Source organism: Mytilus californianus, unplaced genomic scaffold (genome assembly GCF_021869535.1).
Source record: "Mytilus californianus isolate M0D057914Y unplaced genomic scaffold, xbMytCali1.0.p SCAF_1, whole genome shotgun sequence".
NCBI lineage: Eukaryota > Metazoa > Mollusca > Bivalvia > Mytilida > Mytilidae > Mytilus > Mytilus californianus.
The window spans coordinates 135,684,754-135,756,842 of NW_026262581.1; the positions used below are offsets into that span (position 1 = coordinate 135,684,754).

Below are 72,089 nucleotides of genomic sequence, written 5' to 3' on the forward strand. Positions count from 1 at the left end.
AGTATAAAAAAAGAATCCACAACATTTGTAAATGTGTTTGACAATAGCAATAGTATTAAAGAGAAATATTAAGAAACTGTCAGATGTAATTAAGCAAACACTTTACATTGTCTACTTTTTGTCGCAGCCTTTTGAAGTTGATCCGACAATATTACTTTCTATATGCACAAGAGAAGGTTTGATTTAGGATTCATTAACTTAATTAATAATAAGTATACCTTCATCTTTTCTTTGGAACTCCGATCTGTATTCAAAGGAGTTGTACAAGTATACAGTGACATTACGTTTAACGAGAGTCTTGGCTAAATCATGGGTAGGCGCTTCGAGGAAATGGTCTCCTATAATCTAAATATTTTTTTTTTATTTTTTATTTTAAATTTCATCATACTTTATAGAAAATTTTAACATTTGTTAATTAGATATAGAAAGTACCGGTACCTTATCCCGGCCTCGTTAAACATTAGTAATATATATTTAATAGAACTAGTTAGTAATTGTAAGTATTCTAAATTCTGAAGTATACATTACTATATTTTCATGTATCCATTATTTCCATAGTATTGCTCAATAAAGAAAGACTTATATTTCAGAGTATATATAATAAATAAATAAATAACAAAAACAAAAGCAAAATATAAAAAATTAAAAAATTAAAAAAAAGGGGTTAGGGTTAGGGTTAGAGAAATTTGGATTTTTGTCAACAGTATATTTGTCAAAACTAAAATGTGTCTTAAAATACAACATTTACTTAACACACTTGGCAAGGATGGGTTTCTGTTGTAAAAATGCATACATGCACAAACAGTTATTAAAACATACATGTGGTCATAAGCACAAACACGAACAAAAAACATATAACAATATAATATATAAAACATATATGGTGGTGTGGATAAGGCTAAATAATATACACAGTACCATTACATAAGGTAATGCTAAGTTGTTATAGTAAAAATTATTCTAGTAGAGGAAGCCAGGGGTCCCAGCAGAGATTGGCAATGTGAAGAGGCTTAATTTTAGAAAATATATTCTTTTCTAGTATAAGATTTTCTTTGAGATAATTTTTTAGCCCTGTAAAATTTACTTGATTTTCACATAGATTTTTTCTATAAATAAAGAATTTTGATAAGAGTATTATTAAGTTTTTTATTTTATTATTTCCGGTTTTTCCTAAATTTCTAAAATAAATTATATCCATGTTAAACGGAAGTATTATTTCAATCCAGTCACCGAATCTTATCCACAGATCTGCTATTTTATGGCATGTCCAAAATATGTGCTCAATATCTTTAATAGCTTCATTGCAGGAAGTGCATTTATCGCTTTATTTTTTTAATTTTAAAATCTAAATAAATTTCGTAAGTATGACAATACCGCGATTTACGAAACGTATTTTATTATTCTAATCTTTTCTAGTGATTGCACTGACGTTCCTGGTGCAGGTTGGTCCAGAGGTGCGATTCGGACGAAAGAGTTTTTTAAAGCGTTGTTTTTTTTTCATTTTATTAACCTTTGTATTTATTTAACGTATATTTTACATAATGTGTACTGAATCGTGAAAGTGTATACTAAATACTGTATGTACTATCAACTACAAAAACGTTTTTGTTGGCGTCTTTGTCAAACATACTAATAACTACAAAAACTTTTTTGTTGGGGTCTTTGTTAGATTGTTTGTACGTTTGTTTGAATTTTTTAATCAGTTGTGTTATATGTCTGTGATGTTTGTTTAAAATTGAGAATGAAAACAAGGAATGTGTCAAAGAGAGACAACAACACGACCAAAGAGCAGTAAACAGCCAAAGGCCACCAATGGGTCTTCAACACAGCAAGAAAATCCCGCACCCGAAGGCGGGCTTCAGCTGGCCCCCAAAGTTACACAGTTTGGGTGCTGGAGCCCAAACTAACCGGATACAGTAGTATAACATTACAACATAAAAAGACACACTATAAAATATCAATTGAAATGGTTTAACTCGATCAAAAAGACATACTAATTGTAATACTTTTTAGTTATTTAATGTTTACCTATTCAGGGTTATATCTGGTCTATATATCAGCTTTGATAAGTGTTTGGTATTACTATAAATGTTCACTATGAACATCAAAATTATTTATTTTGTAAAAATATTTCCTTTCTCCGTTTGAACTGTACACGTATACCTAACAACAAAATCATTTTCATTTACCTGTGTTTAAAGTAATTGCAAATGGCTGATATTTTTGTTCTAGCATATTGTTTTTCTTAAAATGTTTAACATTTCACAGCGGTATAACATGTTACTTTAATTATTCTTCCCTTAGTATATTTATTTTGTGTTTACATTCTATCATAGATCAAATTTATTTGTTCAGTGTATGTTCACTGGTGTTAATATGTCTTTTGATTGAGTTAAGCCATTTCAATTGATATTTTATAGTGTGTCTTTCTATGTTGTGATGTTACACTATTGTTTCAGATAAGGGTGAAGGTTTGGTACCATTAAAACGTTTAAACCCGCTGCATTTGTTTGCACCTGTCCTAAGTCAGGAATCTGATGTTCAGTAGTTGTCGTTTGTTGATGTGGTTCATAAGTTTTTCTCGTTTCTCGTTTTTTATATAGATTAGACCGTTGGTTTTCCCGTTTGAATGGTTTTACACTAGTAATTTTGTTAGGGCCCTTTATAGCTTGCTGTTCGGTGTGAGCCAAGGCTCAGTGTTGAAGACCGTACTTTGACCTATAATGGTTTACTTTTATAAATTTTGACTTGGATGGAGAGTTGTCTCATTGGCACTCATACCACATCTTCTTATATCTATTAAAACAAAAACAAGTAAACATACACTAAAAGAATACGTTTGATCTATGACACAATATAAATACAATTAAAAAACGTAGGTGACTATATATAACATAGACGTTACATGTATTAATAAAAGAAAGATGAATAAGAGTGTCAATTAGCCAACTCTAACCTGGGACAAAATGGTGTTAAATAAAACAACGTACATAGGTAAATTTAAATATAATAATTTTGTTGTTATTAGTACGGAAATATTTTTACAAAATTAATAAATATGTTGTTCAGAGCACGAGTACGGAAGTGAAAATTTATCTTCATACTAAATACTTATCAAAGGTGGTACATATTAAACATAGTGAGACGAGATATAACACAAAATAAGTAAACATTGAATTACAGATATGCATAAAAAATGTGTCAACAGGTCAACACGAAAGTACGATTTGAGAGTACTCGCAGTTACTGAAAACTAGTTAAAAGCCAAAAACAATTAACAATAAAAAAATCTTGCATCAGAGACTAAAATCAATTAAAACACATACCAGGGATTTAGTGTTTTAACGCCATTGACAGTCAAAGAAGACATGACTTGTGTAATGCCAAAATAAAAGTATCGACAGACAGTAGGATCGTTAGGATATAACCTTATAATAAATATGTATCATGTTATATATAGATATACAAAGCAATCTCTAAATAGAAAATAAACGTGGATGTGTATTTATACATCCCAAAAACCATTCGAAAAGAATACTAGTCTTATATACACTTTGTGACGTTACATAAAAATATTCAATTTAAGGAAATATTTCAATTAGATAACTCATAGACATTTATGTTGGACTATGGACACTTATACTGCCCACTCTGTAACCAGCCTTTGTTACTGGCATGATTTCCGCCCTGTACCAGGGGTTTCGATACTGGTATGATTTCCGCCCTGTATCAGGGGCTTCGATACTGGTATGATTTTCGCCCTGAAACCAGAGCTTTGATACTGGAAGGATTATCACCATGTAACCAGGTCTTCAATACTATATAACTTCCACTGTGTTGCAGGTCTTCGATACTGGTATGGTTGCCGCCCTGTAGCAGAGCTTCGATACTGGTATGATTACCGCCATGTAACCAAAGCGTCGATAGTGGTATGATTACCGACATATAGCCAGAGCATCGATACTGGTATTATTATTATTAATCTGTAACAGGGTTTCGATGCTGGTATTATAACGGCCCTGTAGATAAGGCTTTCATACTGGTATGATTGCTGCCATGTAGATATGGCTTTGATATTGGTATGATTGCTGCCATGTTGTCAGATCTTCGATTTAGTATGATTGCCGGCCTAAAGCAGGTCGTCGATGCTGGTATGTAGCTAGCGCTTCAATACTAGTAGTATGATTGCCACCCTTTAGCCACGGTTCAGATACTAGTATGTTTGCCACCATGTAGCCAGAGTTTCAATACTACAGTCAAACCTGGATAAACTATACCCTGAATAAACCGGTATCCTGTCCATTCCGGCCGAAAATTCAAGTCCCATTTTTCCCCCTTCAAGTCTTTGTAAAAATACCCCCATGTAAACCGGACACTGTGTATTCCGAATTACGGTCTTATTATGCAGTCTCAATACTCTTAATTACATTAAAAACTACCTGTCAAAATCGGTTTGTTTAATTAATTTAACATGATAACAGTATTGATCGATATGCAATAAAACATAATTGTTTATACAAGATGGTTTTTTCAAGATAATCAATTAGCAAGGTGTTAAACCGTGAACTTACAGTAGTGAGATTTATTATTGAAACACTATTAAGTTTTCATTAAAATAAACTAAAGGAAATGCCGATTCTAATACAATCTTTATGCAACAAGCTTTCTCATTGGCTCTTGTCAAGCGTAAAATTTACAAATATACCCGTCAGAGCCGCTTCACAAAATTCCTCGCGTATGAATCTTGTGACATAAATACTTTGCATAACAATAACAATGGCTACGGCAGATGATTTTGACATGTCAGATCTCGATGACCTGGATCTTTTGGGACCGTTAATACCAAATTTTAACTTAGAAGCAGATATACTGGAAGGTTTGGAGTCCACTGATTTACATGTATCTAAAGAAAATAATGGGGAAGAGTCAGACGCAGGCGATACGCTGGACAGTGGTGTTTTTGGTGATTGTACTATAATTGATGGAGCTGCTTGAAGGTTTCAAATTTACAATTTCTAAGCAGATTTTAATCTGCACAGCTAATCCATATAACCCTGCCATACTTCACCATTCTTTTTCTCTCTCTCGAGCATGTCACACATTTTTTAACGACATAGCATAGCAGGGCTAGGTAAACAGGTATTTGTGACAGTAAAATCAAGGTTTACTAAGGCATAGCTTGAAATTCAATTCCGTTATCTCAATTCTAATTTCACAAATCTAACCATTTAAAATATTTGTCAACGTCCAATTAGGAGATATCTGTATTGTATTTTAAGCCTGGCCTTCGTAAAACGTATCGTCCTGAATATGCATGAAATATTTGCCACTGGACGTTAAGCAACCAACAATCAATCAATCAATCGTAAAACGTAAATGTTACTGTTGCAAATTGAGTTTACCTAGCCAGCGTAGCGTAGCTAGGTTAACAGATATTTGCGACAGTAAAATCAAGTTTTACGAAGGCCAAGCGTAAAATACAATACAGTTATCTTCATTTTAATGTCACATATACTGTCAGAAATTTAAACTGTTCTCTTTTTTTTTGTTACAGACACATCACACATCAGATATCCCAATCTGAAATCCGTGGAGGGATCTGAATCCCCTCTACCTATTTTTAATCGGCATACCAGGTGTGAGACAAGGTAGATTGAACCAATCAGAACCTCGCAAACAAAATGATTGCATTAGAATATTAACAAAAATTAATTTCTGCAGTTTTACTTAATAAAATTTGGAAAAATTCCTTAAAATTTATAGTAAAAAAGTGTGGCCTAGATTTTTTGCCACATGCAGTTAAAGTATAACAAATACATGTATCATAATTCTAAATTTCAGAATGGTTAACCGATAGAGAGAAAGATGCAACCTTTGAAAATTATACAGTTGAAAGATTGGATTGTGCCTTAACTGAATTATATGCAGAGGTCCGTAATACAGACGGGGAATATTATGCCAAGAGTACTTTAGTTGGTATACGTGCATCTATTAATAGACACCTTAGGGCACAACCTTTTAATAAGACATATTCCATCCTGTCTAATGATTCTGCCTTCCTAAAATCAAACAAAATTTTCCTAGCCATGATACGGAAGGTTCGGAGGGAAGGAATGGACAGGACCAAGCATCACTCATCCATTTCTGAAGGCGACTTGCATAAACTGAGGTCATCAGATGACTTATCCACTCATAACCCAAGGACTCTTCAAAGGAAAATCTGGTTCGACTTAGTTTTGAGTTTTGGAAGGAGGGGCCGAGAAAATCAAAGGATTTTCACTGATAAAACCTTTGTCGTTAAATCAGATAATTGTGGTTGTCGTTTTGTAGAAATGGCGGTCAGTGAGACGACAAAAAATCATAAAGGGTGATTAGATGATAACCAAAACATAATAAAACCTAGGATGTATGAAACAAAAAAGCCCGACTGTCCTGTTGCTGCCTTGGAAAAATATCTATTGAAGAGGTTTCCTACAACAAGTATCTGAAGTAACAAGTAAATAACGAGGACGAGATGTGGTATACATCAAGGCCTGTTGGGGAAAGACTTTTGAACAACATGATGGTCGACATATCAAAAAGTGCTGGACTAAGTCAGGTCTACACCAACCATTGTGTCAGAGCAACAACAGGACACAAGTCAGAGGCTAGTTTGGAATTGTATTATCAGGACTCCTCCGAGAAACAGAAGAGGTAGTATTCAGCCATTCTTTTAGGCGATTCAGAAAATGGCAGAGATAAATCGGGCTCAACCGCACCTGTGCCAATTTGTACGCAGCCTAATGCAATGCCTTTACCGCCAAACCAAGCCAATTCCTTCAATGCGCACTGTTTAAATTTGACCAACATAAATATTAACAATCAACTGTCGTTACCTGTTCTGTATATCAAGCAGTTCGAGGTCCGCAATTCAACGGTCCAAGTCTTCAATTACAATATTACAGGGAACGCTGCACAGCCATAGACTTTGCTTTTCATCTGTCTCAACCTTTGCCCAAATTCGTGATCGGCCATGACACTTGATAATTCTACAAATATCCGAGGGGACTTGGAATTTACCTAAAAAACGTTTAACAATTCTTGTTTAATAAATTGTTAATTTTCTTGAAAGTATATTGTTTCATTCGTTGAAATAAAAATTATTTCACACAAGCTTAACTTTGACCTCAGGTAAAGGAACTATTTCTTGTCGGATGGATAATGTACATAGCCATGAAATGAACATTGTAAATAAAGGCAACAGTAGTATACCGCTATTCGAAATTCATAAATCGATTGAGGAAAAAACAAATCCGGGTTACAAACTAAAACTGAGGGAAACACATCAAATATAAGAGGAGAACAACGACACAACAGAAACTCAACACTAAAATGCAACACACACAGAAACGAACTATAATATAACAACGGCCATTTTTCTTACTTGGTACAGGACATTTAAAGAAAAATGGTGGGTTGAACCTGGTTTTGTGGCTAGCCAAACCTCCCGCTTTTATGGCAATGTTAAATATAACATTAAAATGACAAGATTACATGACAGGACTACAATGTAAACATTGAAATTGGATCAATGAAAATGAGTTAGGAGAACATGTATTAGAATAGAGATAACTGTATTGTATTTGAAGCTTTGCGGACGTCCATCGGTAGTTTTACTGTCGCAAATATCCGTTTACCTGGCGACGCGGATATCTCTTAAATATATCTTGGATAGAACTTACGTTGTAACTTTGATGAATTTTTCACATCTTTGAGTAAGAAATTTACATCGTGTTTTCCAAATGCTGAGATCCCTGTTGTGAACCCCGACACCAATGACCCTAAATGAAGAAGACCCTGATGACGAAATTCCATTGTCGAGTTTATGGCTATCGTACATTGTACGACAATGTTTCGATCATGATGAAATTTCGTTTGCTAAAATTCTTGCTTTTAAATCGGCTATGCCAACGTAGGAAATGAACGATGGAAGTAAAACGAAACTATTGTAGAACAATTCAAACAACGCGAGGATTCTGATGAAAATGGAAACTATGAACTCAAAGTGAAAGTTAAACTGAGAAGTCGGAGACTGATGCTACCGAGGTCGATTTGACATACGAGGATATTTAAAACAAAGTTAAAATATTATTTTTTTTAATTCGGGGGACAACCAATTTCTGAAATGTCTGAGGCAGATGAATACAAAGACTCATAACAACGATCGTGCGTAGTTAAAAGGTGAAAAGGCAGGGAACACTTGCAATTTTCATGTCATCATATTTTCACACAAATCATGACATAACTTTTAATAAATAGATTATAACGGTATTTGTATTTATAAGTTTACAATTTACAACGAGACAGAACTTTTACATGGAAAATATCAATAACTTCCTGTCAAAACGGAAACCTGAATAAACCGACCCACTGTCCAAACCGGCCCTTTTTCATAATCCCATAGCCGGCCGGTTTATACAGGTTTTACTGTATCATAATTGCCGCCCTATATCCACGGTTTAAATATTGATATGTTTGATGCCAAGTTGTCAGAGCTTCGACACTGGTATGATTTCTCCTTTGTAGCCAGAGCTTCGATACTGGTATGAATGCCTCCTTGTAGCCAAGGATTCGATACTGGTATGATTACCGCCCTGTAGCCAGAGCTTCAATACCGGTAAGTTTGTGCATCCATGTTGCCAGAACTTCGATACTGGTATTTTTGCCCCCTGTAGCCAGGGATTCGATACTGGTATGACTGCCGCCCTGTAGCTAGAGCTTCAATACATGTGTATTTTCCTCGAAGTAACCAGAACTTCGGTACTGGTATGAATGCTGCAATGTAGGTAGGGTTCCTATACTGATATGAATTCACATTGCAACTATTGCACGTTTCAAGTTGTTTATGGTATAAACGACCTCCCTTACAGTTGTAATGATCTCGTTTGATCTAGGAATTTAAAACTATGTGCAAAGCAGTAAAACTTCCTCATGGCTACCTTCCCAATTTCAAATGTATGACACACACTAGGCAATTTCTGAATAATCTAAAACGAATGTTAAGTGCCTTTGTCGGAGAAGTAGTGTATGCAGTCCCCAAATGTCATACAAACCTGTCAATGTTCTTTCAAGATTATCATTATATATCAAGACATAAGAAATATTGCACTGCGTGTTCTTTTATACAGTGTCGCAGGGCCAGATAATTATATTAGTCCGAAATAGGGGTGATAGGTTTAAGTATGATACACGTCCGAATTAATTCCCTACAGGCACGCAAATAAAATTCTCTGTTAAGAATCAACGCGTTGATCTTACGAATAATGTGTACAGCGTTACCCTTTGATACTTGAACTAACTGTTACACGTTACAAACGCGTTCCTCTAGCGAACATGTAAAAAGTTGCATTGTTAAACAAGTGTCCCATCATAGAATACCGACATGCATTCACGGCTTCCACACTCATAGGAAAACAACCCTATAGTCAAGGCTTCGATTTTGACATGATTTCCGCCACAAAGCCAGAGCTTCGATACTGGTATAGTTGCTGCCTTGTAGCTAGGCTTCGATACTGGTATGAATTCCGCCATGTATCAGTGATTGGATACTGGTATGAATTCCACCATGTAGGAGGGATTGGATACTGGTATGATATTCGCCCTGTACCAGGGCATACATACTTGTATGATTTGAATAATACCATGTGTCCAGCTAATAAAATTGGTGTAATTTTTACTTAAAGTTACTCCCTCAAGCTAAGTTTATCTTTTGTGATTTTTGAAGTTTTTTGATATTATGGCTATCATATCGTACGTTTACAAATCATTTAAAATTTAACAATCATACAAATCATGATTATAAAAATAACTGGCACTCGATTCTGTATACTTATTCATTATTAAATTGATTTTGTCGAAAATAAATATGATGTAAAGCAGTGTATTTACCCTCACATATACGATCAAAAAGGCATTGCTCATTTCGTTTGCAGGACCTCATTGATTTGCACGCAGAAATTCAATTAAAAAATTCGGAAATGGAACCCTGGGATATAATATCAGATGGGATATATGAACTCAATATACAGGCGCTATCGAAAAATAAACATTAGGAAAACCGACATTTCTTCTGTTTGAATTTTTTACATTGTATAATACTTTATTGATAATTTTAACCTTTGTTATATAGTATGATACAAATTATACCTTATCCCGTCATCGTTGAACATTAGTAGTGTATACAAATTTGAGTTGGTTAGTATTTGAATTGTCAGTTATTTCAACTCTGAAATATGTAGATTTCTATATCATAATATATCCAGATAGCTTTTAATGTATCTTTCAATAAAGAATTACCAATATTTTTAAAAAAGAAGAAGTAAAACAATTCAAATAAATAAAAAACACAGAAAGTTGGATTTTTGGCAACCTCTTTAGTTTTCTATGTTGTGTTTTGTATACTGTTGTTTGTCTTTTTCTTTTTTCTTTCTGCTATGGTGTTGTCAGTTAATTTTTGACTGATGAGTTTGAATGTCCCTATTGTATATTTCGCCTCTCTCTCAAAGGTGTGTTTTAATTACAGCATTCATAACAGCTCACAAGGATGGTATTCTTTTGTAATACTAATACAAATAACTATGAAAATATAATGTAGTTATAAACACAAACAAAACAACAAACAACAAACATCAAACACAATAACTAAACAATATTAGATATAATAACATGTATGGTGATCTGGATAATTGTAAGTTCATAACCAACTCTCGTCCTCAATTTCTAAATGTAGGTCAAGATATGAAGCAGACATCTGCATTTATGATATCCTCTATTTCAAATTCTATTTCATTCATCAAACATTGAATTATTCGCATCAATATAGCGGAACTCGATGTTAAAGGCCACACGTTGAAGACGTTGGACAGAAGAATCCGAATGTCTGTTGAAAATTAGTCAATCATACGTGAAACGTTACTCTGAAATTAAAACATCTTGATGAATTTAGCTTGAGATAAAGTTTTTTAAAATCATCATTTTTTAAAAGATTTGTCCCTTCCTGTCCAAATTCCGACAATCTGTCTTTACGTGTAGAAGGAGAAATACTTCTGAAGGTATAGAAGCCAAATGTATTTTTTACCGTTCTTGATCAATATATTGGGTGCCACTAGTGTATTTTTGTTAGATTAATTTGTATGTTTGTTTGAATTTTTTAGTCAGTTGTGCTGTATGTCTGTGACGTTTGTTATGTATATTTACAGTTTTGGCTGCTGGATCACAATAATGGTCACACTAACCTATAATGTCTGTTTGGGCTGCTTACCCAAATTTGTCAATACATGTATAACGGAACTATAAACAACTATCATACAAGTGGGATGTTTAGCTAGCTATTAAACCAGGTTTAACACACCGTTTTCTTGTTCTAAGTCATGAATATGGCAGTTGTTTTTCACTTGTTCTGTTGATTAATAGCGTTTGATTTTGTCAGTTGTTATGAACCCTTATTGAATTTGCTTTGAAGTTCGGTATTTTTGTAAAACTTTATTGTAAAAATTATTCGCCGTTTACATTTTGGACTTTTGTTGTTCTTTGTTTCTTGATGTTCTGTTTCCTTTCCTTAAATGGCACATATTCTCTTTGGAATACCAAGGGTTTTAATAGTGTCTCTTTTGTTGTATTCCCTTGTAAAAAAATTAGTGCATTGAAAATAAATATTATTTATATCATGGAATGGTTATTGTTGGCAATTATAACTGATTCAACTGTCTCTCTAAATATATCATGAAATGCAATTATTATCTTCGATTGGATTATTAGTGTTTTTTTTTATAAAGAATCGAAGTTAAACCATAGCACTAATTCAACTACTGATGAGGTTCTTATGTACTCAAACGAGTAACGGTGAGACCTGTTTCATTTCTTTTCAGCTAAGCTAGTACTTTCATTTTTTGTCTGGATCTCTTAATAATTATTTACTCAGCAAAACCAATGGGTGGCTATTTTGTCATAAGAGCACATGCTATAATAACCCATATTATTTCTTCATGCAGTGCATGTATCTTCATATTTCATCACATCTTTTCAAATCTGTTTGAAGTTTTCCCCTAATCGAAACCTAAGATAAATTCGAAAAACAGAAAATCTTAAAAGGGAGACTTTTTTTTTGGCGAGGGGAAAATTCATGATTTCTTGTCACCATGCTGGAGTCTCCATTATTTATCGGATCTTCTTTTAATTTAGACAAAGATTATAACTCATTTAACCACGGATTATTTCAATGACACAAATCTGTGGACCATTTATTCGGGCGGAGGACTATTCTCGTGCATTGCTCTGATTCCTTGTCCGGGTTTTGCTTACTTTTTGACTTTTCATGTTATTAATGTCACTGGGTTGATACCTCTGCTGGTGGACTGTTAGTTTCCGAGGGTATCAGCAGCCCAATAGCCAGTACTTCGGTACCGGCATGAAAATATAAATATGTTTTTGAAATGTGCTGTTACAAAATTTTTGAAATTATTTGATATTGAGGACCATATCTCCATCAAGCAAACCTATGATTACATGTCTGGCTTTGATTATACAATAACATAACCGGTACAAATTTGTTTGCACCAGATGCGCATTTCGACAATCAATGTCTCTTCAGTGATGCTCGAGGCCAAAATATTTGAAAATCCAAAGCTTATTTAAAATATGAAGAGCTATAAACTAAAAAGGACCAAAAAGTATAGCCAAAGCTGGGCAATGAATCAGAGCTTTGCATGAGGGAGATACATTCCTTAATTTTAAATAATTTCCAAAAATACTTTTGTCCTTTTTGGTTTTATCAGCTCTTCAATGTTTGAATAAGTTTTGGAATTTCAAATATTTTGACCTCGAGCATCACTGAAGAGACATTTATTGTCGAAATACGCATATGGTGCTGTAAAACGTACCGTTAATGTTATTACAAGTCAAACAAGTTGAAAATTATATTAAAAAGTGTTTTTGTTTATTTTTTACAGTATAAAATCCAAACAGTTTACAAAAAAACAAAAAATACAATAACATTAACTTTAAATATGAACTTATGGATTAATGTACATAATGATATGCATTTATAGTTGAATATTATATTTTATTTACATGTTCATGATAATTGAAACAATGACTTAAATCATTTAGTTGATGTAATACTAATCTACATGTTACCAACAAGAATATCAATAGATACTACTTATAATTATTACTAATCCTTCTTCATTTTAATACTTTCTCCGTATAGTCACCAATAAAAACAATTATGGAGATCAATAATGATTATTTGAATTTTGTATATAAATATTGTATTCATCCATGAATTTATAAATTGCCTAACCAACAATGGTGCTTTTCGCATAAAAATATCTAAATGCAAAGCTGTAGCCAATTTAAACCTATTAATTCAACTATAAATATTATATATATATATATATATATATATATATATATCATTCTTTTAAGTTAAAAATATTTCTTTCTTTCCATAATTAAACATTTCTTTGGAAAAGACGTGTATTGGAAATACAAGAAACAAATATGCTATAACATACTAAGATGTCAACAATGTATAAAAGAGATAGCGTTTTAAGGTAGATCAGGTGTCTTTTCCTGAGCATCTCTTCTGGTCAAGTTGCAAAAATTCATTTTAGGTTTTAAAATATTTACCAAGAATCATTCAATATACAACAGAAACATCTAAAACTTGAAATTTAAAGCTTAAACTATAAAAAAAAAATTAATTGTCGATAAGTGTATTTCAAATTTTTCAGAAAATATCCTTTAAAAATCATGGGGAGATAATTATACTGAATTTGATAGTTCAATTTGTGTTTTCTGATTTTTCAAGAAAATCAGCCCCTTTTATTTGATATTTCGGAAGTATTTATGAAAAGCAATGCTCTCGTTGTATTTTAACCAATTCTATCGTTTAATGTTTCGTCAATAAGGAAAAATTAAGTTTACCCTTATATAACCCATATAAAAAGTAAAATAACAAAAATACCGAACTCCAAGAGAAATTCTAAAACGAAAAGTCCTTCATAAAATGGCAAAATCAAAAGCTCAAATACATCTAACGAATGGAAAACAACCGTCATACTCCTGACTTGGTACAGGCATTCCCTTATGTAGAATATGGTGGATTAAACCTGGATTTATAGCCAGCTAAACCTCTCACTTGTATGATAGTTGTATAAAAAACTGTGGTTTCGTGAATTTCAACGTATTTTAACGAAAAAACAAGGTCCGTGACCCCTAGTTATTGTCTCACGATGACGAAGTCGAAAAAGTGAGATTAAGGCGTGCTGTTTCCGACGGCGGCGGCGGATAACAATGTTTTACTTTGTGATTGAGTCAAGTTTATTGGGAAGCACTAGTGATAGGTCAATCTTATTTGGTATGCAGTTGTATAAGCATTGGCAAATCTCATTTCCATGGATATCATTTGGCCCCGCCTCCTATGGCATGGCCTATTGACTTTGAAACTTTTGCTTAGTTAACATGTATTAGTTTGTGATTAGGTCAGTTTAAGAGAAACCATTAGTGGTATATCAATGATATTAAGTATGCAGTTGTATAAGCATTGGCACATCTCATTTCCATGGGGATTATTATGGTTCATTGACTTTGGATGTTTTGCATTATTTATATGTTAATGTTTGTCATTACTAAAATCAGTTTAAGATAAACGAAAGTTAAGTCAGTGATATTGGGTGTGCAGTTGTATTGGCATTTGCTAGTCTCATTTCCATGAAGATTATATGGCCCCACCCCCTCAATATGGTTCATTGACTTTGAAACTTTAACAAAGTTTTCAAGTTAAAAGTTTTTGTTTAGGTTAGGTCAAAGGGAACCACTTATGATAAGTCAATGGTATTTAGTATGCAGTTTTGTAAGCATTGGCATTTCACATTTCCATGGAGGTTATTTGGCCCTGCACCTTAAGCCATGATTCATTGATTTTGAATTATTTGCATAATTTACATGTTTAAATATTGCCATTTTAATTTCAAAATTTGCATTAAACCATCAATAAGATTGGAAAGTACATTGACCCAGAAATCGTTTACAGAAGTTTCTCAAAAATCTATCGTCGAACATTTAGACACCCTAGCTACCTTAATATGATGTCCTTCTTTTTGACGATAGTTTTAACAATGTACTAAAGAGCTCACCTCTCATGGTAAGACCAAAACGACTACTTAAACAGTACTCTCAAACCGTCCTTGATTATAACTACATGTGTTTTGGTTTGCTTATGATGTGTGATTACAAATATATAACAGCATGCTTCTATACAAAAATATACAATTAGTACAATGTTTTTAAAAAAATGTGTTTTTTCTTGTGATACGTTTCAATTTTAATGAAGTTTAACGGATTATAATGTATAAAATTATCTAATCTATAAAACCACATACTCCTAACAACAAATACAAGAACATGATGATAATTTAGCAATATAACTTCTGTACACGATAGAACGATCTCATGTGATAAGTTATGGAATTACATATATCAAATATTTAAACAAATCTGAGATTAAAAACAAAATGTATACATGGTTAAAGTTGTAAAAATTTGAGACAAATTCTTGATCAATCATTATAATTATTATCATAAGACACAGCCTTTCTCTTATAATGTCTATATCATTCTGTTAGCTAGTGGGACGCCATTTTGTTTTAATACTTTAATCAATTGTCTTCTTGTTCTGCAATATCCGACAAGGAATGAAATAGATAAAGCTGCAAGAACTATACATATTGATATTAACACCCACGAGTTTGTTTCCTGTACAAAGTAACTTTTAGTAACAGTTCGACTGTGGTCGGTGGTTTGTCTTTGTGTATCTGATAATAACTGAGGGAGTTTTTTATTCCAAAAATGTATCTTTTTATCTTTATAATTAGCGTTAACTTCGACTTTCGGCACCATTTCTCCATCGAAAATATTGCTGTACTGTTTTCTATGGAGTGAATAAGGTGCCATGTGAAACTCCTTGTGTGGAACGAGACTTGGAAGTCTGAAAAAGATAACCACTAGCAATACAAGAAAGATAAATCAAATGAGAAAACGCTATTTACATGACTGGGGTTTATAAATTTGATGATGTCTTAGGATTAGACAAAAGTCAATTACCGGTACTCTATAGCGTGATGCCTAAACACTTAATTTAACTCATCAACATATTTTATAGGAGTAACACGATGGGTGTCATATGTTGAGCAGGATCAGCTTACCATTCCGGAGCGCGTGAGATCACTTCTCTTTTTTCGGTGTTGCTTAATGTATAGTTTTCTGTGTAGTGTTTTGTATACGGTTGTTTGTCTTTTGGTCGTTTTAAGTTTTTTTTGCCATGGCGTTGTCTTGTTTGTTTTCGAGGTCGAATATCCCTTTGTTTTCTTTTGCCTCTTTTTTACTTGAACGCAAAATAATCAATTTTTGTTAAAACACTTCTTTTTAATGTTATGAAAAAGATTTACAGTACTTGAAACTGATGTTATTCTTTTCTTCGAGAGAGTGCTTTGTTTTATTTACGAAATACTTAGATTTTTTAAACATAAAATAGTAGTTGCCATCACATTTTTATTTCAAAGTTAGTTATAAGAATATTGCAGGCCAAACATAAGTTTACGGTATTGTTTATTTGCTTTTAGCTAGACTACCTGGCTTATCATGCTTATAAATCTGTTTGCTACTAACATGCTTAATTAAAGTGCTTCATTTTGTGTCTGTATGTAACTTATTGCAAGATTGTTTGTATTGTATTGTTATGCTTGGCTTATCAGTTAAAAGCTCAACAGAGCTCATGCTATGTCCTTGTTTTGTATGCCATGCCGACTCGAAATAAAGCTTATATATTTATATTCATATTATTTTCATTGTTAGTCTAGATATGAGCATCAGACTTTCTGTGGTGTTGGTTACTTATATGCTAAACATAACTTATAAGGAATGAACAATTTATAATAATCAGTACATACCCATTTTTGACAAAGTTTGCCCACAGGTGCATTAGCATTTTCGCAGTTTTCCTGTCTTTCTCGCCATATAGAAATGTTGGATGTCCACTCATTGGGAATCCACACAAATAAAATATTTCTGATCCATGAACAACACCTTAAAGAAAAAGCAAGTGTCATGGCAAACAACACATTTATACACGAATAACCCCATTCATATCATCACGAATGCATATGCCTACACACGCGAAAGAGTTCTGTATGTTTGGATGAATTGTATATCTTGAAATAATATTGTAATCAATCTTATTACTTATAAGTAATAAAGGTTATTATAAGAGTAACAAACTAAATAAAAACTCCTATATTGTACTCATTTTGCATTTTTCGGAATGTTTGCAATGATACCACAACTCCTTTAAGCTCACCTGGACCAAAGGTGAATTTAACAACTTTTTTTTCAATTTTGCCTATTAAAAACTATGATAGATAGAGAGAAACTTTAAATAGAAAAAATGATCAGCATGATAAGATTTACAAATATTTAAAACTGCCGAAATCGTCAGTCGACATTTTATTAGAGGTCTTGCTCTTTTTACCTATCATCTTGAAAACTATAAAAGATAGATAGACACTTTAAAAGACAAGATCTACTTATAAGTCAAATTTTGTCGAAATCGTTAGTAAACTCTTGATAAGATGGACTGCCCTAAAATGACGATGTTATCCCCTTTTCTGTGTTTTGGGCAGAAACTAAAGAGGATATAAACTGTAAACAGAATAATTGATCAGCAAATCTAGAGCAACAAAAAAGAGATTTTGTTATGAATTCTGTTCTAGTCTAGAATTTTGTAGAGGGTCCATTGTTGGAGATGCACATAGTCCTAGGTGAGTGACACAAGCTCTTTAGGGCATCTAGGTATGTTCATTACTACTGGTTTGTCATAGTTTATAAGTAAAGTTTTCATTGTAATTTCTAAAACTTTGCGCGGTGTCTATGTTGTGACCATCACATCAACGTCAAGCAGAGATAAAACAATGTTTTGAGTACTAGTAGTTTACTTTCATGCTATTATCTCAGTCAGTGGGTTTTTTTCAAAAATACTACAATACTGGAATATCAGTGTATACCAGTATTGTTAGAACCAATGGTGTTATTTGATTATTTGATATCTTATATATTGATAATTGTGTTTTTGAGAGACAAATTGTGATTTTGTTCATAGATATTTATTGTGTATCAGCAAAGTTTTTATAGAAATACTGAAGGACTAGTATAAGGAATATCTTGTTATTTATTGTCTGTCGGATTGATAAGAAGACAAAATAGTATCTGTTCAACATTTCCATGTTTATTCATGGAACGTACAATGAATATAAATCAATAAAGTGAGCACTACATAGTAGAATATGAGAATTAAAATCAAATTATTTCACATATTGCTAATTTTTTCAGTTAACAAGCACTAATAATGAATGAAAATAACAAATCATCAACAAAGTTCAATACTGTCTATTTTAAACCTTATATTGCTCGTCAATGTGTAGAATGATGTTCATGAAAGCATCTTCTCCAGTTCTAGCCCACCTGTCTCTCCACATTCTCTCATCTAAGTATGATGGCAAAGCATCTGAAGACGCACCTTTCATTTCTTTCAGTTTGTACTTGGCTTTGGCCCAGTAAGACTATGGTCCATGTATGGACACCAGTTTCTGGATCAACAAAGTTCAGTGAGTGGTTAACTACAGCATGCTCTAGGTTGACTTCATCTTGAATTTTGTTGTAGGCTCTCCACTGGTCAGAATAAATAATTGAACCTGGTTTCAATATACGTTGAATTATTGGCAAAAGTGTCTCTTTATTCCTCTTTGGCACCAGCTCCATGCAATTTATTGCAGGCTATATCAGCAAGTCCAAATACCCAGAGTTTCACCTTCTTTTTTAGCTTTCCTTCCACGGTTGTGTTTAGCCTTGTGGTTGAATAAACTTTCATCTATTTGTACCACTCCTGGTCCACCTAGTTGTGCTGGTGTCTGAATTAATTTTGTTGAACAGACTTCTCCGAGATAATGAAACATTTGAATGGTAGACTTTTCAGATATATCGACACTCTTCGCTGCTACTGTCACTTTTGTTCCTTGGCTCCACATGTAGATTGTGTACAACCATTTATCTAATGTAATACGTGACCTTTCAAAGAATGACCCAGCACGAATTGTTCTGAAGGTGCGTCATTAGAGCATGTTTCTCCTCGTTTTTCTATGATTCAGAAGTAACCCAGTTATGATATGCACATAAATTCTAAATCGCACAATTTAAAAAAAATATACCGCTCGCTTCATTTGTAGAGCACTCGCCTCAAAAAAACTCATTTTCAAGAAAAAAAGAAAATCAAAAAAATTCGCTCGCTCGCCATATATTTTTTACGAGTTTTGTCCGAAGAACTACAAATCAAATTGGTGTGGCCTCAGTGGCATCACAATAGAGAAAAAGAAGACGGGTTTCGCTTTGACAAGTGAAATCCATCTTAAGTGTTCTGTGCCACAGAAATTTCAAACTGGTCGACCAATTAATGATGATTCCGATAAACTTTCAAAGAGACGACTTCAAATTTATAATAAAGAACCATTGGTTCCTTGTAAACAGCAACACTTTGTCAAGAGAAGCATGACAAGCCCTTCGATACTTTATCAAAGCGCAGTTATATACACCAAATTTTACAGAATTAATTTAATATATGGTATTATCTATTACAAGTTCAACGGGATAAATGGGATCAAGATAGTCACCAAACTTTATTGTTATTAAATTTTTCATTGAAAGTACATCTTCTTAATAGCGGAAGGTTTAAATGAGGCCGTACGGTGACCTGTTCTTACTTACTTCTACGTCCTCTTTTATAAATACAATAATGACATGTGCATATCGATCTAAGTATTGAAAAGAATCCGCAACATTTGTAAATGTGTTTGACAAAAAAAATTAAAAAGAACTATTAAGAAACTGTCAGATGTCTCATTAAACAAACAATTTACATAGTCTACTTTCTGTTTCAGCCGTCTGAGGTAAATCTGATAATACTACTTTCTATATGCACAGGAGATGGTTTGACTTAGTATTGGTTAAGTTAGTTAGTAATAAGTATACCTTCATCTTTTCTTTGGAACTCTGATCTGTATTCAAAGTTATACAAGTATACAGTGGCATTACGTTTAACGAGAGCCTCGGCTAAATCATGGGTAGGCGCTGTGATGAAATGGTCTCCTATAATCTAAATAAATTTCGTAAATATAACAATACCGCCATTTACAAAATATGCTTTATTATTCTAATATTTTCTAGTGATCGAACTGATGTTCCTGATGCAGGTCGGTCCAGATTTGCGATTTGGACGAAAGAGGTTTTTATTTTGTTTACCCTTGTATTTATTTTAAGTATATTTTACTTAATGTGTACTTCATCGAGAAAGTGTACACTAAATACTGTATGTACTATAAACTACAAAAGACTATTTTGTTGGCGTCTTTGATAGATTTATTTGTATGGTTGTTTTAATTTTTAAGACAGTTGTGCTGTATGTCTGTGATGAATATTTACACATTTTTGAGAATCATACAACATTATAAAGAAAAGAAAAAAATAGTGTTTTCACTAAACATTCGACATTCGTTGTTACCTCTGTATTCTTAATCATCCAGAATTACGGAAATATTTCATACAGTAAAATAACCGTTTCAGCTATAACATTCAATGATATATGGGACATAAATATTCATTTTTAAATGCAATGTTTTACCGGCGCAATGTATTTGAAAAATACCTATGAAAGCGTTCGAGTATTACCTCAGAAAAGATCTGTCTTACATTTTCGTCTGAAGTGTCAAAAGGCCAGCTGGCATAAACTTCCAACACTGTATCTGTAATGAATATCTAGAAAGCTATTAACCATTTATGATACTAGAAAGCTATTACTGAACCATTTATGATACTAGAAAGCTATTAACCATTTATGATACTAGAAAGCTATTAACCATTTATGATACTAGAAAGCTATTAACCATTTATGATACTAGAAAGCTATTAACCTTATTAGACTTATCACTGGGTGTGTACTTACATGAGCAACACGGCGGGTACCACATGTGGAGCTGATTCTGCTTGCTCTTCGGGAGCACCTGAGCTCACACTCAGTTTTTGGTGGTGATCGTGTTGCTCAGTCTTGTTTTCTATTTTGTGTTTTGTATACTGACTGTTGTTTGTGTTTTGGTCTTTTTCTTTTTTTCCATGGCGTTGTTAGTTTATTTTCCATTTATGAGTTTTGAATGTCCCTTTGGTATCTTTTGCCTCTCTTTTAAATGTCATACTTCTAGAACACTATGTCAATAATTTTGTTATCAATTTTGAGTAGTCAGAAATTATTAAACTTACCGTCTATTATACCATTAACCTGAATTTGTCTCTTTTGGTATAAGTCGGTACTAGAATTTTTATAGTGATAGTAAAAACAAGGATTATGATACATAAAAAATATTCAGACAAAATTGAGGAATTATATCAATTGTTTTGGAAAGGAACATTCTTTTTAATCTAAAAAAAAAATTTTTTGACAGCGATCGATAAGAATAATGTCCCCAAAAATAATATCAATGTCCATACATCAGTTTTCATTTTGTTCGCCAAAGCATGATTCGCATGAAAGACCATGAAAACCAACGCAAAGCCAGCAAAAGCTAGAGAAAGAAAAGGGCTAATAAAAAGGAAACAGGAATGTATGTGTTGGCGTGCTACGTATACTCCACTCATAATTCAAAATAATCGGATAACAGGAAGTACTTGTCTGACAGATTATTTTCACACTGTTAATCTTCAAATATGAAGTGTGCAGTAGTATTGGATAAAATTGTGACGAAAAAAAGTTCCTCCACAATACTATATATTTAAAGTATCGGCTAACATAGGTATCTGACAAATCATTTAAAAAGCTCCCATGTTACAACTCGTCATTGTCTAACTTCTGACCAAATATGAAGTCTATTTGTCATTAGTTTTCATGTGTGACGAAATTATTAGTTGGACGAACGAACGGATTACAATTTAGCCAGCACTCCAAGAATTAGGAAATAAAATGAAAAAGATAAGTAGTTTATAAGGAAGACCTGTTATATCTTCAGATGAAATAGATTTACAGAGGGTATTTCAACAATGTTGTCAACCAGACATAAGGAGATGTTGTATGATTGCCAATGAGGCAGCTATCCACCAAATACCAAATGGTGTAAGCAACTATAGGTATATAGTCAAAGTAAGCTAATTGTCATTCATTTTCCAAAATAGTTTTTTTTCATTGGTGGGTGTATGAAAAATTTTCTAACTGTTATTTGAATTCAAATTTGTCCAAACCTTAAGTTTCAATGTTTTCTTCTTTTTTTTTTTTATTTCTAATTTGTTTGTCCTGTTCCGTTATAAATTCATTGCTCTTAAATCGTCTCTCTGGGTTATTAACATTAATTAAAGGGATACTCTAAATGTGTTGTTTCGACAATTTAATACATATATTTGTATTATATGAACAACATTTTTATGTTTTTACCTACTATTCCTGGTAATCTTGGTAAATCTCCTCTGATACAGTGTATTAACGTCAACAGTTGGTCAAGACCATGTAGATCAGCAGCAAGTGTATAATTCAAATGGTTGGCTTAAATAAAAAATAAATTTCAACTCTTTTTTTTTTAAAATGACTTTTAATATGTTGTACAGACCCCATTCACAAATATAATATTCTTTTATTTTGTAATTTTATATCAGATCTTGTATGTACTTGACATCAAAGTTAGTTTTGGTGCTGTTTTACAGAACTTTTAATTTGTTTCTTAACGAGTTTAACTATCATTGTCAAAATAATTTACATCATGTCATACTGAATCTATACCTGCCACAAGTCCTTCATCCTTTGTAGCTCCCGTCATAACATTGTCTACATAGAAATCTCCTTCTATAAGCAGCTCACGAGGATGTTTTGGTAGAAAATACCCATCTACTACTGGTGTAAACTGAGGTGATATCCGAGGACTCGACTGAAATTAAATAAGCTTATGTATTAATCAAAATTAGATTAAATTGCACTATTAGATTATCATCTCTCTACAATCGTATAAGGCTGATAAAACTATTTTTCCTTTTCCTAAGTATCGCTCAAAATGATAAGACGTAGAAAAACGGACAATACCAATGCCAAAGTAAAAACAAGGGTAGACAAATAAAGACTTAAAAATGCCCAAACGCTTGGGTGGTGTAATGTCTTCTACGAATGGGTAAGTAGCTCCTTTTCCTCTTGTAGCATCCGACATGCTGCTCAATTTAAGAAAGACATGTAATAAATCGATTTGGTGATGCCATAATAAATGAAACTAGAGGCTCTAAAGAGCCTGTGTCGCTCACCTTGGTTTATATGCATATGCATATTCAACAAAGGACACTCTCCAACATTGTAGACGAGAACAGAATTCATGACAAAAATCTCTGTTTTGTTGATCTTGTATTGCTGATCATTTAGTGTGTTTAGTTTCTCTCTATCTTCTTTAGTTTTTGCTCAAAACACAAAAAAGTAAAAAAAAACTCATTTAACGGCAATCACTCCTATAAAGAGTGACAGTCTACCAACTATATCGGCAAATTTGACTTGTAAATAGATCTTGTCTTGCATTTTTGCTTATTTAAGTTTCTATCTATCTATTATAATTTTTATCATATAAGGCAAAACGCAAAAAAGGAAAAATGGTAAAAATCGTCAATTAAGGGCAACACCTCCAAAAAGGAGTCGTCGGACGATTTCCACCATATTGTCTTAATTGTAGATCTTGTCTTGCTGATCATTTTGCTTTTTTAAGTTTCTTTCTATCTATTATAATTTTTAAGATATAAGGCAAAAACGCAATAAATTGGTAAAAATTGTCATCAAAGGCCGATAACTCTAATAAGAAGTCGACTGACGATTTCGTATATAAGACTTATTTGTAGAACTTGTCTTGCTGATCATTTTTGCAATTTAAAGTTTCTCTCTATCTATTATAGTTTTTAAGATAATAGACAAAAATGAAAAAAAATTGTAAAATTTGTCATTTAAAAAAGGGCAATAACTCCTATAAGAAGTCGTCTGACAGTTTTGATGTCAACGGACAATTGGTGGAGCTCAATATTCTGAAATATTTGCTCTGTCAGATTTTCTCTATTTATAATGGTTTTTAAAATAATAGACAAAACTTCCATGTTACCCCTATGTTCTATTTTTATGTAAAAAAAATTTTGGTAAATGACCTTTTGTGAGCTATTGAAGTCTTATATGAAAAGAAAGATGGGTGTTATGGGCCAAAATATTTTACCCTGTATTGTAGGAAAAAACCAAGGAGTCCGAACATCTGACACAAATTCCTAAACCTCACCTAAGTACAATATGGTGTATAACGAAAAATGCTCCTGTAATGTCAAATGCTTCTGTGATTTTTATATTTCCTGATCAATATAATGGGTGCCACTAGTAAAAGATTACTGCTAACATTTCCATGCTAATTATTTTCCGTTTATATTTTTGTTTGTCCTTTTTATTTGGTTCCTGGTGTTCTGTCCCCTTTTCTGAACTCATGGTTACCTCTGGTATATTGTATTTTTTCATTACTTAGAGTTTTTTAATCATGTATCTTTCATTGTATTCCCATCAAAATAAATAGTGCATTGGTAATAAATATTTTTTGTACTGTACAATTGTTATTGTATGACATATATAACTGATTAAAATGTCTCTGTATTTATATCATGATCATACAATTACTATCCTCAATTGGATCCATAGTGGGTTTTTTCAGTATAGAAAAGAAGCTGAAGTTATACTAAGATAACACTAATTCAGTGAATTAAATTTTAGTTTTATATTTCTGTTTAAAGGACAAACTCCTCCGTAAAAATTTCAGAAACGGAATCATATTTGTTTTATCGTGAGCAAACAGTTAAGGAAATACATATTCGGTTAAATGTCAGATCGGGAATGAATACGTCTATGGCAATAAAACACACATCATTAAATTATCTCATTTGTTCTATGTCTTCTTTTTCATAATTGTTTACATATGGCAAATTTATTTGTCTATTGCATTTGGTCAAAATTATCTTTCATTACTGTATATATATTTTTGTTCATTTATAAAGAATGACGTACTTTAACGCCACATGTAAAAGAAACACACAGGCCCATCCAAGTTGTAAATAAAATTTGCAAATATGCCATCAACATTTAATTTGCTAAATGACAAAAAAGAAATATAAATAAAGATAATTAAAAATTCCCTCACAGCAACAAAAAAACCTAAAGGGACATATAAGACCGTACATATAATTCGTCTGTTAATGAATATTAATAATAACCATTAAACATTTATTGGAAACCATTGCTAAAATTCTATAATTCTATAATGGGAAATCAAATTTACAAAATCATATATAATAACTGAACTATCCTACAAGTTTTGAAGAAATGTGTTCATTATTTTTATCTATGCTGAACTTTTTTTTTTTAATTTGTTTTTTGCTCAAGATTTGAAAAATAAATTTCTGTTTAATTTCTAAAAATGTAAGTACACCCATTCCCATGACGAAACTGATAAATCACTTTATAACTTCTCAATAGTAAGTAGACCGGGAGGTAAGGTGGGGTTTGGCTGCCTTATTTATTGCTTTAATTGTTTGTTTCAGGGTTTTTTTTTTAATTTTGTCTGCATGAAAAAAAAACTCTGTCCAAGTAAAATATAAAAGAATCACTTACGGCATGTCCTCCGGATGTCTTTCGGAAGATCTCGTCCGCAGTCACTGATTGTAGACATTGTTTGACTGTGTATGTATTGTTAGAGAGACAGTCAAAAGCACTGGTGAAGATATTATAGTAAACATCTGGTAATGAAGGTCTTTGTCTTACTGCCCAATGAGCCAAAGGTGATCCACTTTGAATTATTACATTTCGAAATAAACCTAGGAAGGAAGAATATAGTATTCAAATAAAAATCATTCATAAAGTCGATATTTTCCCCACAAAAAGGCACCATGATTCTTCCTCTTTGATATAAAGTTATATATTGTAATTATATTATACACATACTTAAAGCCTATATTTTAGGTTTCGCCATATAAATTCAGCTTGCCGAAAACGTAAAAAAACTTTGCTAATGCAATCTTATCTGAACTAAGCTGTACAGCAACCCAGGATACATTTTTGTTTGAGCTATATATCGATTATTGTACAGAAAATAACAACTTTTTAAATATATTAATATATAGAATCGGCTACAAATCTCTGATACAATATGGCTTGTCAATAATAAAACTGATTTACTATGATTGAAATTGATAAAGACTTTTAAAAATGCGATAAACAAGTAGACTCCATGCTGGATTTTATTCCTCCGAAGTGTCGCAAACTCATCCGAGTAGCGAAATTTTGTCGATAAAAAAGACGCTTAGTAATTGTCTTTAGGTCATAAATCTTTTTTGTGTATGATAGTTTATCGTATTTCGTAGTACCCAATTTAATGTGCAATAAATCTCCGAATGTAAGATGTAATATCCTGAGACAGAAGTTTAATATAGTCTAATAAAGAGATGGTTTCTAGTAGATCATAACGTAATAAGATTGAACTCTTTTTGTGATCGTGGTAGCAATTCACTCTGATAGTTTTTCAAGGAAGAATATGTAACTACTTCCTGTATCTCTTTACATTATCCTTTTGTCATTTGTTTTGAACGACACATTATTAGACTAATGATTTGGCACCTATTAAGCTATAGACATTTTAGTGTTACGGACATACAGTTTGGTTCTAATGAATGCAAAGAATTTTCTTATAGAGGTACAATGTATGCAAAAAAAACATTAGCAATAGATACACGTCATATCATCATTGCATAGATAAGTTTGAAAGGACATTCACCAAGGACTAGAGGCCTTCAGCGATGGACAAGATATAATTCGACAAAAAAATTGTGAATTAATTAAATTATTACGTCGATTATTAGAATCATAAAAATCAAAATCAGGAAAAGAACTTATTAATAACGTAATAAAAACAAACGTACGTGGACCACAAAATTAAATAAAAACGCATTATTGAATCAGTATAACAAATAAGAGGATGTGGTATGATTAACAATCCATCAGATTCCAAACGACCTGGCCTAGTTTTACTGAAATATCAGTCGTTTTTAAACTTCTAAACAGACTTAATACAGCAACGTAACCTACAGTGTAGAACACACAGTAATGCGCGAAGGTAATTTATACAATTCGAATACGTAGATGAATAATAATGAAACATTTAGTATCTAAAAGTGAGAAAAAGTATATTAATGTTGCTTTTTTGTAAATAGTAAATAAATTAATGAATAACAACTGTATTAGGGTTATAACCTTCACACACAAGATAAGCATGGCTTACATATAAAATAAAATGACAAAAAAAGTTGTTTGCTTTATAATTGACATTGCCATTAAAGGCTTTTACACATATCTTGTTTAACTAATTATTTTTGCTAGTCGAATCATATTAACTCCAAGAGTTGACTGGGGGTAAAGAAATATGTTCATCCTTGAACTTCTCCCGTCCCGACTTTAAACCTTTCTACAGTGGGGCGTCAGTTTGACTTTGCGGGTTTAATAGTCCAAATTTCCAGTCTTTTATCGAAGTCGGCCTGGCTTGCCGAACCTACCAATTGAATAGAATCATTTTGTTCTCGTCCTGAATATGCATGATATATTTGCAACTAGACGTTAAGTAGAGCATTTTAAATCAATCAATACATTATACGTCTACAATAAGATCCTTTATTTTACATAAAATTTGACTAATTGTATAATGTCGTAAAGATTTATCAAATCCATCTGAGGTCCACATTGTCTCAGGGATTTGGAACCTAAGTTTCTTAATATATTTTTTAATTTATCAACGGAAAATTCAAGAAAAGTATAAAAAGTATATTATAAATCATGTCAGTGCCGAAGTTCTCGTCTTCTACGCTGGTGATGTTTAAGCTGAATCAATTATGGTACATTTATGTTATAGCTTAGCTCTTTTTACATTTATCTAGCAAAACAAACTATTCCAAAAAGTAACTGATTTATCACACTATCAGTTACATATGTATTTATAGTGAGGTATTAGTGCTTTAGCGAGTCATAAAAGGAGTTTTGTGGGACGTCCATTTTCGCTGAACTACTATACATTACTGTTTAGGGGCCAGCTGAATCCCACCTCCGGGTGCGGGATTTTTTTGCTGTGTTGAAGTTGGTAAGGAATACGACATGACATTCAAATCAATGTAATCAAACGTTTTAACTATTGTTTCTGTACATTGTACCAGTACTTATGACAAACAGGTCGACATTTTCTTTCCTTCATTTTTCAATGCTGGATGGAAATATTATGTTTCAACCTTTCAATTAAGTTTTGTATTTTACAGTTGACTTAATGTACCATTTTGAAATAATGTTTCAGATTTCAACGAAGGTAATACTTTCATTAAAAAAATACATTTAGGTCCATTTTGGTTATAAAGGCCCTCAAACTTTTTGGTTCGAGCGTTCTCGATGAAAGTAAATTCAGAAAAGCGCCTCGAAAGCACCAAGTTTATAAAGTGGTTTTCTCCAAGAGAACAATCGATATACACAATAAGATGGAGTGATATCTGATGTATTGAAATGGTAAGAAACTTCTGAATGTCATGTTATCCAAAAATAAAGGTTTACTGTAGAGAAATTATGGATAACCTCATTACTATAGGTAGATACCAGTTCGAGACACTAAATCGGTGGCACACAGAGGCATAGATTTTTTTTAATTTTACGATACCTTTCGTTAAAGGGGATATCATTAAAAGTCCAACACTGCACCCTCCTGCACTATGACCGTCAATGGTTATTCTATCAGGGTCGCCATCGAAATGACCAATGTTCTGTTTAACCCACTTTAAAGCTGCAACTTGATCTAACATGCCATAATTTCCAGGAATGTTTGAGTCTCCCGTAGATAGAAATCCTGAAAGTTTTTTGTCAGGGATTTTAAATCATATAATGAATATGCTACAAAGAAAGTTATTAATTACGCCTAGGTAAATATAAAAATAAGAAGATGTGGTATAATTGCCAATGAGAAAATTCTTTACCAAACACTAAATGACATAGAAGTTAACAACTATAGGTCAGTTCTCTTATTACTACTATACGTCCAATAACTTTTTTTTCTTCGCGAGCTCTTGTCAAATGTTACTTGCTTTGATTGCAGGTACAGGTTTAAGGAAAAGTATACTCATTCAAAAATTTGCCAGATCAATGTATTTCGAATAAAATGATTGTATTCCATGGTATGAATGTACAATACCAAAAAAAAAACAAGCTTAACATCGTTAACATGTAAATATAGTTAGAAAATTTATATTTTGAAAAGATTTGAAAATAATAGGAAAATTTGTTATTCATCTTTTTAATGTTTGCTTAGAAATGTAATGCTTCTTCTCTTGTAAAAAAAGTCTTCTTTTGTAAAAAAAAACAACATATTTGATTGGAATGTATACGAAAGAGGCGCAGCGAAAAAACTATATATTCGTCCGTTATGGGACATTGCTATATGTATAGTTTGACATTTTTTTTTCTGTTTCTTCTTTTGTTTAAATCAACTAAATGTTCCCAATATCAAAACTATAAATGTAATTGTTGTCCCGTTTCGGTCTTCAATTAAATGGTGAATGTTTCCACAGTAGAACTTATCCAAGTACTTGATGTGTATGGCATGGTCCTATGTAGTTCCGTTTTTGCCATTTGTGTGCGTTAGATATAAGAGATATACAATAGAGTGTTTTGTCATTGTAGGGAATTTGATGATGGCAGATCTCTGATTTGTGGTTTAAGACCGTATATTAATCTCCTAAGACTAGATTTTTTTGTATAATTTAGATTGCTGTCTCATTGGAGTACACCTTAAGATATTCTTATATTTGTTTGACCTCTATGTACTTACCTAAAGCTCCTAGTCTGTAATTAACAGTAACAACAACAATACCCTCAGTAGCTAAAAATGATCCTTCAAACATACCACCCATACCATTAAAGTAAGATCCGCCATGTATAAATACTAATACTGGCATTCGGGAATTATGATTAACAATCTGCAAAGTAAACATATTTTTAACTAACTCGGTGATTTACATGTTGTGAAGTCAGAACATCGGTGTTGACACCGGAATTTATAGAATATTTACAATGATTTAATTGGTAACAAAGGAAATCATATATGTTTGAGACATCCTAATTGTTTGTTTAATAATATAAAGCAGAATGTATACATGACTTTTTATAAGATAACCTTTAATTTTCCGTTCAAGCATATGTACGCTGCTGGTGGATTTCTTTTACGCGATGGAACCATTGTTCATAAACCACTAATTCAGTAATTACTTAATTGAATGAAATTTTGACTATAAATGAAAATAACGCTTTATAAATTGGTGCGTCCGATTTACGTCCACCGGAAACGCTCGAACCCAAATATTTGAAACCAAAGGGTGTACAAGAACTTGAATACGTGCAGAGCTATATTACCTTAGTAACATAATAGCCACATCCATCTTATATCAACTTTGTCTGAAGTACTTAATAATATTAAAGTTTATCAACGGAAAATTTAAGAAAAGTATGTTATAAATCATGTCAGTACCGAACTGATGATAACTTTCATTTGATAAATCATGTAATAATAATGAAAAAGTAAGTTTACCTTAGACTGTTTTGGCGGATCTGTTTATGCCATTTTTAGTTTTAATCGTTACAAACATTTTTTATATTCATGACCCCGCCATAGGCAATTGGGGCATTAAGTGTTACCCTTGATCGTCCGTCCTTCAGTCTTTCCGTCCTTCCATCCAATTTTCGTTTCCGCACTCTCACTCAAGTTTTCCTCATCCAAATTTTATGAAACTCATACACAATGCTAAGAAATAAAACTCGCAGACAAAGATAGAATTTGAGCGGTGAGCGGTGAGTCGCTTACTATTCTTAAGTTATGCCCTTTATAACATGGAATTTGCCAAATTTTTTCGTTTTACCTTACTTAAGTTTTCCTCCTCCAAATTTTATGAAACTCATACACAGTCCTTAGAACCAAAACACACAGAGTTCGAACTTGGGCAGTGAGTCATTTACCGTTCTATAGTTATGCCCCTTTCTAACTTGAAAAGTTGCAAATGTTTTCGTTTCCGCGCTCATACTTAAGTTTTCCTCGATCATCCAAATACTATGACACTCATTCACAAAGCTAATAACCACAACACGGAGACAGAGTTCGAATTTGGGCAGTGAGGCATTTACCGTTCTAGAGTTATACCCCTTTTTAACTTTGAAAAATCCAAAGCCTAAGCGGGGGCACTCGTGTCCTCAGACACATTCTTCTTTTATTTCGCTTTATGTTTCAAAGATTATTCTAGAAACATGTGTTCGACGGACTGAAATCAGGATCGAACTTTTATATTAATAGAGGATTTATATGTCATAGTACAATACGAACATCATCAAATACCGTTTCGGTCATGTGATTGCCGACATATTAGTGAATAGCATAAAGAGTGATGCATATATTATATAAATAATTGAAAAAAATACAGATGTGCTGAGAATCTTTCCATTTTTTCAACAAAAATGGGCCTGCTTTTTAGGGCATTAAAAGCTTATGACAAAGCTTATGACAAAATAAGAATAATACAAAAATAAGGAGATGTGGTGTGATCACCACTTCTATAGCTCGAAAGATCAGCATGGATTGAAAATAGGGTTGATTCTTAAAGACTTAGTCAAAAATATGCAATAAGGTTTATATATTATTGTGGGTCTGTAGTGATGTTTTTAATCACTCTAACCTCTACTTTATAGCCTTGATCAATAAAATATCAAAAGCCAATAGAAGAGCATACAATAAAATTCAGACCAGAAAGAGCACTTTACTCCTCATACTGCTGTGTTATTGTTATTCCACTGATCAAGATTTAAAGGAGGAAGGCTGAGTATTCGACCTACTAATGGTAAAATTGATATCAATGGAAACCGCGACGTCAGGACAATCGAAGATATTCACGATCTTATGTAAAGCCCAAGAACCAGAAACATTTGAGTTTTATTTCAAACTATAAGTAAGCAAATTGATATCAATCCTAGAAAATATTAAAAGAAATTATTTCAATAGGTCTGCAGAAAACGTTTGGATCTTCTTTTAAATGGCGGTGATATATTCATAAAATAACTGAATCATGGAAAACAGTAGATTCCAAGAAACAAGAACACCAGTCAGGAAACCCATACCGAAACTGTTCGAGTATATAACATTATAATTCTTTATTCCTTACTCACTGTGCACTTACTAAACTACAGTATCAATGATATTGGTTTTAGATGACAGATCACTAAATAGTTCAAACTAAAATGGCACAATGTAATTAATATAGTGGAAAAAGTGTTGTTTGTAAATGTTGTAAAAGATTTTGCGTTAGATGTGTTTTATCATCATTCGAAATATAATATGACAAGACAAAATACCTTATTACCGTAAGTTTAGACCAAGTACATAATGCTATACAAAAATCAAAAGTTGACAATAGGAAAACAAACATCATTACAATCATTTGTCGTAGAAAAACAATTTAGAAAATTCAGAACTCAGTAAAAGATGTAACGTATACACCTTGTTTGGTAATTCACGAAACGCCCGTTATATTCTGTATGACCGTTAGTTCCAGTAGAAAGTTCATCTTAGATATGCATTTCTTCTATTATGATAAGACATGAAAAAGAACATATCATTGAATCTTTACTAATATAAAGTTTTTTAATGTTCAAGACGGTGTCTTATCAGTAAAACAAATGTCAGAAGATCATATTATTCATCTGTTCTCCTGTGATCTTTTACTGTTAGCACGTGTCGAATTAATCACCAAAACAATACTGGATAGGCCTTTGATTATATTTCATTGTTTTGACAATGTTCAATGTTTCTCTGCATGTGCAAACAAACAGGTATGCTGATTGACTCCCAAGACGTTAATTCTTTCGTCATCAAATCATCATAAAAACAGTTGATCGTGCACCGATCTCGTCTCCAACGTTAATTTGTACAATTAGATCCTTGATGCAATAAAAACAAAATGCAAGAACAATTGATTCTGGTTAACGTTGATTTTCTTATTGAATTAATTTGTGGTTTACGATTTCTTCTAATTGTCTGGGTTTTACTATGAAATGACTATGTCTAGTCTACTGATTTCACTTTTATAAGAACTAGTTCTAATCAACCGCAGATCCCGTATTAAATTGTCAGTTTTGTCTTTTATTGCATTGTCGGCATGGGGTAAATAGTAAACGACTTCCCGACCTAATAATCAAAAGAGAGCAAGTCTTCAATTGCTTAGCACTAATTTTGATGTTGACAGGAAGAAAGGTGACACGAATGAATGCTGGGTTCGGCATCGTACGATCGCCTCAAATTGACGAGAAAAAGCTTTAAACCCTCTCGTTATAACACAGTACTCTGCTTTACACGGTGATATACAGGACAAAGTACAGTAATATACTCAGATCTGTACTTTGTGTTTTACACAGTGATATACAAGTCAAAGTACTGCAATATACTCAGATCTGTACTTTGTGTTTTAATGTTTTTGGTTAGTTGATTTTGTGCTTTGTATCAATCTTATGAGTTAACCCCTTTTCAATTGATTTTTATAGTTGAAGCGTCCGCAAACATGCTTAACCCCGCCACATTCTGTATGTGTCTGTTCAAAGTCTGGAGCCTGTATTTCAGTGGTTGTCGTTTGTTGCTGTTTATCATATTTTTTTTTCGTTTACGTTTTTTTTAAATATATCAGGCCGTTTGTTTTCTCGTTTGAATTGTTTTACATTTGTAATTTCTTGGCCTTTTATAGATGACTATGCGAAATGGGTTTTTGCTCATTATTGTAGGCGTACGCTGACCTATAGTTGCTAACCTTCTACGTCATTTGGTCTCTTGCAGAGTCGTTTCATTGGCAATTATACCATATCTTCTTGTTTGTTTTTGTATTGAAACACCCTTCTATCTAAGAAATGTAAACTGCTACTTGTATGAATATTGGAAAGTCTATGTTTTACTGTATAAAAGTACTAAATCATTTAAAAAGTAATTAATTTAATAAAAACGGAGATGAACAACGCCAGGGTTTATCAAGGTTTCAATTAACAACTTTTGTTGTTTAAGGAGGATTTGCGGATACAAGAATTTAATGCCCTTTTCATGGATATGACAAGAATTTAATGCCCTTTTCATGGATATGACAAAGTCCACATTTTGTTACGGAAAACATATCTATATAGGGAAAAAAAACGTTTTGTTTCTGTTTTTGGTTCGTGTTCCACAATTCTTTATAAAATAAGGAGCTGTGGTATGATTGTCAATGAGACAGCTACCCACCACAGACCAAATGACGTAGATGTTAGCAACTATTATAATAGTCATCCTACGTCCTTTAACAATGAGAAAAAAACCATAAAAGCAGAGTAAGCTATAAAAGGCCCCGACAAGACAAAATGAAAAAAACAATTCAAAGACGGCAAAACAACAAAAGAAAAAAAACATGATATAGAGCAACAGATGAATACCATTATATTACAGGCTCCTGACTTGGAACAGGCACATATACAATTTTGCGGGATTAAACATATCTAGTTGGTTAATACGGTATAATTGGCAATTTCAATTCATCCCCATAGTCGAGTCTTTTTGACTTTCCGATTAAAACCAGCATAAGCTTGATAATATGCATGTACGTTTGTAAAATATTTCAGCAAAAACCGTAGTGGTGGACTCATATTTGTATTACTAATAATATCATTCAAATACGCGGAATAAACTGCGTGCTACAAACACTTAATTGTGAATGATATAAACTATTAGCTTTGTTTATATGGTTTACTTTAAAGTAATTCTTTCTAGATATGAACAATGCAATATTGATCTGTTTTATTCCGGAAGAAATCAGAGTCCTCGCCGAAATCATCGTCCATTCGTTTGGGACAGCAAGATTAAACTTTAGTTATTGCAATTTTGTATTGATAAAAGTAAGAACGGATGAAATAAAAAGAAATAAGTTGAAATATTACAGAAAATCCTAAAGGAAAATTCTAAAACACAAAACAAATCGCGGTACATGCCCACGTATCTGTTGACCAAGTGAGCGTTGCTTTATTTCCGAAATAAAAGAATAGAGCGTAGCGCGCATTTACAATTTAAGCTAATGTGGAACAACTCTATAAAAAGGTAAAAGAAAAAGAACAAATGACAATTGAATATTTAAAACCTGCAATACTGGAAAACAAAGTTTATAATAGCTGAAGGTATAAAATCGAAATTAAGATAAATATTTATTTTATATTCAGTAAAAGTTTGATAAAACAATTACAAACATAAACGAACACGTTTTATCCGTGTTTTTTGTAATGATGCATACAGCCAAGATTATCATAGAAATAAACAATATACATAACAGCTAAATGTAAACAAACAAACTCTCTCTGTTCATTGCTATAGTAGTTGTAAATGTAATTCAGATATATGTGATAGTAAAAATTACAATGAGACTTACAGATGTAAATATTGTTCAAAATATTGATTGTTTCCATCCATCAATGTCAAAAACTATGATAAGATATATATAAAGGGGGATAGTTTTATTGGGAAACCCGGCTTACCGTGTATAATTTCTTCCAACTTATCAAATTTATTTAAGAGTTTAGAGAAACTGAAAGATGTTGAAACCAAATTGGTCAAGTTAGACTAAAATTGTCCATTCGACAATCGCTGTTTTCATAGTGTTTTCATTTGAAAAGAAAACAAGTTGTAGGAATTATGACATATACACTTTAAGAAACAGAATTTCTGACGACTTTATCGAACTTTCACTGGTCTTAACATTGTTTTTGCAATCGTAATAAAAGTAAGAAATTAAATGTAAACATTCATTACAGCCATTTTAAAATATATAAAATGGAAATAAAAGAAAAAGAAAAAAATGCGTCGATTGATAATTGAACGATATGGTAAACTATAGATCGTAATAAAGGCATTGAATTTCTCTCACATTAAACTAAAGATTTTTGTGTTAAGTACCAGATATTGTGGTAATTAAAACTAGAAACCAAATTCTAATCAATAATGTAATTATTTTTTCATGGTCATATTAGAGGGGATTCGTTTTATTGCTCTTGTCGTTAGTCCGAGTCACAATGAAAGTGTTAATATTAAAAATTTCTCTTTCATCACCTCGAACTTTATCATTTAAAGGATAAACAACACCTTGTATTTGTGACGTTATAGTTTTTCTCAGACTAGTAACTATGAATAAATTTATTAGTTCACAGCTTCAATAGTACTATAAAGTATTAACATGTTATATGTACAATCTCTAAGCACTATAGAATTAATAGATTTCTTAGACTAGTCCACAGCTTCAATAGTACTGTAACGGATTAACAGTGTTATATGTACAATATCTAAGCATTATAGAATCAATAGTTTAGCTTAGACTAGTCCACAGCTTCAATAGTACTATAAAGTATTTACATGTTACACGAACACTCTCTAAGCATCGTAGAATAAATATGATAGCGCCAGCAACATGTGCGGATTTGTGTGGGTTTTTTTTTCCTAAAAAAAATGAAATTAAAAAGGGACGAAGTCAAATCGTAATATTCAAATCTGATATATTTGTACGAGTAAAACCGACTTCATTTGAGCTCTAGTGGATGGTTGTCTCGTTGGCAATTTTACCACATCTCTTCATTTTAATTTTTATTATTGCTAGTAGAGATCATTGGTATACATACATTTCCAGAAGCATGCGTATATGAGATTAAAACACTACAGTATTTTGCAAATTCCACCCAAAACGCAACTGGAATTGAATAAAGAGTTCTAAAAAATTCGACTCAGTCGAAGTCTCTAAATTATAAAATAATCGACCAAAGTCTTAAACACACAATACATTAATTACAGGACCTTTTGTAGACACATCAAAACAGGAACAAACACATTAAGACAAATGCACAATAATAAATTACACAACTACGTTTTTTGGCAATATTTGGCATTATACGGTTTTTAAAATTTTGTTTTCAGGGCTCTGCTTGATTTGGCCTGCATGCTGCCTTGATTCCAAGAGACTTATGAACACGAATTGTCAGTCTGGTATCTTGAAGATTTTTTGTTTATTCACTTAGACACATCAATACTGTACCAATACCATAACAGTAAAAGACATTTGGTCAGGAATGAGATAAAACAGTCTTTATTCGGGACTTCACATCAGTGAACTATTGACTTTAATTTGAAATGGAATTGTCATGTTCGTGCACATCTCGCATCAGTTCCTTTAAAGCTTAGTGTCAAGGGTGTAACCATAATTTTATATATTTTCAATAGTAAAAACATGCGCAACAAGGTGGGGAAAGAACTGCATAACGACCGAATGGTAAGCATTTCCTTCTTTATGGGTGGCACTCATATTCTTAAGATTGAGATCAATAATTATTTCTGGAAGGGTTAGTTTTGCTCAATCCTTTATTTTCTATATAGTATTTTTACAACTGTGTTCCGTCTTCTTTCTTTATGCATGGAATTGTCTGGGTTTTTTTTTCGATTGATGATTGACCGACTTTTGGTATATTCTCTTTTATTCAAAGAAACTGTTGATACTTGGAGTTATTTGGAAGGAATTTATGGCAAGAAAAATAAACAAATTTCCGTTAATAAACGACTGTTGCAGGATTTTTTAGACACTTTTTTTGCCATTCTCTAAATCTTTCTTACAGATTCAAAACGACAGCTATTTATACTGTAATTGTGATCAAAGTAAGACTTTATTAATTACCAGTCATGTTAATCTGTGTGAAAACTGAGAATTGAAATAATGAAAATAGTACCGAAAAAATTATCTAAGAAAGTAAAATATTTGCATTATCATTACTTAACCAATAATATGTGATAACATGTCAGAACTGTACCTATAGACGTGTCGAATGCTGGTCGATTTAAAGCAGTCATATCCTATGTTTTCAAGCAAACGAGTAATATTTTCTTGACCAATCTGTATTCATAAAGATAAGAAGTTGCGGTAAAATTGACAATGAGAAAATAAACTGTTCACCAGAGACCAAAATGACATAGAATTTAGCATCTAAAGGTCACCGTACGACCTTCAACATTGAGCAAAAACCATACAGCATAGCAAGCAAAAAGACCTCAAAATGACAAATGTAAAACTATTGAAGCGAGAAAACTAACGGCCTGATTTAGGTACCAAACAATAAACGAAAAACAAATATGATATACAACAACAAACGGCAACGACTGAATAATAGGTTCCCGACTTGTGGCAGGTCCAACCCTCTCCTTACCTCGGACAGTGGTGTAACAGCACAACATACTAAGAACAAAATATCAATCAGTTGAAAAGGGCTTAATCAATTATACCTTATCTCCTTATTTTTATATTAACTCAACCGATCGATATAAAGCACACAAACAACTATAGCAAAAACCCTAAAGACACAAAGTACAGATATGAGAGTTACTGAAAGCTAGTTCAAAGCTAATAACAATTAATAGTGTTTGTTTCAGTCCATCGTCACAGAAGTAAAGTATTTACCGTAAAAACTTAGGGATGTTTGTTAAGTTATTCTAATTGTGTTGTTCGACCATTAGGTGTCATTGGTATTGTCTTTTCCGAGAAAACAGAAACATTACTTCTGATAGAAAAACTTACCTTAGGCACATATATATTGAGGTAGAGACAATCTTCACTTGATAAATCAAAGCCAGGGTGATGCAGTTTGATATATTCCATACCTCCAGCACCCTGCGGACAGGCTGGACCAAAGTTTTCTGTACTGAGTATTTCACTGCCCCAGCCATGTGGAGGGATTGGGGCCTGCAAATAAACAGGAGACACATTTTTAAATTTATAATTGTTTTTGATTGATTGGTTGGTGTTTAACGCCCCTTTCAGCACTATTGTGCTATTTCGTAGCGGTCAATTTTTATTGGTGGAGGAAGCTGGAGTGCACAGAACCACCGACCTTCGATAGGAAAACTGACGATCCTAGTCAATTGAAATTGGATTCGAGCGCACCTGCCACGTGCGAGATTCAAAGTCACAACCCCGGTGTTGACAGGCTAGTGGTACAATAGTTCGACTACTTAGACCACTCGGCCATCGAGTTATAATTGTAGATTGTTGTTTCTAGCTGGAAAGTGTATGTCACTTGTGTTTATCAGGGTTTTTTTCTGACTAGACAGTGTATTTTACTCGTGAAGTCTTGTTATTCATGGCTGAACAGTGAATGTTACCCCTGATTGCCTTTTTATTTCTGACTAGACAGTGTATTTTATCGTGATCGTCTTGTTTTGTAATTTCTGACCGGACAGTGTATTTAACCCGTAACTGTTTTGTAATTTCTGACTAGACAGTGTATTTAATTCGTAACTGTCTTGTAATTTCTGACCAGACAGTGTATTTAACCCGTAACAGTTTTGTAATTTCTGACCGGACAGTGTATTTAACCCGTAACTATTTTGTAATTTCTGACCGGACAGTGTATTTAACCCGTAACTGTCTTGTAATTTCTGACCGGATAGTGTATGTTTCCCGTGATTGACTTTTCATTTCTGAATAGACAATGTATGTAACCCGTGTTTACCGTGATATATTGACTGGACAGTGTGTTTAACCTTGATTAACTTGGCTTTCCACCGATTGGACAGTGTATTTAACCCGTGACTGTCTTGTTATTTCTGACTAAACAGTGTATTTAACCGTGACTGTCTTGTTATATCTGACTAGACAGTGAATGTCACCCGAAACTATTTTGTTATTTCTGACTGGCCTGTGTCCGTTACCGTAGCTGTCTTGTTATATCTGACTGGACAATGTATGTAATTATGACTGTCTTGATATTTTGATCGGACAGAATATTTTACCCGTGTTTACCTTTATAGTTTTGACTGGACACTGTATGATACGCATTACCATGAATGTTTTGTTATATCTGACTGGACAGTGTGTTTTGTCCGTTATAGTCTTGTTATATCTGACTGGACAGTGTGTTTTGTCCGTTATAGTCTTGTTATATCTGACTGGACAGTGTGTTTTGTCCGTTATAGTCTTGTTATATCTGTTATATCTGACTGGACAGTGTGTTTTGTCCGTTATAGTCTTGTTATATCTGACTGGACAGTGTGTTTTGTCCGTTATAGTCTTGTTATATCTGACTGGACAGTGTGTTTTGTCCGTGATAGTCTTGTTATATCTGACTGGACAGTATGTTTTGTCCGTGATAGTCTTGTTATATCTGACTGGACAGTATGTTTTGTCCGTGATAGTCTTGTTGTATCTGACTGGACAGTGTGTTTTGTCCGTGATAGTCTTCTTATATCTGACTGGACAGTGTGTTTTGTCCGTTATAGTCTTCTTATATAACAGATATAACAAGACTATAACGGACAAAACACACTGTCCAGTCAGATATAACAAGACTATAACGGACAAAACATACTGTCCAGTCAGATATAACAAGACTATAACGGACAAAACACACTGTCCAGTCAGATATAACAAGACTATAACGGACAAAACATACTGTCCAGTCAGATAAAACAAGACTATAACGGACAAAACACACTGTCTAGTCAGATATAACAGATATAACAAGACTATAACGGACAAAACACACTGTCCAGTCAGATATAACAAGACTATAATGAACAAAACACACTGTCCAGTCAGATATAACAAGACTTGTTATATCTGACTGGACAGTGTGTTTTGCCCGTTATAGTCTTGTTATATCTGACTGGACAGTGTGTTTTGTCCGTTATAGTCTTGTTATATCTGACTGGACAGTGTGATTTGTCCGTTATAGTCTTGTTATATCTGACTGGACAGTATGTTTTGTCCGTTATAGTCTTGTTATATCTGACTGGACAGTGTGTTTTATCCGTTATAGTCTTGTTATATCTGACTGGGCTGTGTATTTACACGTGACTAGATACTATGTTTGAACAGTGATTGTCTTGTTATATCTGACTGCTAAGTGTATTTTACCATGGTTGTCTTGTTATTTCTGACGAGACAGTGTATTTTACCCATACTTGTTTTATTATTTCTGAATTGACAATGTATTAACCCCTGAGAGTCTTGTTATTTTTGACTAGTCAGTGTATTTAACACATGATTGTCTTGGTTTTTTACTAGACAGTGTATTTTAACATTCATTGTAACACAGTGATGACTGCTGTACCCATATTTTGACTATTTTATTTATAATGTCTGTTTTGTTCACGCATCGTTGTAAATATAACGGAATTTGATAAGACTGTCGTACAAGTGAGAGGTTTAGCGCTATAAAACCAGGTTCAATCCACCATTTTCTACATTTGAAAATGCCTGTACCAAGTCAGGAATATGACAGTTGTTGTCCATTCGTTTGATGTGTTTTGTCATTTGATTTTGCCATGTGATTAGGGACTTTCCGATTGAATTTTCCTCGGCGTTCAGTATTTTTGTGATTTTACTTTTTACCCATGACAGTCTTTTTATTACTAATTGGGCAATGAATTAAACCGTTATCACTTCTAACTGAGGTTTCAACTCCCTCAGGCAAAGTTGACCTTGATGGATTTGACGATTATTTTATGTCTTTTTTATTCAAATTTTATTTTTGTTCTTGTACGTCCTTTCAAATATTCGGCTTTGAACGTTCCTTATGAAGGTAAATCCAGAAAAGCGTTTCGGTAGCATGCAATTTGTAAAGTGATGTTCTCATTTTTTATTGTCTGATTGGACAATGTATTTACCCGGTATTGTCATGTTATTTCTGACTGGACAGTGTATTTACCCGTTAAAGACTTGTTATTTCTGACTGGACAGTGTATTTACCCGTTAAAGACTTGTTATTTCTGATTGTACATTGTATATATACGTTATTGTCGTGTTATTTCTGATTGGACAGTGTATTTATCTGTTATAGTCTCCTATTATTTCTGATTGGAGAGTATGTGTTACCCGTTATTGTCTTAATCTATGATACGATATACTAGAGTACTCGGGACGTTGCAGCCGCAGTAGAATACGGTCAAAGTTTTTGTTTTTAATTTTATCAAAATATCATCTGATGAATACAAACATTCGGTCTACTTTCCTTTGTTTGCCGTGAACCTTCAAATCAAACAAGTTAAAAAAATATAACACACTTTCTAGCGGAAGTCTACTGAGATTTTTATTTTGATAATTAAATTCTTTACTTCAGTGCACTATATGAATTTTATTGTGGCTGTTTTAATTTAAATCTAAGCACTTCAAATTCATTTAATTTCTTTTAAATTTCAATATGCCGTATTGTAAAGTGCAAATCTGCATGAAATATATTATTACCATTCGACTCTCCACTGATTATTATATCTAGTAAGACGATGATAAGTCTGAATGTCCTTGTTTACTTCATATATTGATTTGTTTTGACGTCTTTTATTTAAAAGACGAAAGTGTTTCACTATGATATTGTTTTGCACTATTTCTATAATTTGTAGGTTACTATTTGGGTTAAGATATATGAACTCGACAAGTCTGCGTCTCCTTGGTTGTAATAGTTAATGATTTGCTCATTTCAAGAGGCCATTCTTTGTACAATGCTGCAAAACCATAAGAATGCTGAATTTCATTTAAATTCTTATATTGCTTTCAGCAGTGTAATATAAGGACCATACTTAATGGAGGAAGGACCCTTCACAACATTGATATTGTTTATGCAGCTGATATATTTACGTTATCCTCAACTCTAGAATCCAATAATAGGTCATTAAAATTTACGATATATGTGATACTAGTTAAGGAACTTGTCTCCAGAGTATCCGTCACTAATTATTTGACGTACAGATTTAATAGCTTGCTTCCCTAACCTAAAAGCTCGGGGTCACAGTTCGTCTACAACATCAGTTCTGTTCTGCCAAATGTTCATTGCGTTAAAAGATGTTATAGTAATAGGGTCATCATTTCAGTTAATTGCACTGAGAGCGATACAATAATTAATCAGATAATTTAGATAATTATCATTCTGTAATTACAATAACACTTTTTACAGACTACGCAGAAGAATTCAAAATCTACAATCCAGAATAAGATCGACATCCAAGTACTGTACAGTAACACAATCTACTATCCAGAATAAGATCGACATTCAAGTACTGTACAGGAACAAAATCTACTATATAGAATAAGATCGACATTAAAGTATTGTACAGGAACAAAATCTACTATCTAGAATAAGATCGACATTAAAGTATTGTACAGGAACAAAATCTACTATCTAGAATAAGATCGACATCCAAGTACTGTACAGGAACAAAATCTACTATCTAGAATAAGATCGACATTTAAGTACTGTGCAGGAACAAAATCTACTCTCCAGAATAAGATCGATATTCAAGTACTGTAGGTAGATGTCCATCAGTAAACAATAAACGAAAATAAAATGTAGACAATGGTTGTATCATGATCTTCCTGTCCATAAAACACTTCAAAAGTTAACCTGGTCAAAGTTTTCATCTAAGTTTAAAGAAAAATAGGATGAGACTCTAATCAATCCAAGTCCGTCAATTTTTTTATCAAAGTTTTCTTTGACGGTTATCACTATAAAAAAATCCACCCAAAACTTTGGCCAAGAAAACTTTGATAGTGACAGCGGGCCTTTGACACACTATACGATAGATATAGGAAGATGTGGTATGAGTGCCAATGAGACAACTCTCCATCCAATACAAATACGAATACAAATACGAAAGTTTTATTTTATTCGGTTCACATATAACAGTACAAACATAAGTTATTAAGAACTTTTTACCGAATATAAATAACATATATTTTAGTCCTAGATACATGATTTTTTTATTAGTTGTTATTGGCTTTGAACTAGCTGTCAGTAAGTGCAAGTACTCTCAGATCTACACGTTGTGTCTTTTTTGTTTTTATGGATGTATAAATACCGTGTTACATCCGGTCTGTGTATTTGTTAGATGTTTTTCAGCTTTGTTTCGATCGGATGAGTTAAGCCCTTTTCAACTGATTTGTATAGTCTGTTCTTATGTTGCACTGTTACACCATTGTCCCAGGTTAGGGGAGGGTTGATACCTTCAAACATGTTTAACCCCGCCACATTCTATATGTGCCTGTCCCACGCCTGTAGTTCAGTTGTTGTCGTTGGTTCCTGTCTGTTATATTTGTTTTTCATAAATTGTTTTGTTATAAATTAGGCCGTTAGTTTTCTCAATTGAATTGTTTCATATTTTTTATGCCGACTATACGGTATGGTTTTTTTTCATTGTTGAAGACCTTACGGATGCCTATAATTGCTTACATCCACTTCATTTGAACTTTGATGGATACTTGGCAATTTTAATCATACCACATCTCCTTACTTTTATACATAACATAAAAACAGAGAGCATGCAAATAAGATATATATAAGCAGCATATATTACAATGCACAGATACAGTACATGCATATTGTAATACATGCACAGCACTACTAAAATTGCTAAAATTGAAATTAAGGAAAAACTAAAATTGAAGCAAAACTAATTTAAATCAACTAAAAACACAACCAAAATGCAAAGGCAAAATGCAAAATTCAGCATAACTGACTTTTAACATTTATTTATTTACTGTCCATAAAATCTGCATTGATATATATTTGTAATCTACTCTTCTATACACATACACATCTAAAAATCTATAAAATTTCACGTATGTAAAGTTAGTTGGTATCATATCAAAATATACTGCTTGTTTAAGCAAAGAATCATTTTGGAATTAGTAATAGTTGGTGTTGTTTAACGATTTTTAAACTAATATTTTTTTATCATATATATAAAAAGCAGGAAGAAAATGATTTCCATTGAGACAGTTGTCTACTTAAGATCGTGTAAATGTCTACAGATGTCCATACGGCATAAAAGAATGAGCACTTGAAAACCCATACCATGTTGGACAAATAAGCGGCGAAGGATAACAAAATGTGAACCAATTCAAAACAGAAAGATCACGTCCAAGCGATGTTCTGTCTCCGAAAAATAGACAACAAGCGTTTATGTTAAATTGCATAATACTCATAATAATAATGAAAATAGTAATCGCCCAAAGTAGGAAATTGTTTGAAAAAAAGTATATTTACTAAAATACAATTATTTCCTTTAAATTGTCTATTTAGAGCTATCTATACATATTAAAATGTCGACTACAGAATATGAGTAAAAGGAGATATGGGATAATAACATAAACGGTACAAACTGTACTGCACTATATGCGCATTTCGTCAATGAATGTTCTTCAGTGATGATCGAGGTCAAACTATTTGAAAATTTAAAATCTAATGTAAACGATAAAAATCTGATCAAACCAAAAAGGACCTAATGTATAGCAAAAACCTGACAAAGAGTCAGAGCTTTGCATTGGGGAGAGAGATATATTCCTTAATTTAAATTGATTTCTAAATTTTAGAACAATAGATTTCAACATAAACATCAAAGAGACAGCAGCCCAACGACAAACAAAAAGACTTCTAAAGGGCCTGATTCAACAATAGACAAGTGTTAATCTGCCAGAGACTATAAAAAAGTTTAATTGAAAGTTTACAGGACATCTGGACGTTTTTAATGGAAAGTGTACAGGACATCTAGACGTTTTTAATTGAAAGTGTACATGACAGTGTACAGGAAATCTAGATGGTTTTAATGGAAAGTGTACAGGACATCTAGACGTTTTTAATTGAAAGTGTACAGGACATCTAGACGTTTTTAATTGAAAGTGTACATGACAGTGTACAGGAAATCTAGATGTTTTTAATTGAAAGTATACAGGAATTCTATACGTTTTTTATCTGAATGTAAGGAATTATACTTTGTTCAACATATATTATTTGCTTTTGAATCACGTGAAACACATTCTAAATCTCAACGATCAGCTCCCGATTTCAACATTGACAGAAAAAAAGGTAAAAAGTCTTTGATTTATGTCAATTATATTATCATAACAATGATAGCTATTTCTTTTTTTTCATAAACACAAGTCATTCTCTATTGATACTTGTGTAGTGTGGGACATTTTTGACAAGAGCTGATCTATAGGAGGGCTTTCTATTTCATATAATGTTAACTCGAGAAATAAATCAATGTAACATTTTAATTCTAGGTGACACATTTTAGAACATTTATCCAAATAAACCTCACCAAAATGACAGGTTCAAAACCTACACGTTTTCTGTACTCGGAAACGAAAAAATACAGTTACGATAAGTAATCAAGCGTTTTAAGATTGAATACCAATGATATTTGATAATTTATCATCATTTACCGCTGTGTTTACATTTGGAAATTCACGCTTCTACTTTACTTTTTGTTGATAAAGAAATTCTGATATTGGTGTTTAAAATTGATTCTATTAAGAACATTATAAAGATATAGCATGTCACCGGGGAGGTTTATTACATAAAACTCGAAATAAAAGACGTGTCTACATCAAATTATAATTTATTTTGTATGACAAGGCAGGTCACTGTAGGTCAAACAGGATCAAAGAGGCATTGCATGGCCTCGTCTGTTGTTGTCTTTTTCTTCATATATAATGTAAAGACATAAACTTTGTAAGTGGTTATAGGGCGCAAATTCCACACAAGGAAAACCGCCTTCAAAAACCCCAAAGAAGAAGAAGTGGTTATATTATGACGTAACGCCAAGGTTTGACTGGGGTATAAACATATGGTTATCACTGGACATCTCCCTCTCTCATAAGGCAATAACAACCTTGCTAATGTGGGCGTATGTTGGGTTGTTTGTAATGTTTGAATCTGCAGCCTCGTTTGGTCGGATTGTTGGCGTTTACTCCAATGCCTCGTGTAGGGTGTCGCGCTCTCTCCACATTTACCTTGAATATGCATTAAATACATGCCACTGTTCCTTTGAAATTCTATTTATCTGATTTCTCAAATGATTTTCGATTCAAATGCAGCCATCACATATCCTTTATCCTTTCTTTTCCCCATTACATTATATTTCTGAGAAAGAAATTTATCGCATAAAGAAACGATTTGCATACGATTGTTGAGTTACATTTGACTTAAGCACTTATTGGGTAAAATTTTTATTGTGCATCATTGAAAAAAACCCGCATCTTGATCTCTAGATGTCTTTATTATTGGTTACTGGGTTTCTTTAGAACAAAAGTTTTAAACAGCCCAAAACACAAAACTTTTAAAGAGTATAAAACCTATAAAAGGTATAAAAAATAACAACAAAAACTGTCTTAAGTCAACTCTACCTAGTTGGAAATTTCCGTCTAGAAAACGTTGGCTATATCATTTTTATCTCGACAAAGAAGGCTGTTCATTTGAAAACTAGTTCAGATTATATTTCTGTAGTCTCCACTTGAGTATGAAGTGTAACAATATGAAGCTATTCGCATCACGACCATACATTACTCCGTCTCGTATTACCCCTACGGTTTTCATTCTATAGTCTGCATTTTTAAATATTTAAAAGTTGTTTTATATCACGGTCCTGACATGTATTGCACAAATGTTTTTTTTTTCCCGCTATAGTCTCTAAATAAAAATGAGCACTTTCGTATAACGTTTTATACTGCTTTTGATATCATTCTATAACACTCAAGGATTGAAAGCGATACCTGGACTTCTCTAATTCTGCATTACATAGGGTGGTTCGTTTTCATTATGCAGTTTGTATAAATACTCAGCCACACACGGTCCAAATAGGACCGTTATCTGTGATTTAAATTGTGAATTGTGAAGTTCTCTTCAGGGTAACGAACACTCGCAACAACTCTTTTAAGAATCCTTCGATGTTCTATTGCTATAAAAATGTCTTCTCAATCCAGTACTAAAAATACCATCTTTTCAGAGGCAGTCAGAATTTCTTACCATTCATCCCTCTCGACCCACTTTGCCATTTGGATTTATTATTAAATTGTTCTCGTCCTTATTATGCATCACACCACATTTTTGGAAGGAACCACTTGTCAATTGGTTGTCGTATGCAAGAAAGAACCTGTAGTCCAGCGGTATTTGTCGATTATCTCAAGTCAGGAGCTTGTAGTCTAGTTGAAGTCGGACGTCCCAAGACACGGGTTTGTTGTCAAGTGGTTGTCTTTGTATGTCCCAAAACATGAGTCTGTAGTTAAGTGAAAATTGTAGTATGTCCACCGACAGGAATTTGCTGTCAATTATAGTCGTTGTATACCCCAAAGCATGATTTTGTAGTGGAGTGGTTGGCGTTGTAGGCCTCAATGCGTAGGGTTGTTGTGCACAATGCCCGTAGTATGGTCCACGATAGGAACGTTAAGTCCGCTGGTAGTCGTTGTATGTTTCAAGACAAGAGCCTGTAGTCATGTGGTACATGTACATTCAGCCTTTGAATGTCTGAGATCAGGAGCAGTACTCCAGTGACGATATTGTAATCTCAAGACAGAGGTGTCTAGTCCAATGATGGTCTTTGTTTGTCCCAAGGCAGGATTTTGTAGCCCAGTGTAGTTGTTGTTTTCCCAAACAAAGGATATTGTAGTCCAGTGGTAGCCGTTGTACCCAAGACAGGGTTTGTAGCACAGTGTGGTTGTTGTTTTCCCAAACAAAGGATATTGTAGTCCAGTGGTAGCCGTTGTACCCAAGACAGGGTTTGAAGCCCAGTGTAGTTGTTTTTTCCCAAACAAAGGATATTGTAGTCCAGTGGTAGCCGTTGTACCCAAGACAGGATTTGTAGCCCAGTGTAGTTGTTGTTTTCCCAAACAAAGGATATTGTAGTCCAGTGGTAGCCGTTGTACCCAAGAAAGGGTTTGTAACCCAGTGTAGTTGTTGTTTTCCCAAACAAAGGATATTTTAGTCCAGTGGTAGCCGTTGTACCCAAGACAGGGTTTGTAGCCCAGTGTGGTTGTTTTTACCCAAACAAAGGATATTGTAGTCTTGTGGTAGCCGTTGTACCCAAGGCAGGGTTTGTAGCCCAGTGTAGTTGTTGTTTTCACCCAAACAAAGGATATTGTAGTCCATTGGTAGCCGTTGTACCCAAGACAGGGTTTGTAGTGATGTGGTTGTCGGTGTCGCATGTCCAAACATCATTTGCTTGACCAAATTAATGCCTGATTATTTACCATTGACCCTTCTATTTTATCACCAGTCCAGTAGTCAGCAGTTCTGTGTTGACAATGATTAACATTGATGTGGTCATTACTATAAATTAACTGTTTACAAAACTTTTTTCGAAATACTAAGGATTTTCTACCCCAGGAATAGATAACCGTAGCTGTATTTGGCAAAACCTTTCGGAATTGTAGGTCCTCAATGCGCTTCAACTTCGTACTGTATTTGTTTGTTTCTTTATCTGTTATTACTGGTGAGTCTTTTGTAGAGGAAACGCGCGTCTTGCGTATATATTTTTTATCTTGGTACCTGATTAGTTTATTTATAATTCCTTCAAAAGATTATTATGTTTGTGTTATCCTTATTTGTTTTTTCTTTGAACAGATGAGTTTAAATCAATCTATATCAATTTGATAGCAGATAGTACATTTAAACGCAAATATTATAAAAACAAACTATTTTCCTTTCCTATTTACCCTATAGTTATTAGGTATGAAGCAACAAACAAGCCGTTTTATTTTTGATAAGGTCAGGATATAGAAAAATAGCTCTCATTACATACAAATCAGTGAAGTATACTGAAGGTAAAGTATTACCCACTAATTATCATAAGGTATTTTAACAGTGCAGTTTCTAAACATTAGATCTGAAGAGTGCAAAATATTAAACACTGAAAACCAAATCCAAATTTTACAGTAAAATGTTGGGATTTGAACAATACTTTTCATATAATTTTACAATATAAAAATAAGGAGATGAGGTATGATTACCAATGAGACAACTATCCACTAAAGTTCAAATAAAGTGGATGTAAGCAATTATAGACAACCGTACGGCCTTCAACAATGAGAAAAACCCATACCGTATAGTAATAGTTTATTACTGCTGTACTCAAACTTTCAAAGTACTGTTTGATTATTAAAATAATTATCATAACTTGTCCTAGTAATATTTAATATACGGCTTTCCAATGAATTTGTCGTCATTTACTTAGGCAAATCCTCAATATAAATGCAAGAGGCTGGTAATGTAACAAATATAGAAACTTCTACTATTAAAATAGCTCAGGTTTTTTTTTATTTCAGTTTAAAATGATAAATATATGATAGATGTTATTTTATTAAATTCAAAGCGCGTTAAATATGCCATTGGTAAAATTATTGGTCACGGAAAGTGATTTACTCCTCAAGCGTCAGTTTTCAGAAGAATTTAGAAGTTTTATAGAAAAATTGACTAAAAATGTGGATATTGTCTTAAAATAGTTCAGTGTAACTTTAGTTTAAGATGATAAATATATGATCGGTGTTCATTTATTAAATCCAAAGTGCGTCAAAATGAAATATACCCTTGATAAAATTATTGGTCATGGAAAGTGTTTTACTCCTCCAGCGTCAGTTTTCAGGAGAATTTAGAAATTGTTCAATATGTATAAATATTGATATATTACGTACAGTGTATAAAGAAATCCAAAATAACACAAACATTACAATTTATTTATTTGGTTTTACATGTATTGAACTGAATTTTCATATCATCTAAAATCGTTCCCAATGTCCTTACGCAGAAAATGAATTGTAATGGTAATATATTTAATAATAAAAGGCATTTTTATTTAAATTGAACATAAATAAGAGCAATTTAAGTTATGTTTGCTTCTTAGTCGACATGCATCTGAACATACACATTATTTTATATTCATAGATACTAAAAATATAATTGAAATCCTGAAGTTGAATACAAATCTTCGAATGTAGTTAATACGTAAATACATTTATATATGTCAATAGATAGATATCAAATATATTAGTTACTCGGATTTTTAATCACATTTCTTTTTTATGCATTACATGATTATGTAACATGGGAAGTTATGAATGTTCAATAAATAGTTTGAAAGTCATTACAGAAATAAACTAATTAAGCTTACCTCAAATCTTAATTTCCCAATAGGTGGTTGTGCGTATGGAATGCCTAAAAATTTCTCTATAAATTTCCCATGCTGAACATGTTCCAAAACACCTCTAACTTTACCGTTGTCCGTGTGTCTTATAACATGATTAACAGCAAAAGTATATTTATAGCATAACACAATAATTACACAATATAACTGTATATTTGTCATTTTGTAAAATGATGTAGAAAGAAAAGCTCGATCAGTAGGTATTATGAGAGATCGCATGGTTTCCACCTGACTTGCTCACTGGTACACCATTGTAATTGTGATGCGCAGTCAGAAGACTTATCTTTTATAGCAGTTCTCCGTGTACCCGTTCAATCAATCAATGACTACTGGGATAAGACGTTATATATTACTGTAAAATTATTCAGGAAAAATTGACCCGTGAATACCTCAGCGTCTATCAATCGAAAGCCTTAATTATGGGTGGTAAAAATGTAAACGATACCTGGTTAAAGATGAAAGGAACAGGTAGCTTAAAGAGTTACCTGTATTTAACAGGTAATAACTGGGTTCAAAAACACTTTGACAGGACACAAATCACATTCTTATAAAGGTCAACATGTTATGGCCAAACAGTTTGTCGAATTTACATTACAGTTAGACATTTATCGACAGCTGATAAGATGGAGGACATATTAAATTTTCAATTACGCCTTCCTTGGTTTATTGTAGTGTAATAAGAAATCGGATATCAAAATGAAAATACCACTGAGATAACATGATGTTGAAAAAGATGTTTTACCATCACTTGACACGAGAAAAATCTTCTTAGATAGATCAGTGCATTTTATCTGGAATTCGTAAATAAGTTTGTATGTTATGGATTATCAGATATTCTTTTAAAAAAGGCTTTATTAATAGTTTATTACAACCAAACGATTTTATTAATTTTTCTATAACTTATAAAGTATTGTTATACATTTATCAATTACAATTATCAATCCGTTATAAATTATAATAGATCCAAAACTAGCAAAGAAACTTGATTGTATTCTAAAGAGTCGAATACCGAAGGACTATCGACGTGAAAAAGTAGAAAGATACAAAAAACTTCATTAGGTTATAAAAGGCAACGTTACAGTACTACCCAGACCTTACCCATAAAACTATAGCTTGAGCAACACGAACCCTACACAACAGGCGTGAACTAATGTGCTCAGTGTGTGCCAAGGCTCCGTGTTGAAGACCGTACTGTGATCTATAATGGTTAACTTTTATAAATTTTGACTTGGATGGAGAGTTGTCTCATTGGCACTCATACCACATCTTCTTATATCTATATCTGGGGAGATAACAGTTCCTGCTCCACTAGTGGAACCGTTGCGTTGTTCGTAAGAATTAAAATCCTATGATAGTTCACACTCTTTTACAAGTCAAACAAGGAATCTTCATGCTGTTGTGGATACAACAAAGGAACATATCCATGTTCATCTGTGGCACAGATTTGCCGTGACGGTAACCGAGTGATGATGACATAATTTCAAAATTGATTACATAAGGGACCCCTGGTTTAAAAGCTCCATTGTAGTTTAGTTATTTGCCTTCTGACATCTGTTCAGATCATTTAGGATATATAAAGATATTTGATAAGTCCTGAACCGTCTCGGTGGTCTAATGGTAGCGTTCTTGCCTCGAGTGTTGGGGATCGTGTGTTCGATCCCAGCACGGTCAAACCAAGACTTGAAAACTGATATTGCTACTTCTTCGCTAAGCACGCGTCATTCAGGGTCAATAGTGGTCGGCCTGGAGTCGGAATAATGTGTCCTGGTAGGGTGGTATATCTTCCTGTGAACAGTTAAAACCCGGTCAGCGTGTCGGTCTAGTACAAAGCAGGGTTCACATTAATAAAGCATTGAAATGTTCTCGTCCAAAATATTTGATTTGCAAATGGGCGTTAAGCACCAATCATAATCTTTTCCATGAAAAAAATGACACTTAAGTAGTAATTCAAGTTAAGTAACTTAGATATTGACAATTATTGTTGAATATATTAGATTCATTTAAAATCAGTCCCATTTGTAAAATTCCACTGCATAATTATAGAATTCTTGTTATATAAGGCAAGCATATCATCAAGGTAACGGTTAGTGTATATATATTATTGTTTAAATGGAATTAAGATTGATATTTACTTAGTTGAGCCGCAAGCTGTGATTCATAACAATACAGAAATAAGTCTGATATCAAAGAAGCACAAGTAGTGCCCATAAGGATAAATAAATGGAAATAATCTTTATTTCAAGAGGATAATCCCATTAGTTAAAACTAATCTTCTTGAGAGTCCTCAAAATAATGATAACATATATAAAGTACATACAATATAATAATGATATATACACAATATAAAATTTTATATGGATATTAATCTGCCTTCTTCATGAAAAAAATTGTAAAATTCTGCTTTTTAAGATACATATAGATTATAACATGGCATTTTTCATATCAGACCCCTTATCAGCCTTAGGTCATGATATCAGCCCGAGAGCCGACAGGCTCGAGGGATGATTTTGACCATGGGCTGATAGGGGGTCTGATATGAAAAATGACATGTTATGTTCTTTTTATCATACACTTCAGCAGAAGCCATACAGACATGAAAACTTTTTTAAAACTTTATAAAATTCATTTATTGTATTATTTGTTTTGCGTTTTTTAATAATATATTTTCCTGTTTCCTAATATTCCTTGTTATTCTACTTGGCTATCTTTTTCACTGAAATGTACCACTGAGGTTTATTTTCCGGAATTTGCAGAATGACGTCGAAATGCTTTGTGATTACGTTAAAGAAAGGCATGCGATAATAACCGGAAGCAGTTGATATAAACCGGAAACAGTTGATATATACCGGAAGCAGTTGATAACAAACGTCATATCGCACGGCTAAGACAATTCTTCAAATTTATTGAATAAATATATGTATAAATTAGTTTTATCAAGGGGTACAATTATACCATTATTTTCTACAAGTATATGATAAAAGTGTATTACACATCTTTCTCTTATGGTTGTGGCCATTTATCTACCTCTTGCATGAATAGATATTTCTCGTATCACACTGTACGGATTGTGATACGAAAAGGTGATACGAAAATCTTCGTTAATTTGATTGGTTATCCAGCATCATAAGACGATATCACGGCATTCCCATTGGCTATTCGTTAGGTCATTGATGACTTTCAAAGGTTAAGACGATGTGCATTTCGTCCATGGCAACGGACATCTGTGATTTCTTCAATAATATACAAAACACTCACACTCTTTACCCGACAATCTTCTCTTTGTCAAATTTATTACATTCTGAAGCGTACAAAAAGTCTTAAAATGTCTGATGTTAAAGTTTGACACCGGAAAAGGACATATGACGTCATACTGGCATGTGCAAAAGACTAAATCAACGATTCGCGGAATTTTTAATTTAACACAATGATAGTGTTGACCTTAAGAGAAATAGGTATAACAACTTGTGAGAATTGGATATCTCTTGACATCAACTCTCGTTATTTAATTTAAATAGTAATAATAAACTCGCCGAAGGCTCGTTTATTATTATATTGAAATTAAATAACTCGAGTTGATATAAAGCAATATCCCATTCTCACTCGTTATGAAACCTATAATTATTTCATTTGGTAAACTGTTCCATATTTGAGAACCTGAATATATAAAAACAAACATCCTCTCCATAAACTTAATTGCCCACTATCCACCACTACTACATTGTTAGCTGCTTTGTCAGTTGAATAAGACTCGAGTGTATCCTGCAAATTACACCTATATGTTTAATAAATTTATTGAAATGTAAGTTTCTTTTCAATTTACTACAATTGGAAGTTATCGTAATTCAATTAATTTCATTGCTAAAATGATTGAATATTTTTGCAATGTAATGTCGGCTGGTACGAATACAAAACGATTGCGATTACTTAAAGTTTGTGTCAAATCCTAAAAATGAGCGTGTACTCAATTTAGAAAAAACAATTTGGTTGATGTTGACAAGCCAATTACATGGTACTGATGGACGATTTAACACAATAACTGATGTTTTGACGCAGTCGTTAACATCCTAAGTGTTAATGCTAATGACATTATTTGTATATGACGCATTAGCCATCATACTCTGTAGGCATACATGTAGAAAGAAAGAAAGAATTTCATAAACATTGCTCAGGCTTCAAGTTTTTGTGTATCTTAATTTAAATTTAATTTTCGGGAGTTTTCTGTAGTAGACAACATCTAAAAAAGCGTTCAACACCCCTAATTATCATTTATCAAAAAATGACCGATTAGAAAGCGGTGCCATATGGCGGAAATAAATCATTTATTGTTTTGTTATTAAAACATAAATATTTCTTAATAAGCAATAATACAACACCATAGTATTAATACAGGAACAATAATTAATCTACTTTAAATTGTACTGACAATTGGGTTTCAAAATTCGTCGGAAAGAAAAATCAAGATATTGAATAGTAGGTTCAAATACCGAAATTGAAAACAAAAATAAGGTAATATCTGTAGTGTGGGAAGTGAGTTTCAACTTGAACATGAGCACGAACCTTGTACAATAGGGATAATTTGTTCTATGATTCAAAACTATAATAAGAATAAGAATTTTATTATTCTAATCAAGAACCCATAAAGGGCATCATTTTACAACAACAACATGCACAATATGATTGGGAAAAAAAACATAAAAAAAAACAAGACCCTAATATAATTCTATCATGTTATGGACAGGATCAGAGCCTAACACATCATTGTGTCTTATATAACTATTACAACATATCTCGTAATAATAAAATATCATTAATTTTATATATATTGTTTCCACAAGGATCTTATTTCTAAACACTGAATAATATAATTTCCTAGGCACATAAGAGTTGGTAAAAGCTCATTTGTGAACAGCCAGAAACATTTTTTATCCTTGGGTAATTCTTTAAAATTAGTACAAAAACTGTTTATTTTATCCAATAATAATTTTCTCTGTTCGTTATATAAAGGACAACTTACTGTAAAATCGGTCTCATCTTCAAAAGAATTTGATGCATGTGATAAGAAGTAATGACATAGTCGCTGAGTTCTCTCTATGTATTTTTTACTACATCTATCTTTCTCAACTCTAAGATCATGAGCACTTATTCTCATTTAACATATAGCTCTTCTTATATTAAAATCTTTAATTGATAAATAAGCCTCCTTTACAAAGTCAGTCTTGAGGTTGAAATAATTTTCTAATTTACTATTAACTTGTGATAAGGTATCAGATCTTTTGGCCAACCAAAATGTTTTAAAACTGTCACAAAGTTTACATTTTACCAACTTAATCAATTTATTGAGCTTTATATTCAAATTTTGAATATCAAGTGATTGAAGTACATATCTCATAGATGAATACCAACAATTAATGTTTCCTGCATCTAAAATTTTATGACAAACATAAGCATCATAAAGTAACCCATCGTCCAATTTGTTAAGCCTGTGTACATATTTTACCATAGATATAATGACAGAAAAATAAAGAGGAAATCTTGCAACCTCTGATAACACTGCCAAATTTGAGGCTTTTTTTATTTACACCAAGAATATACTTTAGATATCTGAAATGTGATTTTTCCAAATAATCATTTATGTAAATTAATTTAAATAGATAATCACTTTTTTCTTGCAAGCAGCAGAGTTAATCTTAAACATATCCCAAATTTCACTACAATATAATAAAATTGGCTTTATTGTGTGATCATATAAATGAATTGCAGTATCAATACTCGGATTACAAGCTGATATGGATTTTTGTAATTTAAATTTTTGCCTTTAAGGACTTTTTGAAGAGCTCTTCTTTCCCCTGCTGAAAAAGACCACTAGAAGTAAAAACTATCCCTAAATATTTATATCTGTTAACACATTATATAGCCTCATTATCTAAACAAAGCGATTCCTTCAAAAATTTACCAGGCTTGTTAAAAATTAAAACTTTTGTTTTGGACAAGTTTACATCTAGACACCAATCAATGCGATAAGTATGCAGTATATCAAGTAGCTTTTGAAGACCCTGTTTAGTGTTTGATAATATAATAATGTCATCGGCGTACATAAGACAATAAATTCTACGCCCATTGATATCAACAACATCTGGACTCGGCTCAAACTTTGGAGGCAGATCGTTAATGAAAAGCTTAAATAAGTTTGGGCTTAGAATATTATACCCCTTGCCTTGCCCCAACCAGCGAGCTGAATGATGGCGTAAATACATTACCCACTTTCACTGAAATTTCATTTTTGCTGTACATATCTTTTAAAATAGTATATAATTACATTACATGTATGTTTCATTATAATATGGTATTTTGATTGGCTAACATCAATCTCGCGTCATTCTGAAATTAACCTTCATTTCAAAATGAAATGTAACATTCATGATGACACGAGCTTCCACAATATAAAGTACATAGGTAAAAAAAAAACTTGATATAAATCGTGTTTTTATTATCCTAGCAAAAATATGTAATTATAAGTATTGAATGCTTATTTTAGTAATTGTATAGGGTTGTAAAAGCGTTGACCGTGCGCACATTTTTAGAATGATTCCGCGCTTCATACAAAATGTACTTCTGTCAACGCTTTTACACCCCAATAAATTTACAAAAAGAAACATTCAGTTCTTGAATATGTTCATTGCTGAATGGCCGTTTTGAGACCTGTAGTTGTTTACATTATTGTCATTTTGGTTTATTTTGAAAAGTTGTATCATTTGCAATCATGCGACAAACCCATTATTTCATTCACCAATATGTTTTTTAAATTAGTTCAATCGATTCATAACGATATCCAGGTTAAACTCTAGAAGCCTCAATCGAGTTTGACTTGGTAGAGCTGTAAATTTGTTATAGAAATGTGTGTTTTTCCCTCAGTGGGATTTGAACCTTTGCTTCTGTGACATCGTGAAAGAGTATTTATCATATATTTTAGACGTAAGCAATTTAAGAAATAAAAGAAATTGCTATAAGCATGATGTTGAATATTAACTTGTGGATTTGAGCACTCAAACTAAACTTCTAATATCAAAAAGACTAGTTGTTGGTATTATTTTCAGGTGTCCAAAGTCAAAAGTGATTGTCCTTTTATTATATTGTAGTTTCCCGCTGACATCATGTAATTTGTATAAACAGCGAAAACACCGTTTGCATTTTATTAATCTAAACAGTTCTACGATGGAGGGATATTTTAATAAAAGCAATTACAACTGTGTTTTCTTTTTATATCCGGTTATATTTTCTTCTTAAAACAGATTAGTTGGTGAAAGGAAACCCGGTCTTCGTTCGTAATTAATTTTTGATGACTTAAAATAGGGTTAAACGTCTATACACTACATGTTGTATAAACGAACATTAATACAACACAGCTAATTGTCACTGCAATGTTGAAATCGTCCTACGGACCTTATGCAATGGCATTACTTTTAGAGTAAAGGAGTAGGGAAATTAATGCCTGGTTTTGGCCCGCCAAAAAATAAATGTTTTTAGAACTATTACAAATTTGCACATAATGTTTTGAAATGCATAAAATTAAGTAATATATATGAATTACATTAGATATTTGATGTTATGACATCACAATTACGTATTGATATGCACCGTTTTCATGAAGACAAAAAAAAATTGCAGAAATTATGCAGTTTGCCATCGTTATTGTGGAAACATCTTTGGTAGTTAAAAAAAAATGATATAAGATTTATTATAATTATTACATATTCTCACCAACTATAAAGTTGTTTATTGAGTGCGCACTTATTTTTAATTTCCAATCTGATATATACTTAAATATTGATTTTAAACTTAGAAAATCAAGAAATTATACAAAATATACAAATTTTGTCATGATTTGTTGCCATAGTAACCCTTTAAATGTGAAATTTATTTTTATTTACTGAACACCTTGTCAGGACAAAAGAGTAAGTTTGGTTTGGGCCATATTTGGCCCCAATTATAAAGTTCAATGTTACAAGATAAAAAATGTTTTAAGTTGACTTAAAGACATGTAAGAAAGTTAAATAGAACTATTTGTGTCAAAGTTTTATTCTAAAGCGTTGATTTTTACATCCCAAATTGGTCAAGATAAGAGATTTTGGCAAAATTTGACAAAATCGGCCGGATTTTACCCAAATTTAGGACCAGGAAACATAGAGCGCAGGCGTCGACAAACTAAATATTCAAGTTAGACATGTAAAATGTCTTTACAAACATAACTTTTACACATCTTTGTTGTCGACGTATGCGCTCTATGCTCTATGTTTCTTGAACAATAATCGATGGAAATTTACCCATTTTCATTGACTTTTTCTTGGAAAATCAAAATGAGTACTATTTGTGACGTCATAAATAAAACTCAGGAACGTAAATTTTCAACAAAAAGGCTTATTTCCTATCTAGTCACTGTATTAGCTATGATTTATTGTGATATTGGTCAATAAATCCTTATTTGAAATTTAAGCTAAAAAAGGGGGCTATTTTAGGGCCTTACCGAACCTACTCCTTTAAGAATATATATGGTAACCATTCACTTTGATATTTGGGCCAAATAAGAGCGTTATTGCTCCTACTTCTTTGCCTGGCTTTCTCTATTTCCGTCTAAACATGTGACAAATTTACGACATTCTCCATCGCATAACCCGTGGATATACAGGGCTTACTTACACCATAATTTATTTATATTTCGACTTATAAGCGGGATTCGAACCCCTGCTTCTGTCACATCGTGGCAATACCGCCGGCAATGCATCCAGTGCCCTAGGCCACTCTACCAAATAGGCTATGTAAAAATAAAGCTTTCGTCAGTCGAGTAATGCCTTTCCTCGTCGGCTTTATTTAGGGTTGTGACACAGTACATATATGTATATAGTGGCAGGTAGATGGTGTATCGTTCAGATCAGCTATATAAAAATAAGGAGATGAGGTATGATTGCCAATGAGACAACTATCCACCAAAGTTCAAATTAAGTGGATGTAAAAAATTATAGGCAAACAGGTTAAACATGTTTGCGAGCGCTCAACCCTCCCCTAACCTGGGACAGTGGTGTAACAGCACAACATAAGAACAAACTATAAAATCAGTTGAAAAAGGCTTAACTCATAAGATCGATACAAAGCAGAAAAACATCTAACACAGACTGGACGTGGCAGGGTATTTATCCATCCCTAATAACAAAAAGGACACTATGTACAGATCTGAGAGTACTCGTAGTTACTGACAGCTAGTTCAAAGCCAATAACAACTGATAAAAAAAATCATGTCTCTAAGACTAAAATATCGATCAGTACACATCCAACATCCAGGATTTAGTATAAAGACGTCATTAACAGCCAGAGAAAAACATGACCTTGTGCAATGTCAAAATAAAGGATCGCCAGATTGTAGTACTGTTAAAGTGCATATGTGTATAACAAAACTATTAGTATGATTTTAATTTACTGATAACAAAATCAATATGTATACCAATAAAAAGAATATTCAAAGATCTGATTACAGTGTTGAATTGGTAAACTTTTAGATCAAGTTTATTTAAAGGATTGATATGTTTACTCGGATAGTATATAAATTTCCGGGGTCGGTAAACAACATCACCGTGAAATTTTGGATGTGCTATTCCGTCTGAAATAAGTTTTTTACAGGTAAGCCAGACTTGCAAACCAAATCTTTGTATCTATGGAAGAATTTAGTCAAGGTTTTAAGTAATTTGTGGTAACGAAATCTCTGACTTAATGATTTACTAGTAATACATAGATTACGCTCGTTGAAATCCAAAACGTCATTACAGACACGGGCATAACGAACGAGTTGGGATATATAAACACCGTAAGATGGTGCCAGAGGAAGTTCACCGTCCAAAAAGGGAAAATTAACAATAGGGAAAGAAAAATAATCCCTTTTCTCGTATTTTTTTGTGTAGAGTTTCTGATGTAAAACTGAAATATCTAAATCTAGGAAAGGACACTTATTGCTGTTAGCATTTGATTTATTTGAATTAAGTTGCTGTGGGTAAATTTCGGCAGTATATTTAGAGAATTCTTTGATTATTTAACGAAAAAATATCATCAAGATAACGAACGGTAAGTGTTGTTGAATTTATCAATTAAATGCATTTTAGACGGATCTTTACTGAGTTTGGCTATAAACTGTGATTCATAACAGTACAGGAACAAGTCTGCTATTAAAGGGGTACATTTGGTGCCCATAGGAATACATACAATCTGTCGACAAACTTTATTGCCGAAACGTACATAAATGTTGTCAAGGAGAAAATCTATGGCTGAATTCATCTCATCACACCTTCAGTAAGTATATCTAGTATATTTACCTTTCTCGTTTGAGAAAAAGTTATGTTTATAGATCTATATATATAGCCGATTTATTCTTCTTCTTGTTAAGCAACCAACAATCAATCAATCTTCTTCTTCTTGTCATGCAAACATGGTCTAGCCAGAACTTGTTCCTATCTTTAAACGTGTATTCGTAGACTTTAGATATTTTCAATCATGGCGTATCACTATACCATCATGGCTGACATACTATTGTAGATGATTCATAGTTGTAAATACTTATTCTTTAATAAGGTAAAAATGTATATTTGTGGATACTTGATTTCGGCATTTTAAAATTTAAAATAACAAAAATACCGAACTCCAAGGAAATTTCAAAACGGAAAGTACTTCATCAAATGGCAAAACCAAAACCTCAAACACATGAAACGAATGGAGAACAACTGTCATATTCCTGACTTGGTATAGACATTTTCTTTTGTAAAAAAATGGCGGATTAAAATTGAGAATGGAAATGGGGAATGTGTCAACAACAGAACCTGGTTTTAAAGCTATTTAAACCTTTAACTTGTATGACAGTCGCATAGAATTCCATCATATTGACAACATTGTGTAAGCAAAACAAACAGACATAATAGGTAAAAATGTTCAAAATTGGGGTACAGCAGTCTATTAACATTGTGTTATAATCTTAATCACTATAAAAACAAATAACTATTTCAACAGAGAAAAACAAAATGGCATATAGACAAAGTACATGAGCAAAAATGAAAGACAAGAATACAAAAATGACAATAGCACAATAACACGATGGCGGGATGTATAAATACCGAGCCACGCCAAAAGTGTAACAAATTTTCATCATTGTATACCGCATCGAAATTTTCTTATATTAATCTCACCATACAAAAGATTTGAATTTTTAGAATAATCAACATTAAAGTCATATGAAACGAGTTTCTTATAATTTTAATGTTATCGAAATTATTGAACCAATGCATGCATATATATTAAAATAAGTCCTGTACGTACGTTTTTTTTAATATTTATTACGAATCTATAACGTATTATCGAATATCTAATTACTTCATTCAGTGATTGTTGATTGCAAGCTTATTAACTTTCGAGTTTATTGTCGACGTTTACCGAATCGTGACATTGATAAACAATCAACACAGAGCACGTGCAGCTCGTAACAAATAAGTGAATTGATAGAGCTATGCTATTTATTTTTATATTTTCCATGCGTTCTCATTTGTAATTTAACGTTTCCTTAACATTTATTAATTGATTTGTTGTATTGACTTGGCTCTTTCAGAATCAGTTATTACTACATACCTTCCAGTGCACGTTTGTTTAAATTCTTCAATCACGGTTTTCCCCTTTCACTTGAGCTGTGAGGTGGCCGAAGATATAACGAGGGGTCTCGAAGTTAAGGGGACTGCATACGGGAAATTATCGGCGACTTTGTGTACGAGAAGACAATAATGCAATAGCAGTACATTTAAGATGTTGATGATATAAAGGATTTTCTTTTACCAAAAAGTTCACGTTTACTTGTTTTATAGTAAAAAGTTAGCCATTCAACTACTAGTATTTAAAACATATTCACATATTTAAAAAAAAAATTTCATATGACTTGAAGAGTTAGAACATATACCTTTTTTAGGTTCTTTAATACAACTCGCGCCGGTCGTAAAAAAAACCATCGGTGACCTTAAACAACCCTCGTGTAACTGAAGAAGAACGAACTAGTCAATTTACGACAACTAAACTGTTTCGGTTTCGCAAGGAAAAATTGGTCAGCGAAGTCAGGGTAAAAGTTTTCAAAGGGTCCTCGTGATACCCTTGACCGAAGATCACATATTAATTGTGCAAATACACGTTTTGTGCAAAAATACAGGGAAGCTTATTATAGAAAAGTACATGGGAATTTTCATTAGAAAGAGGGAGTATCATTATGCAAATCATGTTTCAGTCGTTAGTTTTCTGTGTTGTGTTTGGTGTTTGGTATACTGCTGTTTATAATAGGTCGTTTTTCGTTTTGTTTTGTTTTGTTTATTGTTTTTGTTTTTGCCATGGCGTTGGCAGTTTATCTTTGAATATCGTTCTGATATCTTCCGTCTCACTTCTTCAAATATTTTAAACTGTTTCCAGGATGTGGCCTCTTGGATTACATTATTACTGTTAATTATCTTATTATATGAGATAAAAGAAGCAATCTATAAACGATTTTGAACGTCAATGGAAACGGAATTAAAATGATCAAATCACTTATGATCTGACGTAAAAGGTTCAAATATAGTTTACCTTTAGAATAGGTATATAGTTCTAAGCAAATATCATATTTTTACACAAGAAATTACTATTTTCTATCTACTGAATACAAATAATGAACGCCACAATGTGGTTTGGTCCTTAAATATCAAATAAGTTAGTTGCCCACTCGATCCATCCTGATATAGATTTATTATGTAGTTGGAAAGAAGCAAATTTTGCATTTCTCAATATATATGGCATACATATCCTGACTTGGCATTTCCCGACGCCATTGAAATGAATCTATATCAAATGTAAGTAAATTTAAAGACAACATCACCACAAAGTCGGTATAATGTTTGATTATGTTTGATTAGGTCTGCAGTTGCCGTACAAAGTTATGTTCAACGCTAGACTTCAGATCTCCATAAGGATAGAGGTGCTATCTTCATTTGTTTATGGCTATGCAAAAAGTCGGAGCCCATTTAAAAAAAATCCTAGATAGTTTAAATAAATGGTAAAAAAACCCTTATTCCACAGAAAACTGACACTACAATTTTATACTCACAAAAAATCGAAATATAACATGTGTCCTAACCCGAATAATTTAGTCCCTCCCCGTGATCGACTCTCCCACTCGCGAGTTAATGTAGCCATCGTAGAGCAGTGGAATATAACGACTGAATTATTCGGGTTACATGTGTCCAAGAATTGAGGGAAAAGTCCGTCGTACAGAATTTAATATCGCCGGATAATGCGTTAACCGTAGAACTATTATCTGTCATTATGCGGCAAATCATTAACATGCTTCGATAAAAAGCGTACCAGGAAGATTATCACTTGTTGACGCACCCCCTTTTCCCTCCTTCTGGAGTTCATGCGATTTCTGCGGGGTTTTCTATTTACATCTATATTGTTAATTAATATACCCGTCAAAAAGTAATATGTCACTTCCAGGTATAAGGTCAAAAACCAGAAAAATGCCCGAAGCAATAGTAAACCGAAAGGCACATAAATGAGTAGGTGTTACAGAGTTTGATATCACCAATGTGCAGTCACATTGAGGATCCTTTACAATCCACTAAGTCACGATTGCGACCAAAGAACTTGGTAAGGAACACATTTCAGTCGTTCTTGGTTATATTCTTGATGAGGCAGTATGTAAGTTAACAATGAAATTTAAACACTGAGCCGAAGCATATCTCATCAACTGAAACACGATAATGAAACAGGCTACGATAGATTTAAAGTTAAGAAGATTTAGTATGATTGCCAATGAGACAACTCTCCACCAGAGACCAAATGACGTAGAAGTTAACAACTATATGTTACCATACGGTCTTCAACAATGTGCAAAACCCATAAGTAAGCTTACAGTAGGAAAACTAAAACCATCGCATTCGTAGTTTCAAGCTTCGGTTGTCCTATCAGCATCATTTTATACCTTCTGTTATATCCTAGTTATGACCTGATTGTTTAAGAATATAAAATGAGTTATTGAGTTAAGATTTCCTTCTGTTTTTACTGTTTTATGCGAGTACAAAAACAAGTTGGCTAGCACAATATTTAAAGTAATTATTGGAAAACCGGCTTTTGTAGGAAAGTAAATCCCCTAAACTAAAATAATAGTCCATCATTTTGAAATTTATTATTAATCATATGCTCATTTGCTATTAGTATAAACCAGTTTTTCGATATACCTTTCTGATCGTTTTAATAGATTTGAACATCGATAAACTAATGTCGCCTTAATTTATATTTTTCTGTACTTCGTCTTATTCATAACTGTCTGTGTAAGATTGTTGTTGACTTTTAGCGAATCAAATGATGCTTGTATATATTGAAAATTTTGTTTACTTCAAAGACGTAATGAATAAAAAGCAACAAACGAAATTAAAGATAGTCCCTGCTGAGTTTAAAAAGTGCATTACACACCTGTTTGGAAACAAGTTATTTTGTGGCATCGATAGTAAAGCACTTATAAGTAATTTGATACATTTAATTTACATGGTACAAAATGTACCTCAAGTCGTACATCTAACGACTTTTATTCAATTACAACTTCTAATTCTTTGTGATATAACACCATTTAAATAACTTCTAATATCCAAAATTTCTAAAGACGTTATTAGTTAACGTCAAAAATAAATTATAAAACTGTTACATGATTAATGACTTTTCTTTTTCTTTTTTGTGCAACAAAATTAGCACAGTATGTACCTTCTAATAGATATAGTTTTTCTTGTGTCAACTGGTATAAAGTCTATCATGTCGACAATGGACATGATTTTAACGAACATTTTTATTATTTAATGTTGGTAAATTGTGAAATATTTGTTAAAAAAATCAAGGTCCAAAATCCATTCAAAAGATTGCCTAACCTTTTCTCTTTCATGTGCTCTTAACTATATTACTTAGCATATACTTCTACAAAACCAGAAAATAAGACAGACTTATATATTTTCAATTTGAATAATTTAACAATGATATTTTGTTGGTTGACATCTTGTTGTTTGAAATGTTCAAAATGTTAAAATTGAAATCATCTTTTCTATTTCAAGGTAGGTTTAGTTCTACTTTCATTGTCAGTTTCTAGATGTTATATTCAGGATCTTAAACGGCCTTAATTATATCTATAGTATTATTATTTTCAAGTGCAAAAGAACAGATTTGATCAAAGCCACCAATTTTATAATATAAACGATAAGAGGACGTCTTTTCTAAAGCAGAGATGGAGTTGAAGAATAATGTTATCTTCTTTTCATTTTTATCAAGTCGCCTATGCATGAATAGCCTCGAACGAATAGAATCAGGAAGGCAATAACAGGAGTTGGAATGCCGATTGTTTGTTAAAAAGCTGCACAAATAAGGTAGGTTGTTAATAACAGAAAAAAGCATTTGTGTGAGTTTCAGATAACTTTGTGTTAGGGTCAAATATCAACCCTTTGATTTTTGACAAAAAATAACGTGGAGAGTTGTCTCATTAGCAATCATACAACAGCTTCTATTTTATTTTAATAGCTGAGTATTAATAACCAGTCGAACTGTTACAGACAGTTTTTACCGCTGGACGAAAAAAAACTCTAAGGAAAAAGTCTTAGACATTTACTACTGAACTAAATGTAACACTCAGGGAAAGTCCTACACATGTACCACTGATTAAATGATCCTCTCGGGGACAATCCTAGACATTTACCGCTTGACTACATTAGGCAACAGTCCTGGACATTTACATCTGGACGAAATGATCCACTCAGGGGCAGTTCTGAAAATGAACCGCTGGCCGAAATGATAATCTCGGGGACAGTTCTAGACATTAACCGCAGGACGAAATGCTATCCTCAGGGACAGTCCTGTACATTAACCGCTGGTCAAAATGATACTCTCAGAAACAGTCCTAGACATTTACCGCTGAACTAATTGATGTCCCCGGAGACAGTTCTAGACATTTACTGCTGGCATAAATGTTACCCTCGGGGACAGTTTAAGACATATACCGCTGGATGAAATGTTATCCTCAGAACAGACCTAGATATATTTACCGCTGGACGAAATGATACCCACAGGGACAGTCTTGGACATTAACTGCTGGATAAAATGATACTCTCGGGAACAATCCTAGACATTTACCGCTGAACTAATTGATATCCTCGAGTACAGTCCTAGACGTTTACCGCTTAATGAAATGTTACTCTCGGGGACAGTACTAGACATATACCGCTGGAAAAAAATGTTACCCTCGGGGACAGACCTAGATATTTACCGCTGGACAAAATGATACCTCGTGGACAGTTCTAGACATTTACCGCTGGTCGAAAAAGTATAACAAAAATACCGAACTCCAAGGCAAATATTTAAAGGGGAAGTCCATAAAAACTGACAAAATCAAACGCTATCAATCAACGGAACAAGTGAAAAACAACTGCCATTATATTTCTGACTTGGTACAGGCATTTCCCGAAAAAAAATGGTGGGTTAAACCTGATGATTTTATAGCTAGCTAAACCTCCCGTTTGTATGACAGTTGTTTATAGTTCCGTTATATTGACACAAATAGGTGTGCAACCCCAACAGACATATTAGGTTAATATGATAATATTTGGAATCCAGCAGCCAAAACTGTGTAAACATACATCACAGACATACAACACCATTGACTAAAAAAGTCAAATGAACATACAAATTAATCGAACAAAGATGCCAACAAAAAAGATGTAGTAGATAGTAAATTTTAAATTTGACAATGACGTTAAGAAAAGAGTTTTTTTTCGTTGATAGTGCATACCGTATATAGTATAATATACACTTTCTCGATAAAGTAAAAAATTAGTAAGTGAATATAAATACAAGGGTAAACAAAATAGAAACAACACTGTAAATACCCTTTGTGCCCGAATCGCACCTCAGGACCCACCTGCACCAGAAATGCCCAAAGTAAAAAGTCATAAACCCGATGGCGGGATGTATAAATACCGAGTCACGTCAAAAGTCATACAACCAAAAGAAAACATAGCACGACGACAAATAACGGGGATAAAAAGATACACAACTTCAACACCTAAAATCTATAACTAAAAAATTATACTCTCGGGGACAGTACTAGACATTTACCGCTGAACTAATTGATAACCTCGGGGACAGTCCTAGACATTTACTGCTGAAGTAATTGATAACCTCGGGGACAGTCTTAGACATTGACCGCTGGACGAAATATAGTCTCGAGGACAGTTCTAGATATTTACCGCTGGACGAAATGTTACCCTCGGGAACAGACCTAGAAATTTACCGCTAGACGAAATGATATTCTCGGGGACAGTGCTAGACATTTACCTCTGAGCTAATTGATAACCTCGAAGACAGAGCTAGACATTTACCGCTGAACTAATTGATAACCTCGGGAACAGACCAAGAAATTTACCGCTGGACGAAATGATATTCTCGGGGACAGTGCTAGACATTAACCGCTGAGCTTATTGATAACCTCGGGGACAGTCCTAGACATTTATCGCTGGACGAAATGATATTCTCGGGGACAGTACTAGACATTTACCGCTAGACGAAATGATGCCCTCACATTGTCTCGAACGTCATAAATAGTGCTGGAAGACATGATCCTGTGCAATCTCTGGAAAAGATGAACGGGGTTTCATTGCAGAAGAACTGTAGGTCACCGTAAGGCCTTTAAATCTTGTTTCATATGCTATTGAGTGGGATGTTAATAATAAAAAACATACGCAAAGATTGTACAACAACACCATAATCATAACCTTTATGAATAAGTATATAAAACACAACACAGTGATTTAAAAGGACAATTCCTTGACATTTATCATGAAAAATATCATTACCGTAAACTACTGGGTGTGAAATACAAATTTTTATGAGATATATTATTGTGAAACTACCCCTTCACAACGGTGTCAAGCACCATCGGGGTACTGACACCTGCGTCATCAAAACGTAGTATGTACAAACAACCTTATATAATTGTAGTAAAACATGTAACAAGACAGTTACAAATATTCAAAAATGTAATTAGCGCTAAAAATAGCATAATACATTTGTTATGTCGTAAAAGCACATTGCAATAACTAGTTAATATTTATATATTATACAGGGTCCTCGGTGGCCGAGTGGTATAAGTAGTCCAACTACTGTACCACTAGGCTGTCAACACTGCTGTGTCACTCAGTTCCAATCTAGCACATGGCAGGTGCGCTTGACTCCTATCTCAACTGACTAGCATATCAGTTTTCCTGCCGGAGGTCGGTGGTTCTCTCCGTGCACTCTGGCTTCCTCCACCGATTAAAAATGACTGAAATAATTCAACTGTGCTTAAACTGGCATTCAACACCAATCAATCAATCAATCAATCAGTTCATATATTATATAAAATCTATCTATCATCTATTAAGACATACAAACTCAATCGCTTACATCCACTTCATTTGAACTTTGGTGGGTATATAGTTGTCTCATTGGCAATCATACCACATCTCCTTATTTTTATATCAAACATTAAATCTAAAATTTTCGCGCACAGTTCATGATATTATGAATTTGAAATTTTATCAAGTAAAAAATAAGGTTCATTCGTAACGTCTGTAAGAAATTTTTTCCAATCTTATCTAAACTATACAAGTTCCCCAGATTAGATCGCCTATCATGAACTGGTTTTGTACTAAGTGCGGGAACTCTGAAAAGCAGATATCAATTTTTAGGCTATCAAAACATCCTTCCTTGTATGTCAGAAGTTGTTCCTTTTCTAATAGACGAGAAAGAAGGACAATCTAACATGATGTGAAAAATGTTTTCAGTTGCATTTGAGGAACATAACTGACATAAATTGTTTGTTATTAGATTCATTCGGCATTTATAGGCAGACAAATCGTTCTTGCCAAAAATTTTAGCATTGTTGAGCGAAAGTCGTCAATGTTTTATAAATACCATTGCTTACGTTATATAATCACCAATGATTGGTCTAAACTACTCTTTTCTGAATTATTGGATAGTTGTATATTTGACGATTCGTTAGCATAAAGCTTATTAAAGATATTAACGTTTATGTTTCCATTTACCGAATGGTCAAGGCCCGCAGTCTGTAGAATTATTTCGATATTTTTTATATATTTCCATTCCTTACAGTTTAAATTATAATTTCATTTAGGATAATTTAAGACAATCGGTTATCAGGCAGGTTTTTTAAACTATCGAAGTATGCAATTTTTTGTATACCCATAAATCCGTTTATTCATTCCAAATTCAGGCAGTAGAGCACATTTGGGAATTTTTATTTTACGGTTATCAGGCAGGTTTTTCAATCTAGCGAAATATGCAAATTCTTTTTCTATCCGTAAATCCATTTATTCCACCCAAATTCAGCCAGTAGAGCATTTGGGAATTTTCATTTTACAGTTTCTGATAACTTTCCTCACTTTATATTGAAACCTCTCTAGTAATTCGGTACGTCTTTAGGGTAACGGAAACCATACCGAACAGCCGTATGTCAATGATGGTCGAATAGCCGACAGACATACAGACAGACAGACAGAATATTTTATTATAGTGTCACATACCAATATAAAACAATATCCACATCCACAGAGAATTTCCAAAACTTATACGATTGAAATCCCAAAATTCACCTAAAATATGAATTACATGATTTTTTTTCTGTTGACAATCTTCTTTCAGGTACTGCTCTATATGGTATGTAGATTACGAGATCTTGAAAAATATTTATATTCCTTTACTTCTTCAGTGAGACCATTCCTTAAGTACCTTTTTTATTTGAGTCTTTCTTTTTACCCGTAACCAGAACTTTTGACTTTGATAAATTAAACTTTAAGCTCCATTCTGAAACAAATGTGTGTGCTATGTTTAAAAGTGTTTGTAGCTTATCTTCTTGTTTCCTAACAAGAAAATGTCTTCAGCGAAAACAAGATAGTTAATTAATTCAGAAGCGATGCTAATACCCAAATTTGCCTCTTTCAGCAGATCGCATAGGTCAGTCATTAAAACGAAAAAAAAATTGTTGGGGATACAATACACCCCTGTTTAAGACCAAATTCTTGATCGAACCAGTCATACTCGTAATTACCAAAGAGGACTTTATTGCTAACATTTTTATATAGCGCACGGAGAATCTTTCATCATTTATTCTGGATAACCTTTTTCCATAGGAGATAGAACAGTTCATCTCGCCAAACTTTATCGAAAACCGATAAAAGATCAAGGAAGGCAAGAAAAGTCTTTTCCTCCCTGAACTTTTTTATTGAACAAATTCCGTTAAGGGTGAAAATGTGATCACCCAGTCTTGTCTTTCGGAATACACCTTGAATTTCATCAAGTATCCCTTTAACTTCAATACATTTGTATAACTCATACGATTGCATTCAATTAGCTTGCAGCACTACACCTTATGGACATTTCATGTGAGAGTTATACCTCATAGTTACTTAGAAAGTGTGTAGACCAACCTTTGTGAACGGGTATAATGATTCATTTATGCCATTCGTCTGGGATTATTTCTATATCTGTACTATTTGTAAAAATATACACTAAAGAGTTCAACAGAATGTCCCTATCATAATTAAGGAATTCGTTAGGAATGCCATCAATACCACAGGATTTTTCGTCGAATGTAAGCAATTTTCGTCAATATTTGTAATTAAGATCTTCACTACTTTTTTCAAGTTGGCCGTTTTCATCTTGAAAGGAACATATGGAGCTAAAATGCTAGGAAGGGCATTATTTTTCTTATCCGTAGCCGTTAATATTTTATTA

General features: G+C 32.9%; 1 protein-coding gene across 1 annotated transcript; it reads right to left on the reverse strand.

Moving 5' to 3' along the window:
* Window positions 1-13,455: 13,455 nt before the first annotated feature.
* On the reverse strand, window positions 13,456-51,531 carry LOC127735713 (pyrethroid hydrolase Ces2e-like). Its single transcript, XM_052245988.1, has 11 exons — window positions 51,195-51,531; window positions 38,839-39,003; window positions 30,021-30,168; window positions 28,857-29,042; window positions 25,784-25,986; window positions 22,901-23,045; window positions 22,559-22,666; window positions 20,812-20,885; window positions 20,116-20,239; window positions 16,989-17,124; window positions 13,456-16,027 (listed from the first exon to the last, which is right to left on the reverse strand). Exons 1-11 carry the CDS (start codon window positions 51,444-51,446, stop codon window positions 15,649-15,651), a joined length of 1,920 nt encoding a protein of 639 aa, XP_052101948.1. The 5' UTR covers window positions 51,447-51,531; the 3' UTR covers window positions 13,456-15,648.
* Window positions 51,532-72,089: the final 20,558 nt, after the last annotated feature.

Coding starts and splice junctions, on each gene's coding strand:
- LOC127735713 (XM_052245988.1), bottom strand. CDS start 51,446: ATGCGATCTCTCATAATACCTACTGATCGAGCTTTTCTTTCTACATCA. Junction 25,987..28,856: donor GATATCCCCTTTAACGAAAG/GTATCGTAAAAT, acceptor CTTCCTTCCTAG/GTTTATTTCGAAATGTAATA. Junction 17,125..20,115: donor GTTCCAAAGAAAAGATGAAG/GTATACTTATTA, acceptor TTTTTCTTTAAG/GTGTTGTTCATGGATCAGAA.